Source organism: Mytilus trossulus, chromosome 8, assembly GCF_036588685.1.
Source record: "Mytilus trossulus isolate FHL-02 chromosome 8, PNRI_Mtr1.1.1.hap1, whole genome shotgun sequence".
Taxonomy (NCBI): Eukaryota; Metazoa; Mollusca; class Bivalvia; order Mytilida; family Mytilidae; genus Mytilus; species Mytilus trossulus.
Genome location: NC_086380.1, coordinates 30,884,039 through 30,956,127, shown reverse-complemented (window position 1 = coordinate 30,956,127; position 72,089 = coordinate 30,884,039). Strand labels below are relative to the sequence as shown.

Sequence of the window (72,089 nt, the reverse complement as noted above, 5' to 3'; positions counted from 1 at the left end):
TATTTGTCTCAATATTAAATATTTTTTATAAAAATAAAAGAAAATGTGACAAGATTGTCAATCGCAAAAAATAAAAAAGTGACACTGAATTAAACAATTAAAGGTCATCGTTCGGCCTTCAACAATATGAAAAACCTATATACTGCATAGTCAGCTTTAAAAGGCCGAAAAATGACAAATGCCATACACTCCAATCGAGAAAAATAACGTCTAAAATTATGTACAAAATATCAAACGAATAACATATATCTTACACAGCAATAAACGAGACCAACTGAACTAAATGCTCCTGCATTTGGAAATGCACATACGAAATGTTTAGGGGTTAAACACATTTAAAGGTGATATCCTTTCATTAGCTATATACAACGTTGTAACAGTCAGCATAGGAACAAATTATAAACAAAATCAGTTGAAAAAAGCTTCAGTCATCTTCTGGATACAAATAGAATTAAATCTACAATGTACCAATAACATAGAGCAAACATGAAAGGAGACATAATCATCCCCACAATAACAAGCAAAGATCTAAGAGGTCCTGAAAATTATTTTTATATTTGATTTTGTGCATTGCTATTTGTCTTTTGCATCAGTATACAGGAAATAAAGGAACTTTTGAATTGAATGCGATTTCGACTATATTTAATTTTATATGCAAGCAAACACATTTATATGTAGGAATATGCCAAAAAGACAGCAAACTGACCAAAAGGAAGAATACAGTTGAATAACATCAATTAAAAACTCCTAAATTGAAAGTAGGGCTTCGGCTTGCCCGTTAACACAATGTGTACTAAAATAAATTCCGGATCGTGGAAATCAACTACAATGAAACATATTAGAACAACAAAGGCCTGAGGCAATAATGGTCCGGGGTTAAACATGTTGTGTGTGATCTCCACCTTTACCTATAGTCAATAGAAAACAACATGCAGCCACATGTATTTGCACAGTAAAACTCATTTGAAAGAAGTCCGAGTCTGGATACAATTGAAACAAAGATACAAATACAATAATGCATACATTAATAAGGGATCCGGACTACTGGAAGTTACCGACATTCAAGATCTAGACATAAAGTAAATTGATTGAAAGATAACGTATTCAACATTAGAAAATAAAACACTATCCCTCACGTTATGGGGGTAGTATAATACCCTCGTAAAACATAAATGTAAGATTAACATGTTTAAGCATACATGTGTTTATTTCCAATGCAAAGACCATATAAATGGATATTTATTCTTACCAACATATGCAATTTTTATTGAACATACAACTTATTGCTTATCACGCCAACACATATCTTCTTTGGAAATATTATACAAATACAGCCTTTGTATGAGGTCGATACTATACAAATACAGCCTTTGTATGAGGTCGATACAAGGATATATTGACCTGAAAGAAGTATATTGACTGAGGACGAAGTCCGAGGTCGATATACTTCTTTGGGTCGATATATCCTGTATTGACCTCATACAAAGGCTATATTTGTTATATTATTAATTTCCGACCATATTTGTATCAAACTCGTCATTTAGGTTTGTTGGAATTTTATAAATATTACAATTTGTCTCCTTGACAATAACAACATATTAGTTGTTATTTAATTTACTTTTTTTTTTACATTTTATGTTTTTGAAGATTTTTTCAGTCAAATTATTGATCACAGATATCATGTGTTTCAAAACGTTAAACAATATCCTGAAATTCATTACATGACGTCACAAAGTATATCGGTTTTTAGATATTCTAAAAATAACCGTGCGATATGCATTTTGCCGGTCAATATGCTTTTTGCTATACGCCGTTTTCTCTCTACCTTCGAAAATATAGTTTAACATGTGACTATGCCTAAACGAATCAAATTTGTTAAATAATACGAATTAATAATATAAGGATATATTGACCTGAAAGAAGTATATTGACTGAGGCCGAAGTCCGAGGTCGATATACTTCTTTGGGTCGATATATCCTGTATTGACCTCATACAAAGGCTATATTTGGTATATTATTAATTTCCGAACATGTTTGTATCAAAATCGTCATTTAGGTTTATTGGAACTTTATAGATATTACATTAATTCCTTGACAATAACAACATATTAGTTGTTATTTCATTTACTTTTTCTTTTGACATCTTATGTATTTGAAGATTTTTTTCGTCAAATAATCGATCACAGATATCATTTGTTTCAAAACGTTAAACAATATCCAGAAAATCATTACATGACGTCACAAAATATATCGGTTTTTAGATATTCTAAAAATTACCGTGCGATATGCTTTTTGCAGGTCAATATGCTTTTTGCTATCCGCCGTTTTCTCTCTACCTTCGAAAATATAGTTTAACATGTGACTATCCCTAAACGAATCAAATTTGTTAAAATATACGAATTAATAATATTAATCCTAAGACAAAGCAGAAACATCGTAATGTATAAACAGTGTTGATGATAGAAATAAATCATAATCGATCAAATTATCAATCTGTATTTGTTACTCATGTCGCATTTTATTTTATATCATTTTGAATGCTCTCTCCTGAACATAATCAGGAGTGAAAACATTATATTTGTCATTTTGTTAACTTTACTTATTTCATTTTGCATGAGAGACTTTATTGAAAAAGGGGAATAATCACCATTTGCATAAAGTTATCTCTTTCTTAGACAAAGAATACAACATTTTTTTGTTCGTTCATTAACACAAGACATTATTGTGCAAGTACTGATATTACTTTGCACGTTCTAGGAGCTGAACCAATCATAGTGTCGTCAATAAAAATATTACTTCTTGACGCTACTGCAAAACATGTGATAGCATCATTCTATCATATACACCAACCACTTCTTGAAGTGATACGGCTACTCGCCATTCAAATTTGAAATTGAACTAAACAGATGTGACGCATATATATACAGTCCGCCAAAAGTTAAGCACCACCTGTTTTTATTGCACAGATTTTTTTTCAAATTTAAAAAATCATTTTTTCCACGAAAAAAATAAAACAATCATATAGCAATTTTGCTAATGTATACCATAAACAAACCAGAAATGTAATTTTAGTCACTTATGAAGATTCTATGCATGTAGGTTTTCCGTTCATAGAAATAGTGCAAATTACTGAATTCAGAAACAGAATTTAAGTTTCACTTTGATTTTATTTTTTTACAAAAAATGATCACCCAATATTATTAAAACTTTCTACACATAAGCTTTGGTATGTTTGGCAATTTTAATGACAACGTTTGAGTCAATAGCATGCATAACAACCTCACTTCCGGTAGAGTTTCAAAACACGACGTTTAATTCTCGGTATAAGCCTTCAAGTTTTAGTTTAGGAAATCTGTTGCATTAAACAACAAATAACACTTTTAAACATTTTGTGAAGGTGGATCTCTGTGATTGAGATTTCCGCCAATGGCATCTCAGACATGTTTGATAGGGTTTATGTATGGGACCTTGGAAGGCTAAAAAATAGTGAAAATGGCTTGTTGCTCTTTGGACTCGGTTAAAATCCTTGCTCTGTGTGTTCTAGCGTTGTCGTCCATGTACACGAGTCTTGGCAATGTAGACGCAAGTTGGGGATTATTAAAATGAGGGACTACAATGTTTAAAGGCTTCAAATCTCTGTTTGTCTGTCCGTTTATGCAACCCTGCAGAACATGCATACCCAGCTTATAACGGTATAAGAAGCAACCCCGTACTGGAACACCTCCAGCACTGAATGCAGTCCTTGTGCAAACATTGTTTTTGGTCATAGGCCGTTTTGTTTCCCCGCGAAATTCGTATTTTGGCGTCTACTGGCAGTAAAAGAAACTGACTACCATCTGAACAATGAGTGTTTTGTCAGCTTCTTATGTTCAAGCATAGATAGTCATTATCCCATTAAAACCTGACGGTGAAGTGCCTTCCTGTAAGTACAGGTCTCTATACACCAAGACTTGCTCTTCAGTTGCCTCTGAGAAGTCAACTGACCAATGCACGAACACTTACACGACCACCTGGAGAAACTGTGTATTTGTAAACGCGCATATGACATTTGATAAGAGGTTGCTTGAATGCTTTATCGGAGTTCAATCTTTTTGGTAGTAATTGATTTTCTTAGTGTATGTTGAAGGTAATTCATAACACCAAACATTAATATTTTTTTCGCAATAGTTAAAAAAATATTGCCAGTTATATTTCGGTGGTGCTTAACTTTTGGCGGACTGTATATGTACACGACGTTAAACAATTCCAAATGAAATACAAGTACATAATGTAGTTGAACACTTGTTCGAACCAAATTTGCATGGAAAGCATGTTTTCTTCTATTAAGACAATTTAATTTCCAAATATACTGTATTTTTGAAATAATTAGACTATCAATTAAAACAGTTAGAATAGATTTTAAATGTGTTTTGCTATATATTGGTATAAAACTAGTGTATTCAGAACAGTTTCGAATGGAACTAAACATCACAACCTTACACACATTGGGAGCACTCATACTTTTTGATATTTGGTATTTATAATTATATATATCTAACAAATATACATAACAAACGTGGTATACATAAAAGTATGCTTAAATAACAAATAAATACAAACTAGTACATGTTAAAAAAAAAATGTTACTTATGTTATACTATTAATGTCATTTTTTGAGATGGGGATCGTTAGTTGTCTTTTTACGGTTATGATACTTCGAACATAAGTAGTGAAAATATACAACGATTAGTAAACTTTTGATAGCATCAACAAATCTGAATATAATGCTATATCTAAACTAAGTGAAACTAACTGTTTTACTAGCCAATGAACACGGTAGGTAAAGGGTCCTGCTATGATCGGGGTTTTTCGAGTGATTTGGTCCATTTTGTTTCGAGTGTAGTTTGGATTTTTTCGTGTGATAAAACATGCGATAAGTTAAATTAACGGATATTTCATAATTATAACAGTTTTTAACATTACTACCCATCTTATATTGAAAACAATCTAAGCATATATGTTATGATGTATGATACTAAACCCCTAACGGGAAGGATTGTGCCTGATGTTCATATGATGAAATCATAATCTTTCAGTCAGTTTAATTGAAGTCTGGAGCTGGCATGTCAGTTAACTGCTAGTAGTCTGTTGTTATTTATGTATTATTGTCATTTTGTTTATTTTCTTTGGTTACATCTTCTGACATCAGACTCGGACTTCTCTTGAACTGAATTTTAATGTGCGTATTGTTATGCGTTTACTTTTCTACATTGGTAAGGGGTATAGGGGGAGGGTTGAGATCTCACAAACATGTTTAACCCCGCCGCATTTTTGCGCCTGTCCCAATTCAGGAGCCTCTGGCTTTTGTTAGTCTTGTATTATTTTAATTTTAGTTTCTTGTGTACAATTTGGAAATTAGTATGGCGTTCATTATCACTGAACTAGTATATATTTGTTTATGGGGCCAAATGAAGGACGCCTCCGGGTGCGGGAATTTCTCGCTACATTGAAGACATGTTGGTTACCTTCTGCTGTTTTTTTTTTTATTTGGTCGGGTTGTTGTCTCTTTGACACATTCCCCATTTCCATTCTCAATTTTATTTGAGGGGACAATTTCCTTGTATTTAATCTGAAACAAATCAGTGTTTGTTATTGTCCGTTTGTTTTTGGAGCAACTGTGAAATCATCAGGGTTTTTAGACAAACGGTCCATTTTTTTTACAGAAAATTTGAATAAGACTTTTACAGAAAGTTTGAATAAGAAAAAAGGTATGCTAGACTTTAAAAAAATACTTTTTTTAGTTTATAACTGTAATTAAGTGAAGGACAATATTATATATTCCCAATATGTCATCAAAACATATCAAAATAAAAAAAAATCAATTTAAGGTAGCACAACACAAAGATTTGTTCACTCCCAATCAGACAACTTAAAACTGACGTAATTCATTTCATCCTTCTTAATATTTTATAAATGAGGTTTCAAAAGAAAGAAGAAAGATGAATCTTTCAAATTGTGTTAATTTTATTATGATGTAATTATTACATAATCAATTGCTATGTAATTAGTTGCTATGTTGTGGTGTCCACACTTGAATGAATTTAGCGTCTTTGTTCTTCATAGCATCCAAAAATATTTTTAAAATTCTTGTACAACACAGCTTGTCCTCCAAAACGGTGTCTCAGATTTCAAAAACATCAATAGAACAAATTTTATACACAATTGATTTTAGTGATCTCTTATGAATTGGTGTTGCAAACTTCGTTGATATTTTATGAGAGAATGAAATATAATAGGACAAATCTAAGAGTTTTGGAGGTCAAACTGTGTTGTGCAAGAATCTATAAAATATTTTTGGATTCTAATTGTCTATGCTTATGTTCTGGATCATATGCGTATTAGGACCATAGGATTGATATAGGATGATGTGGTTTGAATGCCAATGAAACAACTCTCCATCCAAATTACAATTTATAAAAGTTAACCATGATGGCTCAAAATACGACCTTTAACACGGGGCCTTGGCTCACATCGAACAACAAGCTATGAAGGGTCCCCAAAATAACTAGTTCAAAACCATCCAAATGGGAAAACTAACTAATCTATATACAAAAACGAGAAACACGTATAAATTACATAAACAAACGAGAACTACTGTACATCAGATGAGTATATTATACTCATTTGGTTATTTACGAACTGTACAGTTGGTCCAGTATTTGGACCATTTGGGTATACATTAAAAACGATTCAATAATACAATAAACTTATCTACAACAATAACGGTTACATGAAAGGTATCAATTATACAGTTCAAAGGCAACCCAAAACAGCACAAGTTACAAGTTGACCCCATTGTCTTTCAATTAATTGTATCACATCCCTTGAATGGTGTAAACTTCCCCAAAAACGTGGAAGGGGTAATGGTGTATGGTATATTGTGTAATGGTGTAAGGTGTATGGTGCTATGGGGTATGGTATAAGGAGAATGGTGTAATGGTATTTGAGGAATGTTGTTATTGTGTAACGTGCGATCGGGAATGGTTTGAATGATGATGTACGACATTTCCTTTGTTGAAAACAAAGTTCTTTTTATTTAATTTTTTCGAATTGTAAACATAAACAATAATAATAATCTTAATTTTTGAAATTTAATTGCAGTATGGGTAATTTCGGATTGTGAAGATAGGATGGGGAAGGTTGCATGGTTTAATGTGTAAGGTGTACGTGCAAAGGTGTAACGTGTATGTGCAAAGGTGTAACGTGTATGGTGTAATGGTACAAGGTGTATGGTGTAATGGTACAAGGTGTATGGTTTAATGGTGTATGGTGTTAGTGGGAAGTTTACACCATCCAAGAACTATAATCTGAGTGTATTTGTTTTCTGTCCGTCTCCCGTGTCGACACATCTATGCAGCGCTACGACATGAAATTTGGACAAATTACAAGACATCAATGCTATTTTTCACTGTCTTGTGGCTGTCGTGAGAGTGTCTTACCACAGTTGTGCGACTGTCGTGCGATTAACACATTGTCGTTGATACTAAAATAAACAATTTTAATAAAAACAATCGTACGATTGTCGCACGACTGTTATAAGACAATCACACGACTGTCGCACGATTGTTTCAATATTACCAAATTTCGCACGATGCTCGCACAATATTTATAGTATGTCGTACGACAGTGGTACGTTCGTCGTGCAACATGTTTTCGTTTTATATAGAAAAATACAATTCGACAGGAATGTCCGTAGACTCCTCCCAGTCCCCCGTGACAGTGACGACATTATCAACAGGGTCGTCTCCAATACCGAATCGTTTAAGCTTTTGATAGGGGGTCCTTCGTCTGGTCAACATCACCCACAGTTACCGGATCAAGTTCGTTGAATAACTATAATATAAACGAAAACGAAAAACGTCGTTTATTTAGACCGATGACACTGAACAATATTGAAAGCAACTGGCAACTGGAACGCAAGAAATCGGGCTTTCTTTATAGACGAGTAGTCCGGAGTCAAATGCGCAAGTGACCCACAACTGTTGTGCGACAGTCGTTCAACATTGGCACGACAGTAGCACGACAGTGGCACAACAGTGGCACGACAGTGGCACAACAGTGGCACGACAATGGCAGAACAGTGGCAGGACAGTAACATGACATGACATGAAAACCTGACAAAAAACCACCAAACAACTCACCATCATCTTACGTCTGTCGCACGACTTTTGCACGACTCACATCCATCGACAGTATAATAACATTTTTTTTTGTCTTGGTACTTCTATTACAAAAATGAATATTAACATCATTTAAATATTTAATAGGATAGTCTACATTTAACTGAGAAAAAGTGACAATTTTAACTTAGAATAATTCACAATTTGAATTTATCACTGCTTGACATTTGAATGCGTGGTTTGATTTTGTGAAGACTGAATTAGCATAATTGAATTTGTAATTATCTTTTTGACCGTATAATCACCCATGTCTGATATTTGATTTTGAAATAACATGTTTCTCTTTAGAACAGTACATTTCCAGATAGGTAAGTGATTATTTTGGTAGTGCGGACTGTTGTAATGTATACTAAGTTAAATGTGTATGTTGTTTTGTGTTTTCTTTTTTATTTACTATTTTGTCAACTGACGACAAACTTAGTAAAATAACAATAATATGGTACTCCATGGGAAATTCATACTGCAATGCCTTTTATAGAAAGAGAAAAATGTTCGAATAAGGTATTTGAAAATAGTGGAATTTATTGCTGTTGGGTTTTCGAAAATTCGTTGGAAGTATTTGATAATTTCCCGCTTATATTGATAATTTTGAATCTTTTTAAAGTTTTTCTACCCTACATGTATGTACCACTTTACCTCATAAACTTAATGATAAAGCCATTCTAACATCATATCATATAAAATGAGCATTTTAAAATTCTGAATGCGAATATATATATTCAAACACAACGTCTAGGAATTTTGGGTCCTTAATGCCCTCAACTTTGTTTTTCTTTGGCTTTACAACTATTTTGATATGAGCGTCACTGACGAGTCTTTTGTAGACGAAACGCGCATATGGCGTATTGAATTATAATCCTGTTACCTTTAATAACTGTTATGTCATGTTTTAGACAAATACATGTTAACAAAAGAACTATAACAGTTGGATACTATACATTTTCATGAATTTTTACTACATAACATTTTTTATATAAAAAAAGGATAAAACAGATGATTATTATTTCCTAATGTTTATCATCAATTCGTAAAAGGTGACGCTTCCTTGATACCATTCTATAGGCCTAATGTCTCCGGGCTTTTTTCGAATCGCTGGTGTAGGTAGCAACGTATATAAGTATAACAAGAAAAAAATAGTGTATTACTAAAAATTATTATACCAGGTTTTTCGATATCACAAACAAGTCAAAACATTTATCGAATTTTATTTACATGGACATAATTTAAAAATATATTTCAACATGCAGATGTTTTAAACGTTCAAGTATTTCACATCTGATTTTGTTTGTTAATATTCCATGAAGACCACACACATATTGGCATTTACTTTTAAATCTATATAACAAAACCTGTTATTGGACCTATTCAGGAGGAAGATATTTACGATACTGTTGCCAGGTCATTAAAGGGGCGTATTTTGGTATTGATATGGGAATTGATACTAAATCTCTAGCATGTTTTTTTATCGGAGAATAAACACGTGTATTCTATCTATCTTGTTTTTCAGCTATGTCGAAGAACAATTTGTGGACTTTAGCTGTTTTTTGCCAATTGGTCGGGTTGTTGTCTCTTTGACATTTTTCTAATTTCTATTCTCAATTTATCATTTATCTTGATTTCCATGGAAACACACACGCGTTATCTGTTTTTCAGGTACCTCATGTAGAATACTTTATAAGAATAAACAAGTGCACTGTGATGACCATAATCAATGTGTATTTGAGTATCACCTCTGCGATGGATCAAGGCAGTGCCAAGACGGATCAGATGAAGGTGAAGATTTCTGTACAGGTGCGACAAAATATTATATCAATTTATAGAAACCTTATGTAAAAAGTTGGTCTAAATTATGTTGTAAGCATACATATTCTTTAATGATCGTCATGCTGTTTTTGATTTACGCATATCATCAATATATGTCGTATTGCAATCATAAGTACCTGGTGTTTACAATCTTCTGAAAATTTTGTTTGATATCTATAATGGTATGATTAGATTTTTAAACACCACAAAAGTTAAAACGATATCATTTCATATGTTTTTAACTGAAAAGATTCAAAAGAACAAACATCTGCATGCTATGGTAAACTAGTAATTAAGAAAACAACAATAGGGTGGTTATTATCATTATATATATTTCATAATAAAATTATTCCTTTATTTGATTATCAGTGTCGTGAAGGATATGTTAAATGTTCTGATAGCCGCCAATGCATATGGAAGCCTGCATTATGTGATGAGTACATTGGATGTAACGATGGCTCGGATGAAAGCGAGGCCACATGTAAAGGTAAAAATTAGACAAATGAAGTCAGTTCATTAAATAAACTCATCAAAGATCAAAGAGGCATATGTAAGAAGATGTAGAAAAACATATTGTATTTTTTAATCACTAGCAGAAAGGAAAAAGTAAACTAACAATTCGCTTATAGCAGCCAATTTGGTTAAATTTAGATGTAAAAGTATAAGAACAAACCAATGATGAATTATTCGCTTGCAAGTGATTTATTCGAACCAATCGCTCCCGTATGCATGTGACCTTCAATCTAACCTATTGGCTGGAAAAACACTACGCATGCATTCAGCTGTTAAAAGAAAAGAAAAAGCATGTCATCTTTGAAGGTGAAATAAGGATTAACAATGATTGACGTATTCTATTCACAAACAAATCAATCTTGTTCAGATAAACATATCTAGAGTTCTTTTTGTAATATTTTTTTTTTTGACGTAAAGCAAGAAAGAAAGCAGGCAGGATTACACACATGTACAGTTTCAAGTATGGTCTTACAGAAATTATCATTATATGACACCTCTAAAAAGCAAGACATAAAACAAAATATAACTATAATTTTGTACCAGTTCTAAAATATTTAAATCACATAGGACAGATTGTAATGAAAACCATTTTTTATCTATATATTCTTTTTGTGTAGGCCATTAGAAATTTACAGTTTGTTGTTCTATTCTTATACAGTATTTTAAATATGCAATTCTACCTTTCACAGCAGGTTTTCTCCTGAATTTTTACAGCTATAAATATAAAATTTTAAAATCAACATTATATGTTGTACTACATAATATTGGTCAAAAGTTTCCCAAATACCAAAAATAACATATTTTGCCTCTATATATTTAAGGCTTAATCCCCATTTTCATAATAAATATTGAAGTGCTATTCAAATATGTTTGCTGTGTATACATTCCCCAAAAATATACAAAAAGGTATATTTATAACTCGTCTTAACATCAACCCAACAATGTTAGATCTGTAATTTTGCTTTCGCAAATGTTTTGTATATATATATATATATTTATATAAGTACTTCTGAGTCAGTGACAACTCTACAGCAAATGAATCCATCAGATCACCAGCAATGATGGTGATACATTGCTGTGTACATTATGTATATAACTCGTCTAAACATCAACCCAACAATGTTAGATCTGTAAATTTGCTTTCGCAAATGTTTTGTTCTTCCCTCGCCGGGAATCGAACCCATGCTACTGAGATATCGTGACACCAAATCGCCTGCACTGCAACCGTCCCGCTAGACCACACGACCACCTGGGCTTCACAAAAATAAAGCTTTCGGTGGCCGTGTGTTATCTTTCCTCGTCAGTTTTAAACTAGCGTCGTACTACAGTACATAATATATAAGGCTCAGCTCAATTATCTATAGTAAAGGATCCTACAAATTAATGTAAGATACAGTCACAGAAAATATATATATATACAATTGAGAATGGAACTGGGGAATGTATCAAAGAGACAACAACCCGACCATAGAAAAAAACAACAATATATATATATTAATACAACTCGTCTAAACATCAACCCAACAATGTTAGATCTGTAAATTTGCTTTCGCAAATTTGACACGCCTTGAAAAAATATATCTTGGACACCTACATTCCCCATTTATATTCTCAATTTTATATGTATCTTACCCTTCAAAATGAATTCAATTTTTTGTTATAGTTATGTTTATATTGTGTTATCTTATGCGTTGTTAATTGTTTACTTTTGGTCATTTTGATATGCGTTTTATTTTTTGAAAATTAAATATGAAAATTTCTGTCAAATCGGTTAACATGATTTAGACAGCAAATGTCTTACTTTACTCTAACAAAAATTGTCACCGTATGTGACATTTTATATGAATTTATTATTTGTAGTTTTATTCATTTTAAGACATACATGTATGTGTCAAAAAGGTCTTTTATTGAAAAACTTTCAGTAATTGTCTTAAAACAAAATTCGGGATTCTAAACGGAAAATGTATACCTTATCACAAAGTATTAGTTAAAAGCCCTCCAAAATAGCAAGGCATACGGCAACATTCATGAACTATCAATAAGAGTAAACATTGTTATTAAGGGGCCAGATGAAGCTCTTCTCCGATGCGTGATTTTCTCTCTGAGCTGGTGAACCATTGATGACTTAATGCTATTTTTGCTCGTAGTTTGGTTGTTGTCTCTTTTTTTATTATTTTATTATTTACTATTATTCAGAACGGGAATTGATCTGGAATATTTTGAAAACTAGTACAGATGCATATGATAGTTTAATTGTATATAATTGGGTGAGTTTCGATTAATCTTCTATCAATATAAACAAGTGGTGAAAGCTACCAGATGATAGTAAGCTTACAAAGACATGGCTAACAAAAAACATGACAAACAGACAAATAATAATAGTCTCATTGACTATTATACCAAATTTGGTTATACCGAAAGAAAAAGAAACAGAACATAAGACACAACATAAGACACAACAAAGTAAACTAAACATGCAAAAGACTAAACAAAACGTGAGGGTAATCTCAGGTTCGTGCTATTTCAAACCCAGGAAATATTCTTATTCGGTAGGTCACATTTGTGAAAAATTAGCGGGATTATAGTAACGACATAACGAACATATCCGATATCATCTAAGAAACGGATATTCCATAAAGGTCAACAAACTCATGTTGGATTTTCCCCTTACCCTGCATGTGTACATACATTTGCAAGTTTCATTAAAATAACAAAAGCGCTTCCAAAAAAATCAATTAAACAAGTTTGTTTTAAAGAAATTAAAGTTTCAAGAATTTAATCCTTGAACCAATTTATGCATTTGCAATGTATCATAAGATTATTCCTCTGTGCGCGATTTTTTTTTTTTTACTCTAACATATCGTTAAATCGTCAAATTTATTCTCTCTCTGTCTGTTATGAAGTGCAAATATGGCAGCTAATCAATTGTCGTGTTTTGAAGCCGTAGTTTACCAAAAGTCACCTTATAGTTAACAATCAACAAAAAAGCATAGATACTGAGTACGTGCATAACACGTACAGGCAGATAATAGTTTCTTTAAATGACAGATCCATGCGTTTTGCGATACAGGATTTTTACGAGAGACGCTTAAGTCAATTCCATACGGAAAATATGTCGGCGAATTGCTTCCTTGAAACAAGCAATTGAAAAATGGAAACTTCTTCTTTGTGGACAAATTCAAGAATTTTCTTTAATTCAAGAAATATATGTACATCAGTTTTATAATAAAAACTATCCATTTAGTTAAGAAAAAACATATGCATTCTTTTGTTTTTAATTTTTTTTTCATATGACTTTAACGTTCTTTGCTTGTTTTGATATTTTCATGTAATACACAAACAATCGCAAGAAACTACCACAATTAATTTATTTTACAGGGCGTCCATGTCGAGGCATGATGGTGCATTGTGCAGATAAAACTCAATGTATATATAATTATGAACAATGTGATGGAAAAACAGTGCATTGTCGTGATGGATCTGTAGACAAAGAGAATACTTGTAGAAGTAAGATATTGGTCACATGTTGAACAGATTATCGTTTCGCTAACTCAACGAAAGTGTCAAACATGTTGTTGAAATTTTGAACGCCACGTTTAAACAAAAATAACATATTAGCATCTCAAGTAAGATTGCATTAGACACATACATAAATTGAATAATCTGTTAGGATAGCAGAGAGACATTCAAACTAGTAAGTCGGAAATAATTTGACAACTCCATGACTTATAAAATAAACGAAAGAAGTCCAATAAACAAATAGACAGACAAGTGTACACAAAACACAAAATTTAAGACTAAACAATACATACAACATACAAAATGGAGAAGATAGCATATGCTCCGGATGGGTAGACCGATCCTGTTTCATTTTATTCGTTATACAACACGTTGGTATTTCTTCAACTGATAAACAAATTAAAGGATACAAAAAACATTAATCGAAGGCATATATAGCCAAATAGTCAATTGTTTAAACAAACATTAGTGTTTCATAAGTGAATAAAAACAGTTTTTATGGCAAACTTATAATTGGGTACGGTTCTCCGTATTATTTTGCCATAAATAAAAGGTTTTATTAAAATTGAATTAATAAGTATGTTCCCAAAGTTACCTGTAACGATAATAACTAGTTACGAAAATGTTGGTTTCTAGTTTTAACTAATCCAAATATGAGTCACATATTAAGTTCCCTACAAATGAAGAATAAAATATCAATAAAGTTCTACTGCAGAATTTAACATGATACTGTGGATTTATTTAGTTTCGCGGGTATCAACTTTCGTAGATTGAGAACAAATTGTATCTTCGGTGATATTTGATTTCGTGGTTTTCCAAAAGTCTACATATTAACATATATTTGTTTAACATTTAGATTCATGATTTACTTGTTACCACGAAATCAAAGAAAATTGTTATCCCGCAAATATTCATGAATCCCTCGTAAATCCTGCAGCATTCAACAATTTCGACTATATATATAAGGCAACAGTAGTATACCGCTGTTCAAAACTCATAAATACATGGACAAAAAACAAAATCGGGGTAACAAACTAAAACCGAGTGAAACGCATTAAATATAAGAGGAGAACAACGACACAACACCGAATCTATATCTTATTATTTAAGGACTAATTGTAAAGTATGTTCTGTTAAAATTCAGATTACACATGTAGGCATGGCGGTGCTGACTTGCAATGTGCTGATGATTTTCAATGTTTTTCATATCTCCATCTTTGTGATGGACAACACGATTGTAATCATGACAGATCAGATAAGACATTTAATATCTGTAAAAGTTAGTATATTCTTTCACTTCAGGACCTAGTTTTGCACAAGTAAATTTTCCAATTTATTTTCAAACTCATTTTCCAATTCAGACCCATGATTATAACTTGTCAATCTAGTAGCAAAACGTTTATGAAAATTGACGTGAACAATTGGATTTATAAAGTTGTAAAGTATTAGCTAACAGTAAATTTATCAATTATATAAGTAGCTTGATAAGGTGATATTAAAGGACTGTTTTTATATAAAGTCTGAGATTGTTTCCATAAAAATGTAATGTAATAAATGTTATGTAAATTTATTTACGCAGGTAGGTTAATGCAGTTTATAAAAAAATAGCAAAGCTTTTCGGTGTTTGCATCGCAATCTAAATCTGACGTCATTTTCCCAACTATTCGACACGTGATTGGCTAGAACGTTTCGTCGACGTCAAATTTTAGCTTGTCACCAACAGCTGATCGGGCACCTTGTTATGATAGAAGTCAGTGTCTTCAGTTCGACAACAACACGTTAATATAGATGTGGGTTGGTTATATTTGAGGTAAGTCAGTTTTAAATTATTTTAGCCTTCTGCCGAGGATCTTGGATATCCATTTCATTCACGATATGAATGTAGTCTGAAGAGAAAGCTGCATGTTTAATTAAAAAATGTGGTTATTTACACGTTTCGATGTGGTCAGTCTGTTGAAACTTCCTTTTGAAATATTTTTTCACGTTTACACTATCTTACTTGCTTATAAACAATCCAATCTTTATTGACTATACAAATATAATTTCACGTCTACATTTTGAAAGCTGACCAGGGATGCATTCATGCGGGTCAAATGTTTAAATTTGGGAAACCATAATCACCCATGCAACGTGTTAAAGGAGTAGAATTGGTTAAAATGCCCGATCAACATGCCGACTGAGGCCCACCACCTTTCACCTTTGCCTTTATATACCCCCCCCCCCCCCCCCCCCCCCCCCCCAGTGCATTTTCTTTAAAGATCTGTAAGGTATATTTGTACATGAATCTTAAAACTGATCGCATTTACACATGATAAATCATTTCTTATTCCAATTTATAACATATCGTAGGAGTAAAACAAAAGTTTATTCAAAATATATGCATGCATTACTGAGTCTGTGCATCATACTTATGCCTCAGCCTACTTTCAATCAAACTGTGGAAGCATTCACATGAGATATTATATGTGAAAAATATTATTCATTATCATGGCAATAATTTATTAACAACTTTTCATTGATGGTTTTGAATCTGATGCTACATAAGTCATTATAGTATTATTTTAAATCATCCCTTTTAGTGTACATTTGAATTTTTTGTCTTTAATAATTTGTTTTCTTATGTTTATTTTATATATAGACATAAGATTAAATTAAATATGTATTTTTAATATTGATTCACTATGATTATGTGTATCTGAAGTATTTGTGTGTTTGTGTTGATCTTTTCAAATTTTAACACACCTATTATAAAACAATTTACATCAACAGATCAATCTTAATTTTGTGTATTTGATTTTACAACCTGGTGTGTATACAATTGAGTATTAATTGAAACCTTTCAGTAATTATTTTAACTTCTTTTGCAGATTGATTTACAACTGGCACACATAAGTTGACAGTTAATGCATAAAGAGTGTAGTTTCTATAACATCAAATATGAGGTCTATACACAATTAAATGTAAGTATCAGTTATATTATAATGAATGAGTCCTGCAAGGGTCCTTCAGTTCTATATTTTATATATACCATTTTCTATATTAATCTTTATCTATTTTGCCCAGTATTCTCTATTCTTTGTTTTTTAACACACCATCATGTTCTTTTATTGTCTGTCTTTTCTCAATCTTTAATTTCTCAGCCTTGAAATATTGCACTTTGCTTAAGGGATTATTACATGATTGGTGTATTTATTCTGTAAACACCATCCAGACCCTCAGTTTAGGTGAATATAATTAAGTTATCTTGTGTATTAAGTCACACCCACTCCATATTGATTATTAAAGTTATATTGATTATTGATAACAAATTGGCAAAGCAATGTGATGGGTAAATATCAGTTATAGAAAGTTGTATTTATAAACTTTATTGTACTTTTACAGACAATTCATCAATTAAACTTTGTGTCAAGTTTACTTTTAATTCAAAAATAATTAAGGAATATACATATGTGACAATTTTGACTGAAGTTTTCTATGTGTATCATAACATGAATACCAATAACTTTTAAATGCCATTAATGGTTTACATATTTTTTTCAGTACATGCATGAAGATAACTTGGAGGCAATGGTGTCATACAAGTTTAATAGTTTTAACTATGATAGCCTTACTGACAGACTGAAATTTGAAAAAAAGTAATCAAAGAAAAAGAGTGACCACTTCTGTCTTATGAAGATCAACATATATACAAGGAAATTGCCAGACAATGTGTAACCATGTATGAGGATAGCTTTAGATATATACATGAAAAGAAAGTGAAATTAATGTTTTTAAGATAAAATCTTGATGACATATATAACAAAAATATAAATGTTGAATATGAAAACCCCATGGCATGTCACATGTAACTCTGGAATGCAGCAGTTTTCAGTATGACACTAAAAGGAAGGATTTCATTACTGTTAAAACTGACTCTTGAACATTGAAGACAGAGAAATAAAGGTTTTACATCAGAGGAAATGACTGTGCACTTCTTTCTTGAAGGATCAACACACAAAAGGAAATGTTCATATCATTATGCATCATGTCATTCATGTGCAGTAGTTGAGATAATTTTGGATATATACATAAAACTGTGAACTTAGTGATAATTATAATTCAAACAGCATATGTGGTACCTGCATGTACTTACTGGTATATATATTGTAATTCACAACATGTTACATGAATATAGGAATATTCTTCATGATACATGTGAAATAAAAAAAACACAAGTAAAGGAATAAGGATTTATCTAGTACATCATTATCATATGAAAACCAGCAGAATGATATATGTCTACATTTATTATGGATCATGGAAACCTACAAGGAAGTATATATTGTGTGCATTGTTATATCAGAATTATCAGTTTTAATTCAATGTGACATATGCAATGCTTTTTGTTTTAATTTTGAGAAAACTTTTTGAAATGAATGAAAAATTATAAGATTCTTTGATTTTGAAACCTTTGAAATATCAATAGTCATACTTGTATGTTATAGGCAGATAATACTCATACTGAACTCAATGCTTTCACATGCATACAACTTTATTGAATAAACAAATAGTTTTATCTCAAGGAAATTTCTTTTTTTAATGTTTTTTTTAATTCACTGTTTTGTACTGGAAAAACTGCAATGAATGAGTGATGCATGTTCAAGAAATGAACATAGCTCTAGAAATTAATGCTTATAGCTGATATAGTTTTAAAAAGACCCATTCACACATGTGATGTGACAGTAATTGATCCTTATAATTCAGTGAAATAATTAAAAATGTGTTTAAATAAAAAAAAACATTGAAAAAACTTTAACAGGGCTGAGCAGATAAATATTTCTCGCAAAACAGGGGTTTGACAGAAGCCTTCAAGGGGCTTCATACTACCATGCAGTTGTGCTTGTTAAAGTGTTTTCCCTATCTGGAGAATCATTTTGTTTTAGAAATACTGTTTTGACGTTCGTCATCACGTTATTTCACTATGCTAAACCTTGGTATTCTAAAAGTCGTAAAGACCCTATGATATTAAAGTTTAAGGAAGTAAGCAAGATAATTCTTTTGCAATCGGCACACGTATATATGTATGTGTAGTTAGAAATGAACATTTGGTTACGAAAACCCTTACAAAGTATAACGTCAGATTATCCCCCCTTTTTTCTCTTCGTATGCATGGTGATTCTTTAAAGATTCATGAACAACTTAAGTATGAAAATGTGAAAACAACAACATTATTTTACATCTTTAATGTGTTAATCTCTAGTCAGAAACTATCAAAATGTCGATTATTTCTTTCCCGGCATTTTCACACCGAAAAGGGGAATAATCCATCTGTCATGATCTAAATCAATTCAGTGTTTAAATGTCGCCGAGAAAGGACTTGAATATTATTCATCTATAAAGATCGCATTGGCACACCCCGTTAACATTTATTGATCTCTTTAAAACTTGGCATATTTATTCTTGGAAAGCTCACGAATACGAAGATTGCTGTTTCTTGTTTTTCAAATGATTACAACATTTCTAAAATTGGCAAAATAGTTGACTTTTGGTGTGGCCACGGTTGGATTGTATGTCACTTCTGTTATTTTCTATTATAAAAGGGCACATTTAAAGAATGAAACAGCTGTTACGTGAAAGATAACATATTTATCAACCAAATACAACTTTATTTTTATTCATTTGTCTAGTTCTATGGGGTGCGCCAGGCTCTTGAAGTTGGACGTTCACACGCCATCTTTGAATGGTGCCCGTTACCATGGCAACCAGGTGGGGGGTTCTGAGACACCTTAAATTAAAACTTTGGATGATATTAGGGATGATATAAATAAGTTCTGGGTATGGAAGTTTCTCGACAAAAAATCTAAATAATTTCAAATTTCATTGATTTTTATATGAATAAATAGCCGATTTACTCTCGAACAGCATTAACCTACCTGCGTAAGTAGCTTTAGTTTTTTGAACCGTAAAACTGCTGGTAAAATGATAGTATTTTGATTAAAATAACTTAGAAGAAGCAATGGATTCGTAAACGATGATGATCAACTAGTGTATTAAGTTGATTGGTGTTTCCAAATTCAGCACTTTTTCTAAATATATCTAACTAAACATGTTTCTCGTAAAATGACTATCTGTTTTATGTTTTGACAATAAATCAACGGATTTCCATACAAATACTTCCCTACAGGTTTTTTTTGTACAATTTTGAGTATTTACACTTATATATAATCCAGTTTTATCTTTAAAATCTTTGCTACAGATTGATTTTAGTTAATGACCACAATGGTATTCTGTCGCTACTGACAATGTCAATGCTTTCTCTTTATTACAGCCGGGTATTGTGGGTGGAGACAACGTTCCTGTGATACTGGAAACTGTGTTTACATCCATGAGTTTTGTAACGAAAGAGATGACTGCGGCAATAATTCTGATGAAAAAGAACCTTGTTTTCGTAATAACTACTGATTTCGTGTTCTTTAAACGTCCTTTATAAAAAGAATGTTCAGTAATTTTAAATACATGATAGTCTCTGAGTTATTTTACTTAATCTATATTGAAATATGTTAGCATTACGTCATATCTATACAATTGATTGTTGTGTGACAATATACGTACGTCCCAGTTTATGTTCATCTGACAACATAAGTATAACAAATATTGCATAGTTGCAAGTATAAACGAATGACCCAAATTACACATGTCGCAGGTGAATTCGAAACTAGCCGCACTTAATCATTCAGAGCACCTGTTGTAGAAGTATTTACACACCGCTCAGTCTTTGGACCACAAAAATCATGCTCGAAACATGAAATCCAAACTTTTTATTGGTTGATTTTCGAGTATGAGTTTACAAAACTGACTGTAAATTGTATGACTGCAAATGAACGGGAAAAACATGTTACACAGCACAAAAAAACTATTGATTAAAAAGCTCATGAATTTGAAATGCACATACAAAATATGGAGGGGTTAAACAAATTTTAAGACGCTATCCTTTCCCCATGACATGTATAGCGTTGTAACAGTCAGCACAAGAATAAACTATAAAAAGGCTTCTCTTATTTAGTGTATACACACAGAAATACACATAAAGTGGACGAGGTAGTTTTTTTTCGATATATATGAGTTTGACTGTCCCTCTGGTATCGTTCGTCCCTCTTTTACATATACATCGCACAACAAAAACCATTTCAGCACAGGTCTGAGACATGTGAGAGTACGCGCAGTAACTGAATATTTTTTAAAAATTCGATTGGATGTACTGATATTTGTCTGTTTCATCAGTATACATAGCAGTGGATAAAAAAAATTTGAACTGAGGTGACTTTGAAATTTTTCCATTTCATATGCAAGCAAACACAGTTAGATCATAAATGTAAATAAAATTAAACGTATACATGGGGAGTATTTCAAGGAGACGACAACCCGACCAAAAGAGCAGAAAACAGCCGAAGCCCAAAAATTGGAACTAATATCTAAAGACTCGAAATATTCAAAACCATAAAGAGCAGTATTTAAGAATGTCATAAACTTATATACTATGAAAAAGTTGAAATTTTACGGATGTGTCTGGTAAATTGCGCGTACACTTATTTTGCGGAGAAACTTTTGGGGAAAAGAAAATAGTCACCGTTTGCGTATATTTTCTTTCTTAATCAATACTACGACCTGTTTGCTGTTCTATCAGCTTGTTCATTAAAACAAGACATTAATATGCAAGTATGAATATCCTATTGCAATGTCTAGGAGCTGACACATCCTGTTATCGTCAGCAAAATAATATACCTTTTTGATGCATCTGCAAAACATGTGATACTTTTATCAGCATTCTAATATTAAAAAGCAACGACTTCTCGAAGAAATATGCTTACTGACCATTCTAATTTGATATTCATATTAATAGATGTAAATAAAATATATATGTACTCTGTAAAATAGTTTCAAATTATATATACAAGTAGTTGCAATCTAGTTCAAACCAAAAGACTGTTGTTATTGCCATTTTGTTCTCTTGATTCTTTTTATTTATAAAATTTTAAAACTCGATACCTTAACACGACAACTAAACTTGTTTTATTAGTCAATGAAGTGTTGATCTATTCCAATTATCAGAAGTAATCATGACATTTTAAACGTTCAATCTTAATATATAAAATTTAAATTTCATTATAGATAATTTACATTAATTTACTTTATCATGTTTATAGCAATTAAATACTAGTAGTATTTGGCATGTGTCGTTTTTTTCAGAACCAAGAACTCATGAATGATTATCAATGAATGAAAACAAGTCTTAAATAGAAAATATGCAATATTTCAAATAAGCTTAAAGATATGGGCTACTAATAAGTTATACATTGAAATTGTAAAAATAATGCAGTGTTATGTTATACGCCATATTGTCTCTGGAAGAAAGTTATCGCATTGACAAGCATACCAAATTTAAGTAAATTCACAAAAAACACTAAACTCCGAGGAAAATTCAAAACAGAAAGTCCATAATCAAATGGCAAATTTAAATCATAGAACACATTAAACAAAATATTTTTTTTTTACGATAACATCTTTAAGAAAGGTTGCCGATTCTACCATCAACACTCAGTATAAAGGCTTACTTGTCACAAGTAGTACAAGAATGAACATTTATATTTGTAGAATATATAATAAGATATTCAACATTAAACTGACAATAATTGACAATTTAAATTTATCAAAAAATCATGCCAGATGATCTTGATTCATGCGTATTTTGTTGTTTAAAAATTTCCGTGAATTTTATCGGTTCTCAATTAATATTTATCTTATTTTGTTTTCGCTATAAGCGTATAACTTGCAAGGTGGATAAGATGAGCATTATCAAAGCAGTTGTTGTTGTCTTTCTCTTTGGTGCAGTTAAGTCGCAAATAGGTGAGTGCTTGTATTGGTAGTATTTATTAATGTTATTTAAACTTAGTTTTATATAAACTCATCATAGATACATTTTTACCAGAATTATAATTTTAAATCAACCCCAAACTCGCGTTTCGTCTACCGAAGACTCACCAGTGACGCTCGAATAAAAAAAATTAAAAGGCCAAATAAAGTACGAAGTTGAAGATGTGCATTTCGAATCAAACACAAGATAAAAGAACTCGCAAAGAAACTTAATTTTGTCACGACTGATAAGGCTGCTGATAATATCAGTAATGCCTAACGTAAATTTTACATTAAGTAGATATAGGAAGATGTGGTGTGAGTGCCAATGAGACAACTCTCCATCCAAATAACAATTTAAAAAAAAAGTAAGAAATAAGGTAAAAGGTAAACCATTATAGGTCAATGTACGACATTCAACACGGAGCATTGGCTCACGCCGAACAACAAGCTATAAAGGGCCCAAAAATTACTTGTGTAAAACCATACAAACGGAAAAACCAAAGGTCTATTCTATATGAAAAGACAAGAAACGCGAAACACGTACAACTTACATAAACAAACGACAACTACTGTACACCAGATTCCTGACTTAGAACAGGTGCAAACATTTTCATGGATCACAACATAGAAAAACACACGATAAAATGTCAATTGGCAGACTTAACTTAATAAAAAAAACGTATATTTATACAAAGTTCAGTAAAAAGAAATCACAAATAACCAACATTCCAACTGACTTTTTTTTTCGAAAAATGACATCTGTAACAAACAAAACATGTGCGCTACCACGTTCGACGCATAACCAAATGAAAGTCAAATTATGTGCATGTGTCTGAAGCTGCACAAGACATATAACAAGTATAGATTTCTTTTTGTTTGCATGTCATTGTTCTACCTCTAAACTATCTAGTCTAGTTACTCGTACACTAGATACATTAAAAGATCTGAATATAAGACCTTTGAAAATATTGGGATGATTGCTTTTTGGAGTGTCGAAAATTCGATGATAGTACTTAATAGATTGCATGCTTAAAAGTCAGAACGCTTATAAAAATATTAAAAATCTTTCATGTCATTTTATAAATAACAACAAACAAAAACTTTATTTCATTTGGACCTGCTTTGATACGATGACCGCCTTTGAAGGTTCACAATTTAACATTACTATGTGGTATTAATCAAAAACCCCAACAGTAAGGAATGCTCTTTTTTTCATATGATAAAGACATAAACTGTAACCAGTGTTTAATTAAAGTCTGGAGTTGGTGTATCAGTAACTGTTATTGAACCTTTGTAAATATATGCAGTACTGTCATTTTTCTTAGTTTCTTTTGCTACCTTTTATGAAATCAAACTTCGTTTAACTGTGTGTTGCTGTATGTTTATTTATTCCATATTGGCTAGAAGTGTAGGGAAGGGTAGAGAATCACACAAAACTTGCTTAACTCCTCCAAAGTTGACGCTTATCCCAAGCCAGGAGTCTTGAATGCATTTGTGTTATTTTAGTTCATTTATTTATGTTGGTGTTCAATGTGACGGCTATTTATACCGAACTAGTACAAATTTTGTTAAGAGGTCAGCTAATGTCCGCGTCATTGTGAGATATTTGTTAGCTGTATATGGCGTCGGATTTTTGCTGCTCTTTGAATGGGTTCTCTGGTTTTATCCATTTAAATGCCTTGACAAAAATTGCCCGGTGACCCAAATTTTTCTTTTTGTAAATCTTTTACATGTATAATGATAAGCCATCTGTTAAAATCTTATACACTTTTGATTACTTCTTAACAGTTTTTGAGAACTTGTCAATGATGAAGCTATGAAAAGTCAAGAGATAATACTTCCCCGCCAAAATTTCAATAGCTAATATCTCGAAAAAAAGCATATACCTATATATATATTTTGCTCTTTGGATTCCTTTATCTATCCCCTATCTGTATAAACTGGTGTTTTGAAAAGTTAATTACTTTGAAACTGAGAAGCAAACTCCCTTTATTGGTCATCTGAAGTCAACTTGGGGGTGCGTGATTTTCTCTCTGATTTGAAGACTCGTTTGTGGCTTTGGGCTGTTTCTGTTCTTTTGTCGGGTTGTTGACTCTTTGGCACATTCCCCGTATCTAATCTCAATTTTATTATCTATCCAGGAAAAATACACAGAAAAGTAATTGATCTTGGTTATTTAATTCACTAGTCAAGATTCAAATGCTGATTTATGTGTACATATTAAGATAAATTCAATTGAACTTTATTTGAATGTAGCTATTTCTATTGTTTCTATGGGAATCGTGACTTACACTAAATGTGTACCTAAATGGGTATGTTTTAAGGAAACAACAATTGAGTTTCCTAAATTTCGATTAAAGTTTGTCTTAACGAAGCTTAATGTTTCAAAAAATTTATCATTTTAAATGAAACACTGTTTTTGTATGATTCTCAGCTTTTATTCTATTTATTTTCTAAAAACATTACTGCCTATTTTAAAATTTTATTTAGCACACAACATTGGCAAGAAACTATTGCAATGCATTTTATCTTACAGGGCGCCCTTGTGCAGGCACGAAGGTGAATTGTGCAGATCAGACTCAATGTATATTTATTTGGGAACAATGTGATGGGAAAACAGTTCATTGTCGTGATGGATCTGATGACCAAGAGAATCTGTGTAGAAGTGAGATACTAAACAGAGGGTGCTAAAGGGGGGACTGAACACGGAAACACGTGAAATAAAAATCTTAAAATCGCTGCACGAAAAATATAAAATTGGGAAAAACGAAGCACGAGAAATAAAATTGTAAATATTAAGGAAAAAGTACCATAAGTTACAGTCTTTCTTGGAGATCATAAAGCCTTATTAATGGACATGGAGACCTTGTGTTAAACTTTGAACGTCCGTTACTTGCATCTTATTTGAAAAAAAAATTGATACACAGTAATTTGATAGACTTCAATGATACCATACATATTGCAAAAGTAGAATGGTAACACAAACATCAATTACTATTAGATTACACAAATTTCAAAAGGTATTCAGTATAACCAATTGAGTTTTTAATCAAATGCGGGACATACATGAGAAATAAAAAGCACAGATCATTGGTGTAAATTCAAACAGCATCAAACCTAACAAGTTCTAAATTTTTAAACGCCACGTTTTAACCAAAAATCAATCATTACATTTCAAATAAAACTGTATAAAACAAAATACATTAATTAAATAAACTGTTTAGATTCATAGACGTTTATCTATAATATTACCGACTTTATTATCAACATTTGACGAAGGCTTACCTTATTCTTTAAAAAGAGAGACAAAAAATTCCAGAGGGATATTTGAACTGGTAATTCGAAAATAAGTTGACAACACCATTGCTAAAAGGACAAAAAACAACAAACAAACAGACACATAATAGTTCACAAAACACAACATTAAAAACTAAAGACTAAGCAACACTCACCTCATCACAACTGGTGGTGAGCTAATGTGCTCTCGATAAGGAAACAGATCCTGCTCTAATTTAATCGTTATACAACATGTTGTTATTTCTTCAACTCAAAACAGTTAAAATGATACAAAAAATATATACTAAGTAATAGTCGAATAGTAAAGCTTTTAAAAAAAGGATTTCGGTAAGTGAATGCAAAACAGTTCTAGTGTCAAACTAATGATTTGTTGCGGTTCTGTTAATACTCAGTGTAATATTTTTGCGGTATAAGATTTATTAATATTATAGTAATGAATATGCAATGAATATGCTCCCGATGTTGAAATACTAATGCGTCAAACGGTAGGAAAAAATTAAGATGATTTTATTTCCTAGTTCTGAATAATCCTAATAACGGAATATGAGGCGAACTGTTAGCTCATTTTGAATGAAAAATACAATGCCATTTACAGTCAACAGTCAACAGTATAATTTAACAAAGGTCCTGTAATCATAAATTTTCACTTGATCCTTTTCTATCTTTTTAAGATTATAAACTACAGATATATAGTAACTTTGAATATTAAGATTTTTTTATTTTCAGATTACACATGTACATATCCAGGTGCTGACTTAAAATGTGCTGATGATTTACAATGTTTTTCATATCTTCATCTTTGTGATGGGAAACGAGATTGTAATGACGGATCAGATGAGACATTTAATGTCTGTAAAAGTTGGTATATTCTTACTCTTCAAGACCTAGTTTCGCACATGAGTATTTACAACATCAAAAACCAATATATTTCACTGGAAATGAATCACGAATTATTCGAGTGATTTTCAATTCAGACTCATGATACTACGTGTCAATTAACTAGAAAGCACGTGAATTATTGACATACGACTTAATAGACATAAAAGGACATTTGACAAAATTAAAGCAGATTCTTGATCTCTTTCGTATGATTTGAGACCCAAATAATACCACTGCAAATATAGAGTAAATGTCCGATTTAAACTTTTCCCGCCATATTTCATAAATCAACTATCTCCAAAAATGGCTTCATGACCTATCATAATTTTTAGCTTATTATGATCCTTAATGAATACTTTATCAGCTTAACGTATCAATTTTGAATTCTTGATTTATTCTATGTAACCTTAGATCACCTAGTAGGTACATTCTCAAACTGCACTTTACCAAAATTTTAACATGGTACCGCATGGATATGTATTTGACAAACGCTTATCTAATGAAATTCGAGATTTGGAAATTTTATCATGACATTTTTTATAAAGAGTTAAAAAGTTGTAAATATAGCCACGTATACCAAATTCAATTTGATACATGTATTTGAATGTTGCCTCAGATTATTTCAACGACCACACTTTTCTTCTGTTGCAATTGACACTTTTTTCTCTGTATTACAGCCAGAAATTGTGGATGGAGAGAACGTTCCTGTGATAATGGGAAATGTGTTTACATCCGTCAGTTCTGTGACGGAAAGGATGATTGTGGAGATAATTCCGACGAAATGGAACCTTGTTTTCGTAACAATTACTAAACGCATGTGCTTAACTCATCTTTAATAGAACTATGAAAATACGTTGATGTACACAACATTGCAATCTCTCTGAGTTATATAACTTAATTTAGAAATTAAAGAATGATTACAATAGCGGCCCCTTCTTTCCTTCAAAAAGATTTACTACGACAAAGTTTTTTTCCCTTTAGGTTCACACTAACTTGTATTTTTTTTCACCACAAACCGATAGAACCTTTCATAAAACATGTTATACACATTTAATGATATTTACACAGTTGTTTATTGAAGAAATAATTCATGGCAGCCGTATATTTGTTTTCATTTAACCATGGGTTAGGCATTTATTCTCGATTATTTTACCCTGACCGTTAACAGCTTTGTTTATTTTGCTGTAGAATATGTGATAGATAATGAATATTTTAAGGTTCTTCTTGTCGTAGAACACACCGTGGGGTGTCAGGATTGATCAAATTAGAGACCAACCGTATTAAAAAACAGACAATCATGATATAATTATATACCCTCCGCAGCCGACCCTCTTATTAGTTACGTTAATGTTATTCAATAGAATATAAGATTATTTTATAAATTGATCATTTGATAGAGTTAAAGGTATACATATATTTAAAAAGGTTAAGAACTGACACAAAGACGAATAAATATACATGTAGGTTACAGTATGATTTACTATTCAGCATTTATCGTCCTGAACATGCATGACATATTTGCCACTGGACGTTAAGCAAGCAACCAAAAATCATCCAACCTATTCAGTGTGACTCAATAAGATTTTCAAAATCTAACACATGAATATGTTAAATCTGGCTTTTTATTTATGAAAGTCTATATCAAAATTCATCTGACATATATGATAATGTTTCTTTATTGTAGCGATAAATTAACAAAACTTCAAGCGTTATTGGTTTCTAAAATTAAAATGCGGACAATGAAGGTTTCTTTTACACCTATCATCCATTGAACTTTAAAATATAAATTTCCGAATTGGCAACGAATAAATTTCGAAGTAAATTATAGATTGCATTTTTATCAAGGAAAATAACGATCTCACACAGGTCATTAGTGTATGCCTTTGAGTGTATTTCATTGAAACATGGTATCGTCCAGGTTGATTCTGAAAAAGAATGATTTGTCGTTCTGAAGGAAAATAACTTCATTTAGGTATATTAAGATACCTATATTGTATTTGAATATTGGTCTACGTATACAGTGGGTTTTAATGTCGAAAATTAAGAATAGCTGGTAGTATACATAAGTTGTTCGTAACGCGGAACAGCCGTTTTTGTGTATCACTGCAATTTATATATTGCGATTATACTGGTTGAGGATAAAAAAAGTCGTCATATTAGAATTAGTGTTATAATACGAATGTCCCGTTGTATGTCTCATCTGCTTGGCTTGTGTACAAAACTGAAAGGACACATACATGTACTATGACAAAAAAATACAATATGTCAGTTATAGATTAGAGTCATCGATATATATTTGATGACAGCAATTACGAGTTGGTTGACAAATACTGAACAATATCGTATTACATATGATTTTGTTACCATTTTACGTTCTCCACCCACAAGCCATTTACAATGATTCAACTGTTTATAAATCACTGGTGGTAAGGGAATGGTCGTAACTAAAAGTTACGACCATCCGGAGATGGGAGACAACTCTAGGGATAAGTTTTTCTTTTCCGATTTTCGTGCACTAACAGGTTCATTTGAACCAAACCACTTGTCTCGTATATACTATTCGGCAGTCCGGTGATATTAAAACCAAATTAAGTGCATTAAAACATTCCAATTTTCGTAAAATAATCATTCAAAAATTCAAGCATGATGGTCGTAACTAAAAAAACAAAAATATTGAGGATGGTCGTAACGTAAATTTGTAATGGTCGTAACTTTGTTTTAAATTAGACCTAATAAGGCAAGTCAAGAGTTTTAAATTTGTCTTTTATTATATGCATACTAGTATTTTATATGATGTATTTCTGAAGATTTTTTTTCATTTTTTACATACAATGAGTAATAAAGCAATGTCAATGCGTGTAACACTTATCAATTCAAAAATTTTAAAAGTTTTCAAATATTAGTTTCGATTTAGAATTCCAAATTTTTCAAATGTCTTGAACCGAACCAGTCAAGAATTCTAAACGTGTATTTTGTTATATGAATATATCATATATCATATTATATATTTGTGAAGTTGTTTTCACCAAATAATAAAAACTAAATGGAGAGAGAGATACCTGTAAAGAAGAAAAAATAGAAAATGAACAGTCATATATTCTGAAAATATATAATATTGTATAAAATTAACAAAGACGCAAATAGTTGAATTAATATAAGCGGTTAAATTCATTAACAATGTAAATTTCTCAAAAGTGGAGAATTCATTTTAAAACAAGAAACACAGCTCTGGTTATGATAATTCTTAGTTAGAAATAAAAAGCACAAAATGTATCAAATAATTGTTTTAATTACAAAATAAATGAGTTTAAGAAAAGGATTTTTAACAAATTGGACATCACATGAAATAACAGTATCCTGAATTTTTTCCCGTTTGGAATTCGCATATATTAAAAACATAAACTTTTTGAGGATGTACCTACTAGTTGATTTTTTTTAAATCTTCAATTTAAGAATGATACATTAAGTCGAAAGAGCATTAATAAGGAGTCAAAATAAGCTTAAAATATTGATAGGTTATGAAGTTCGTTATCGAGACTAGAGCATACCCGCGAATTCGCAGGTCCGTACCTGAGTTAAAGAACATGCGCTTTATTTTTAGCCTGGATGCTTAGACGTCATATTGTTGTTTGGTGAAATCAAGCTGATAATCAGGTGCACAGTAATGTCCAATGACGAAGTCCATGAGTAGCTTGTAGCCATTCATATAATGTAAACATATAACTTACACATGATTTTCAACCTGCATACCGGGATTTGTATGTAATAGTGGCCGCAGTACATTTAGTTTGACCTAAGTCCTTGTAACATTATCCTGGCTACAAGCTTAAGCCTGGCTACAAACTAGTATTTTATTTTACTCTTTAGACTACTCAGTGCATGTAGCAGTGTACAATATATATCAACAATATTCCTACTTTCGAGGTTAACACAATGTTCATTGCGACACCATGGATTCAGTTTTCATTCCGTACCAATACTTAGAACTAATATCAATGCTATACAGCAATATATAATCGTTATGTAATCGATACGAAATAACGACAACACGTAATAATATCCTGGGTTGAGTTCTATTTCGTAGCGGCTACGTAGCTGCTATCAATATCTATGTAACAAATAGTCTATAGCTACAAGTTCAATCGTCAAAATTTACGTAGCACTACGTAGCAGCTACGATATTGAACTCAACCCTGACTCAGAAGTTTATTTGTGGATTCTATTTCCTCATCAACGACCAAAAGACGAATATTTGAAGGCCAATAGTTTATAAGAGAATAACAATTTAAAGTCAAGGAGTAAACAAAGACTCAAAGACTAAAAGACTTATAAGAACTGCAAAAATGATTTAAAGATGATTGTTCAGAATTGTACGTTAAATAATTACTTCTGCCGACATGATTGCAGATAAAAAAAAAAGTCGTAAATAAAAAACTATAAAAACAAATATAAGGGCTTACACGTGCATTTAATAATTTCATGCCTTAACGTACAGTAAAAAATATATATTAATTCTCAACCCTGACATACTTTTTGGCTTAATGCGAGATGATTAGTTTTCACTGTTGCTTCTAAATGATGAGCGTTTGAAATCCATCAGAAATGTGTATGCTTAATAATTCTCAAGCTTAATTTCTGCATATCATTACCAGAGTAACAAATAATATTGTTTGTAGCAAATCATATATTACATATGAGTCGATTACCTTTTCAATGAAAATACATTAATAATTTTTTTTCTCTAAATACTCGAGTTACGGTCATCTTTCAAAGTTACGACCATCTTGTGTCGGTTACGACCATCATCCAAAATACTATAGTTGAAGTTACGACCATTACACATTTAAAGTTACGACCATCCTGCTTGAATTTTTGAATGACTATTTTACGAAAATTGGAATGCAGCAAATTTGGTTTTAATATCATCGGACTGCCGAATAGTATGTTTGAGACAAACGGTTTAGTTCAAATGAACCTTTTAGTGCACGAAAATCGGAAAAGAAAAACTTATCCCTAGAGTTGTCTCCCATCTCCGGATGGTCGTAACTTTTAGTTACGACCATCCGCTTACCACCAGTGATAAATGGCCAAAACAATATATGTCTATGGTGAAGCAAGCAAAACTTAATCTTTCGGAGTACCTGCTATCATCACGGTTTAAATTCTATCAGTATTGTGTTGTGTTATTTTATTTTGGTTTTGTTTACTCTTGTCTGTTCATCTCGTTCTTTATTAAAAAAAACATGTATTAGGAACATATCCACCATCAGCTAGAGAAGGTGTCAGTAAATTTTACGGAGATTAAATTTCAGCTTTACCACTTGAGACTGTTATACTTGTAGGTAAATAACTCCATTATGAGCAGCGACAATCTATAACGGAAATGATTGTATAAAATACAAGCCCTTGAATGCGTGATATATACTTCGTATCTAAATACTACTGGATTTTGATCAAAAACAATGGGAAATTCACAACAAGGGAGTAATCTCTTTTTAGTATATTTTTGTTTTCAATCGACCCTTTCAACATGTTCAAAGGTCAATATATGAGGTAAATTTAGATAAGAATCAACACTCTGGCGTATTGTATCATCTGGAAAAGTAAAGTCCTTATTTAGACGTTAGTCGAATGTTGCTATATAAGAATGGAAAATTCTCTAAAATAAGACTTATCCTTATTCTTGAATTATTCATGAACGGGTTATCGGAAGGAATTGGCTACTGACAATTCCATTTTGAAATTGACCTATAGAAGCAAATGATAGCATATTATGGATTCAAGTTAATACAAAAGTCAGGAGCTGGAATGTTATGTTCGTATGTATGCCTCATATAAAATCGAGAATTGAAATTGGGAATGTGTCTAAGAGACAACAACCTGACCATAGAGCAGACGATAACCGAAGAACGCCAATTGGTCTTCAAAGCAGCAAAAAAGTTCTGCACCCTGGATGCGTTCATCAGCTGGCTCCTAAACAAGTATGTATACTAGTTCACTGACATTGGGCGTCATAATAAACTCCGAAATATACACGAGAAAACTAAAATTAAAATCATACAAGACTAACGAAGGTCAGAGGCTCCTGACTTGGGACAGGCGTGAAAGTGCTTCGGGGTTAAACATTTTTTTTCATATCTTCAATTTCACATAGCTAGACATATGGAAGAAATGAATAAACACCCGACGTTCAAGAGTTTAAATCAAATACAAGTTCTTGCAAACTAGTCCGAACATGATTCACTGTGTATACCCGCTTTCTTGCAATGCCTGTGTATTTTGAAAATATGTATTTCCTAAATATACTGAATTTTTGTAATAAAGTTAATTAAAGTTCTAGCCGTAACATTTAATCCAAATACCAAAAATGTATTTTTTATATATCAATAGTTTTTCTTTAAAAAAAAACTCCTTTCTGTAATAAACTACAATGATGTGTTTATCAGAAGAAAAAAAATCCCTAAAAAATTCCAAACTTTTCGAAAAAGTTCATGTTGCTTTAGTTATATAATATGCCTCAACAGAGTGAGACATATAGAGTATACCTGTCAAAGGATGTAGCTAATGTGATTATCACTTAAAAGGTGATGAAGACGCAAGCTGTCTAATTATATTAAGATAAATTAAGAATGTAAGACAACTACCTATCTTTTGTTTACAATTACTGCTCTAAATATATTTTTGAATCATTTATCTAAACTAAGTGAATTAACCGTTTTATTATGCATTGAACAGTTGTCCTACGCCTCCTAACTTAGGAAACTTTGACATTTTAAGTGTTCAATCACTTTCATAGTGTCAAGTGACAATTTAAATTTCATTATATATAATTTCCATTAATTATGATTATAGCTATTATACATTTTTTTGGCATTTGTCACATTATTTTTTACGGATAAGCAATAATTGAACAAGTATATGATTATCAATGAATGAAAAAGGCTTAAGAGGTGTACGCAAGTAAACAGTTTACGCCGGAGTTGAAATAAAACGTTGAAATGTAATGGTTTATTTTACGTCGTATGGATCTAGTAAAGAGTTGTCTCTATGGAATCTTACCTTCTTATAGTGTATTCTTATACAACTGTCCCATGATAGGGGAGGGTTGGGATCCCGCTAACATGTTTAACCCCAATACATGATTTATGTATGTGCCTGTTCCAAGTCAGGGGCCTGTAATTCAGTGGTTGTCGTTTTTTTTATGTGTTATATATTTGTTTTTCGTTCATTTTTTTATATAAATAACATGAATTAGGCCGTTTTTTTCTCTTGTTTGAATTGTTTTACATTGTCTTATCGGGGAGTTTTATAGCTGACTATGCGATATGAGGTTTTCTCATTGTTGAAGGCCGTACGGCATCCTATAGTTGCTAATGTCGGTGTCATTTTTGTCTTTTGTGGAAAGTTGTCTAATTGGCAATAATACCACATCTTCTTTTTTATATTACCCCTTTATTTTCTATTGAGGACATCTTTGCGATTCGTTGCCGTTACCACCATCAAAAACAAAATGTAAAAGGTTATAACCTGTCACTTCTAGTTGAGGAATAAAAATTTACATCATTAAAAATAATATACGATGGTCTACATTTATTGAAAATAATTGACATTTAAATGTAAAATTGCTTGACATTTCAAAGCACAATGTTACGTTGTGAATATTGACTATATAAGCTTGTGATTGTAATTATTTTTTTGATCGTATAAACACAAATGTTTTAAAATAATAGTTTATTATATAGAAGAAAAAACTAAACAAACATTGTGATTGCTTCATATTTTGAGGTTTGTTTTAAAAAATGTGTGCATGCTCGTATAATAATACTTTTTTGAGATGGTTTTAGGTTTTCTTCTTGTCGTTTTTTTTTGCAATTTTCGAATTGTTTACACATTTTTTACAGACAAAGCTACAATGCAAGATAATTGTTCGATACATTTGTACCTTATGAACACCAAGATGGAAAATAAATCACTTGTTTTTAATAGATTTTATCTACACATTTACGATCAATATAGGTGAATAGTCATGAGAAGAATATTGTATTGCAATTTGGTAGGTGTACATTTAACGTTTCCGTGTATCAAGATAAAATTAATTTTAATTTATTTTATTTATAAGCTTACAACTTGCAAGGTGAATAAGATGAACATTATCAAAGCAGCTGTTATTGTCTCTCTCTTAGGAACAGTCAAAGCTCAGATAGGTAAGTGATTAAATTGGTAGTGTGTGTAATTATTATAAATAGGTATAAATCATTCTAAATAATAAAATGTCTTTATCCCAGGCAAAAAACTTCAATCGGTATAAGTTTTGCTTAACTACCAATCGACTTAAATAAGGACTTATATGAAGCAGCATCTAAACAAAAATAAATCTGTACGGAAAAAATAAATTATATTTCCAATTTCAGTTATTTCGATATTGTTCTATCAAAAATAACCGACAGTTTAATAATCAAATGATTAATGCAAATGATTAATGCTTAAATCCGTCAATTTTATTAGACTTAAGTACAGGAAAAAAGTCCGATTCGAATCATGATATTAATTTTGATTGTTATACAGATAGAGATAACTTTAGAAGTAGAATCTATAACAAACTTGGTGATTTCAGTTTTCAGTTTTCGAGCTGATATGTTACGTTCGTGCATGTTCATGCTATAAGAATGTCAATAACAGAGGAATTCTCTTTACAAATAAAATTGTTGAAAAAGAGTAATCAAGAAAGCTGACTAAAACAACGGTTTTAACGGTCACCATCCCAAATTGTTTGACTGATACGAAAGACCAGTTTCTAAATTTACTGGCTGGTAATATGATATGTTATACGTTTGAATCTGTAATTTTAGCGATTGTGGCCTATTCTTGAAATTAACATTTTCACTGATTCTAAATTCGTCTGGCTTGTAATGCATAGAATGGAACGATTACAGCGTCAATGTATCCTTTCTCGCTCTTTTTGAATATCATGCAACATCTTCATGGTTTGTTTGTCACCTTTATTTGTTGCTTCTTACGCTATCGCCATAATTTAAAAAAATATGGTGAACTTTGTAATGTTGCGATCAAAATGTCGAAATAACCTTTTTATGAGTTTTGAGAAGAAAAAACTTATCAATGATTTTAAAACCTCAAAAAAAAGACCTGTGAAAAACGTTTGAAAATTATGTTTGTCTTAACCATCAGCATTTCAGTAAGGATCTTCTGGAATTAACTATATTTACTTATAAGATTTCTTATACCTTGATAGAGCGTTATTATTACTGACACGGAACGTCATCGTTGTCATCAATTCACAAGTCATTGTCACAGAATTATACGATTTTTCAAACTTTCTTTTTCTCTTTTTGCTTTCTCTCCTCTTTGTTTACCTATGAAAGCTAGTATTATATTGTATAAACTGTTTGTTTTATATGCATGTCCATTATATTATAATATTATTGTAAATTTATCTTGTATTATGGAGAAGACTTCATAAGTATGATTTACTTGTGTCTAATCCATTTTGCTTTAATTTAGCAAATACAATATGTTTAAACTAAATTTATAAGATACAAGGTGGTCCATAACATTATAGGGAGATAACTCTGTAAAATCAGCTGAACGTGTTAAAACGCTTTATTGTAAGGGAAATATTAAGGCCCGCAATGATCAATACAAGTGTTTGTCAAACTGCAGTATTTCCACTGAAATGAAGTGTATGGTACAAGTTTTTTGAAATTTTTATATTCTGTGTCAAAGGTCAAAGAAAATATTTTATCACAATTGGCAGAAAATTAAATACACCCAAGTAAATGTGGTCAAGGGGATCAGTGCTCCCATATGTAGACATCTTCTTTTTTTTTAGAAGATCATTACTTGAATACTGAAGGGTAGGTTAAATCAATTTTTTCAACGTGTTTGATTTTTAGGAATCTGTTTTCAGGTACCTCATGTGGAATACGTAGTACATTAAACCAAGTGCACTGTGATTACAATACTAAATGCATATATGAGTATCAGCTTTGCGATGGATACAGTCAGTGTCGAGACGGATCAGATGAACGAGAAGATTTTTGTACAGGTGCGGCAAAACATAATATCTATGCATAGACTCCTTGTGTAATTAGTCGATTCGACTGTTTAAATAATTAATTCACATGATTTAGCAAATATATTATTCAAGGTGAAATACTACCAAATCATATTATGTCACAATGGTTGCATGCAAAAAATGGATAAAAATATATTTCCTTGAATTTGTCAGTTTTAGCAAATTATTATTCACTTTATTGCTTTAAAAAAATGAGTCATAAACATATATCTTAGGTGTCTTGATGCACACATTTTTGGTTAATTTGGTTCTTCTCAAGAAAATTTTGAAAACTTGAGGTTACATTGTATATGTAACTACAGCATGATCACATTGTTGAAAGAAGGAGATTTTAATGGTTACCTTACTGTAATGATCAATATCTCATAAGCACAGAAATGGGGTTTTTTTCCTGGTACTTGACAGAATCAAACTTTACAATTGATAAGTATTTCTTCATTTGTTGCAAAGAAAAGTTCCGTAATTTTTTTTTGGAATAGTGCAAATTTTACAATAAAGAATTGGGGAATAACGAAACTGATACTACACCTAAACAATCGCCTTGTTTGTCATTTTTTGGACAAGTATAACTCATAAATGACTAATTTTGATTATACCTGGTGAATAAACTATTTTAAAAATGTTGCTTTATTTTTTAGAAAAGTATGAATAATGTTTTACACAAAAAACAGAACATAACAATAGTCTTTTTATAAAACTATTTCGATTTAATTGGAAAATATATCCGTATGTATAGGTTCACATGAAATATGGAAAATAATGATAAGCTAGCCATAAGCAATATACAAGTCTCGTAATAGAATGATTTATTTTTCCAGATTATCAGTGTCCTGCGCAATACATGTATGTCAAATGTGCTGATGGTCGCCAATGCATAATGAAGACTGAATTATGTAATAATCACATTGCATGTAACGATGGGTCGGATGAAAGCGAGGCTACATGTCAAGGTAAAAATATAAAGATTCAACGACTTCTATTTTAAATCTAAAATCTGATTTTTATAACAACCATATTTTGATGAAGGCTGCCTGTTTATTTTTAATTCAACCATTATTTATAATGTTGTCATTCAGTTCACTGAAACATAACCAACAATCGTTATTTAAAGGCGTAGCCGAAATAGTAAATTTATGTAAAAACAGGATGATAATACTTGAATATAACAAAGTTTAAGTGGTACATCATTAATTTGCTGCATTCCTTTTTATACTCAGTGTGTGATTTTGTTCTATAGGTTTTGTTAATATTGTAGCTATTTAATGAACCGCTTCAAGATCGTCTCAAGTTTTGGAACTCAATGACTCGATTTAAATGAGATATAGCAAAATTGTTTGTTGGTGCAGTTTTCATTTCTTCACTATTCTTCTTATAAAAGGTCTGTTCCGCATCAAAACTATATAATTAATGTTCTAGATGTTTTCCATTCGTTCTGTTTGCATGTCCCTTTTTTTAATATAATTTGGGTTTTGAAACTGTTACATTTCTCTCTTTTAGAATATGATTGAAAAAGTGTGCACAAAGTGTGTTTTTCAAAATTGTGAATTAAGGCTCTTTTTTGTAATCCAATTCAATCTTTAAAATCTGAACTGAAGTTTGGTTGTAACTAATTGGATGGCTTGTCGTTTTCTTTATATTAATATTGCGGACAGCCACACTATTGTTCTGTCCCCATTGATGTTATCATTCTTTATTTCAGCAAAATAGTGGATGGATACAGCATTCATGTGTTTACACCATTCAGTTTTGTAACAGAAAGGATGACAGAAGATATAATCTTGGTTAAAAAAGAACCTCGTTTACGTAACAATTACTCATTTCAAGTCCTTGTATAACTATTCAATTATAATTATAAGTCTGAGTTCTATTATACAATTAAAGCCTTTGTGTGAGGTCGATACATATAGTTTCTTACATTGATACCAGTGGAATATCTGATTTATCGAGATAGTTGAATTATCAATCGGCGAGGACTTTAAAATTTATAATTAGATAATTCCGATAATCCACGAGTAACTATGCATGCTATGTAAGAATCTGTTTCTCTAATGATTTAAAAAATAGTTTACTTTTTTTGTTAAACAGAAAATCCATTCGAATGCCTTTCACATTCCACGAAGTTGTCAATTTTATTTACACCTTTAAGCATATTTTGATTAATCCAGTAAGTTAAAGGTTATTACATTTATTATTATTTAATGATCTTTTGAGATCATCGGCTACCACACGTTGATTAATTTTTTTAATACATTGGGTTCGGAAAGGGATAAATTTCTTTAGTATAAGAGAATATATTGACCTGAAGGAGTATATTGACTGTGGACGACGTACAAGGTCAATGTTCTTCTTTGGGTCGATATATCCTGTATTGACCTCATAGTCTATAATTGTTATATTTTTCATTTCCGACTATATTTGTATCAAAATTATTATTTGATTTTGGTAGAATTTTAAAGATATCATGTTATTGGCTTCCAGACACTAACAACATATTAGTTGTCATTTCATTTCCTTTTTTAGCTCACCTGGCCCGAAGGGCCAAGTGAGCTTTTCTCATCACTTGGCGTCCGTCGTCCGTCGTCGTCCGTCGTCGTCCGTCGTCGTCCGTCGTCGTTAACTTTTACAAAAACCTTCTCCTCTGAAACTACTGGGCCAAATCAAACCAAACTTGGCCGCAATCATCATTGGGGTATCTAGTTTAAAAAATGTGTGGCGTGACCCGGTCAACCAACCAAGATGGCCGCCACGGCTAAAAATAGAACATAGGGGTAAAATGCATTTTTTGGCTTATAACTCAAAAACCAAAGCATTTAGAGCAAATCTGACATGGGGTAAAAATGTTTATCAGGTCAAGATCTATCTGCCCTGACATTTTCAGATGAATCGGTCAATCGGTTGTTGGGTTGCTGCCCCTGAATTGGTAATTTTGAAGAAATTTTGCTGTTTTTGGTTATTATCTTGAATATTATTATAGTTAGAGATAAACTGTAAACAGCAATAATGTTCAGCAAAGTAAGATCTACAAATAAGTCAACATGACCAAAATGGTCAGTTGACCCGTTTAGGAGTTATTGCCCTTTATAGTCAATTTTTAACCATTTTTCGTTAATTAAAGTAATCTTTTACAAAAATCTTCTCCTCTGAAACCACTTGGCCAAATTAATCCAAACTTGGCCACAATCATCTTTGGGGTATCTAGTTTAGAAAATGTGTGGCGTGACCTGGTCAACCAACCAAGATAGCTGCCACCGCTAAAAATAGAACATAGGGGTAAAATGCAGTTTTTGGCTTATAACTCAAAAACCAAAGCATTTTGAGGAAATCTGACATGGGATAAAAATGTTTATCAGGTCAAGAACTATCTGCCCTGAATTTTTCAGATGAATTGGACAACTGGTTGTTGGGTTGCTGCCCTCCAATTGGTAATTTTTAAAGAAATTTTGCCGTTTTTGGTTATCTTGAATACTATTATAGATAGCGATAAACTGTAAACAGCAATAATGTTCAGCAAAGTAAGATCTACAAATAAGTCAACATGACCTAAATGGTCAATTGACCCCTTAAGGAGTTATTGCATTTATAGTCAATTTTTAACAATTTTCATTAATTTGGTAAATTTATGTAAATTTTTACCAAATATAGTTCTCTGTTACTAATGGGCAAAGTTCATGATAGATATAATTGTAAGAAGCAAAATCGTTCAGTAAAGTAAGAACTTCAAACACATCACCATCACCAAAATACAATTTTGTCATGAATCCATTTGTGTCCTTTGTTTAATATGCACATAGACCAAGGTGAGCGACACAGGCTCTTTAGAGCCTCTAGTTTCTTTTTTAATTACATCTTATAAGTATTTGAAGAATTCTTTTCTTCAAATATTCAGCATAGATAAAAAAAAATTAAAAACTTTAACAATATCATGAAATTCATTACATGACGTCAAAAGTGTATCGTTTTTTTTTGGATATTCAAGGAATAATCGTTATGCACTAAAAAAAAATTACTTTCGCCGGTTTCTTTATACCTTCGAAAGTATAGTTCAACATGTGACTGTTCAAATAAGTTAAAATATACGCATTAATAATTTAATGAAAAGAAAACAAAATATAATATAATATAACTAATGTTAACTTTTAAAAGTTTCCTCACAACATAGTATAATAATATTTAGACATACATGTATGTCTGTTGCACCTAAATATACCACCGTTCATAGCATAATGTTGTGCGTCTAAGATAGAACTGTTGACCAATACTTTAGGAAGACAGTTCACTTGCTATCACAAAATCCACTCCGTCAGTGATATGCTGAATATAGGCATGCTAGTTAGGGGCGGTATATAAATTTTTGTTGAAAGGATCTTATACATGTATGCTATTGAATTATCGCTTCATTACATTGATTGTTTATCTACATTGAATCGTTACAAACTATATACATCTTATCTTGTAAATTGATTTTATTGATTTTTTTATTGTTGTTTGATTTACGTCGTCCTTAATCATGACTCTGAAAGTGCAAGGCCAGTGAAAGGAGCTCATCTCTGTTATTGACCTCCTTATAGGCAATATGGTATGTGTACGTCAGATTTATGAATTGATATTTTCATTTAACACAAATTAAATAGCATATACTAGTGTGAACGGTGATTTTGTTATTAGAACATTGAAATTTAGATAGCACCAATGTTAACTTGTCAATATTTAAAATACCTGTTATCTTATAGGTAAATAATTTCAAATAGTAGCACATATTATTTTTTTTTTTTTAATTGCTCATATCTGAATCAAAATATTACCAAACATGAACTCTTACGTTCCTACATGCAGTTGATACATTGCACCTGGTCATGTTTTTCTTAGAATGTTAATGACTCGTTTTTACCAAATCCAATGGATGTGTACAGAATGATATTTTAGACTTGACAATCAGGAGTTATTGATCAGTTGCTATTTGATTTGAACGTGTTTTCTGTAACTGCGAATACTCTTATGTTGTTTCTATGTTTTTTTTAATTTTTAGTTGTTTTGTGTGCTTTGTCCCGATTTAATAAGTGGCATCTTTTCTTACTATTGTCTAAAATGTGTTCCCTGATTGTGGTGTCACACAACTGTCTCAATTTTTAGGAGAGCCATCACAAACCTGTTTAACTTATCCACATTTCTGCATACCTGTGACTTGGTGTTTTCCCTAGGGCGCGTTTTGCCAAATTCGCTTTTTTTTTTTATTGTTTTACCTTAAATCAAACTGTTGTTTTTTTTACTTTAAAAAATGAACACGATAACTACAGGGATTAAACTTCACATTACTATCTGTTATCTAAATATATTTGCCTGGTTTAATTTATACTTCTTTGTGATAAGATTGGTGACAAAATAATCATGAAGAAATTCATCCACATTATGTGTCACCCATAAACATTTGTGTTGATAATTGTCCATATAATAAGTTGAAAAAATAAACACACATTTTTTTCCAATTGTATCACAATCTCAGAGTAGCTTACTCCCAAACGAAAATGAAAATAGACCAGTAAATATGCAAGATAATGTTATGTCAATATCATATGATAAAATATTATTATTTGATTTCATAATGTATTTTGCAATATTTATATCATAGATATTGCTTTGAAAAAATATACTTTCATTTTCCAATTAAAACAAGGATATGGTAAAAGGATTGCTATACAAAGCAAAAAAGTGCTGTAATCATAAACTAAAATTAACATATCAATGATATCGTGATAGGGCTACATAATGTGGATTTCATAAAACAAACACAAAAAAAAACAATTTGCTTAAATTTCGAGGACAATCGGATAAGTCTGTATCCTACTGAAGTGAGAAAAAATGGTTAAAGCACTTCTAGCATGACTGTTTAAAATAAGTGTTAGTGATTACATCGTAAAGAGATAAATTGATTGGTCCATATTCAATAATAGTATGGTTTAGATAAATAGAAGAACGTAATAACTTCTTTTTGAGATAAATAATGTATTTTTCTTGTAGGTTGCAAATATAAAAATCTTTTAAACAATCTGGTTGTCTCTCCTAAACGTCAACATCTTCATCACTGTTGTAAGACTTGTATCCAGAAAACTGTCCCCTATCCGAATACCTCAAAAATCTTTCAATTTTTCATTTTTGAAGAACGATTTCTGAAACGTATAACCATTCTTCTGAACTCGGTAAGTCTTCATCGTCAAATTTAAAAGATAGGTTTCAAGTATTTCAGATTCTTCATGGTTTTGTAGGATTTTTACGGCAACTCCATTTCAAATGCAATTTTTGGGGATTGATACAATAAAGATTGTCACGTTTGGTCATCAATCTCAAAGACAGATTTTAATCTGTTTTCGGGTAAACATTATTGCATCGTATTAGTATGTGCTCATTTAAACGCGTTGTATATTTGCCGAGTATTCCAGAACACATGTCTCCAGGTACTGTGCAAGGAATAAAATGGGTAAATATTTAAATTTTCTGCAAATTGCTCAAAAACATATTACTCATTACTCCTAGAAAATTGTTTGTTGGTTTCTTGTCAATTTTTCTTTTGTATGGAGAGTTCTTTATTCGTCATCGTTTTGTTCCATCTGGATCTAAAATTCTTCTCCGTGTTTGGATTGGTTTAGATGATGTAATAAGAAAACCAAACGATTAAGGTGGTATGGGTGTCTTTCGCCATCTTGGATTGTAAAAAACAGAGAATCTTAGGTCCATATTTTCTATCAAATTAGCAAAATTTGATGCAAGAATGCTGATATTTCATGTGTTTTTACATTTAAAAGATCCAATGTATAAGAATATAACTTATAAATATAAATATATGTACAAGTGTAGATTATTTTTGGTTGTTTTTAAATATTTTGAAATTGTCATTTTAAGGGGAGGTAACTCTAAAACAGTGCATTTTCTGTTGGATTGTTCATGGAATTTTTCTACTTTGTATTTTAGCCGGAAAAAACGCACGGTGACCCTATCTTTTCTTTTGATATTATCAAAGCATTGTTTGAAAGCTATATTTTCCTAATTTATTTTACAATTCTATCATTTCGTTTAGTTTCTATTCACAAAATAGTGTTTTTTCCTGTATAATCCATACAAAATTTGTCATTTTGTCACGACCCGTAGCTTGAAAAAATGCACGGTGACCTATCATTTTAATAATATTTTTTAACATGTATCAATAGATACTACATTTTGGCAAAGTATGAACAAATTCTATCATTTTTATTTTAGACTCCTATACCACCTTAAACGATTAAGAATATTGATCAAACCTCCATAAATACTCCAAATTCCTTTCAAGGACTTCCCATTCTCGCTCGAACTTTGCGTTCCTACATGCTATGTCACTATATGACCCTTTCAGGGATAGGACAAACTGAGCTGTTGGTTCCTCCAGGGTTCTATTCAGTGTCTTAGGAATATACCAACCCAGATCTCTTAAATGTCGTAAAGATTAGCAAAGGTATTACGAATATATAGATGATTGTGTACTGTATAACAACGCAGTGCTCTTTAATGTTTCTAACAAACACAAATGAATCTTGTTTTTCGTATAAAATAACAGAGATCTTACCAAAAACTATGCATTTAAATAAAAGTAACGGTAGTATACAGGAGTTCCAATGACATAAATCGATTAAGAGAAAACAAATCTGGGTTATACAAACTAAACAAATATTGTTCACAGTCTTAAAACAGCTATCATGGTTATATAGAGTTAAAATGTCAATAAAAATAAAATATATTCATCAATGCGCTTGTGTTATCTAACAGACTTTTATAACTTACTGGTTACTGTAAACATCCTCAATTATAAACTCCTCATGTATTATCACTGCTTACCCTTCCGGCGCACCTGGGATCTCCCTAAGTTTTTGGTGGCGTTCGTGTTGCTAGCCTTTAGTTTTCTATGTTGTGTCTTGTGTACTATTATTTAAAATTGAGAATGGAAATGGGGAATGTATCAAAGAGACAACAACCTGACCATAGAAAAAAACAACAGCAGAAGGTCACCAACAGGTCTTCAATGTAACGACAAATTCCTGCACCCGGAGGCGTCCTTCAGCTGGCCCCTAAACAAATATATACTAGTTCAGTGAAAATGAACGCCATACTAATTTCCAAATTGTACACAAGAAACTAAAATTAAAATAATACAAGACTAACAAAGACCAAAGGCTCCTGACTTGGGACAGGCGCAAACATGCGGCGGGGTTCAATATGTTTATGAGATCTCAACCCTTATTTGTCTGTTTGTCTTTTTATTTTTCAGCCATGGCGTTGTCAGTTTATTTTCAATGTATGAGTTTGACTATCCCTCATGTATCTTTCGCCCCTCTTTTAAACAAGTGAAAAAAATTCAGGTAATTTATAAACTGGGATTAACAGTTGCTTGGCGGCTGACTCACTCAAAAGTGAATAAAATATGAAGTATTTACTAACCCGAAACTTGAAATAAAGTATGACGGAGGAATGTCAATCTAAACACGGAACAGAGATTTAAATTATAGTAAAGGTCGCAGTGGTAATGTGTCTAGAATAACAACGTATTCATTGTTTGAAGCAAACAAATAAATTACTGAAATCAACTTTGAAAAAACTATATTTAAGAAATGTGCGAAATGTTTTATATTGTAAAATTAATCGCTAGTTGGTAGACAATTACTTTGCCATGTTAATAACACTATAGTATCATTGTAAAAATTAAACTATATCAAATTATTTTTCATATGTTTACATACAATATCAGCTATTTTTAAGGTCGTGTGTTTTTGTTGGGTGTATAGTAGTAAGTTTATCAAATACCAAGTAATGATTCTAATTTTAATATGACTAACTGTTATTTATATGTTCATACTAAATCATGTGTTTAAAGTATGTGATAGTGCAATCTGTAGTTTTGTTTGCATAATTAAATTAACCCTGTTACGCATTATTCTATACTGAAATTAATTTGTATGTAATGTTTAAGTATTTATCATGTTTATAGGCATTTAATAAAATACTAATATAAGATAAAAACATATTCATAGTTCATTCGTTGATTATTGTTTATTGTCACACTGATCGGTATTTGGAAATCATCTTCGTCTTTTGGTCTGTTGTAAATATTTGTCTCATTGGCAATTAAACCGAATCTTCATATCGTGATATCATTTTTAAAAACAGCCGGTACAATTGCAGATAATAATACAATGTAACAAACATTGTCAACTAGCAGAAAATATAAATAAAATATTTTTTTTATGGACAAAATGAAGTATGTGATATTTCAGTTAATACATTGCGAATAAAGGTTTACATTAACCCAACATCAACACATTATAATACATATAAGTCAATTGTCCACCAAAATTTTTAGACTGTTGTCTAAAATTAGGTGGTTGTGTGTTAGTTGCTGTCATAAAAATAAAATATTGTTTATTGCTTAACACAATACAATATGAAATCAGAAAAGGAGTCATAATAGCAAATGAGACAACTATCCGCCAATTTCTAAATGAAAACAAGGCTATCATGCGCTCGAAACACTTTTCTGGCTTGCTCTTCACCAGGAACGCTCACAGCCGAATATTTGAAGGCAAAGGATGTGCACGAACCATTCTAAGTGGAAAGTTATATAATACAAGTGTTGAACTATAAATAATAGCCGCTTTCATCTAACGTTAACTTTTCCTGAAGAAGTTGAAACGGACAATTATGAATTTGGTGTTTTTTGTATATCAAGTTAGTACCAATGTACTGAATATTATCCTCGTGGACTAGTATTACCGTTGTCGATCCATGCTATATAAAATAAAAACAACACTTTTTGAATTGTATGCGTTCAAAGCGCTTTTTTGGATTCACCTTCTTCATATTAATTAGATATAAGCAGTTGTAGGTCACCTTACAGCCTTCAACAAATAGAGAAAAAATAATACCGTAAGGTTAGATGTTTTAGATAGAAAGAAGTGCACGAAAAGTGTGACACAGTACCGACCTTGTGAGGGACGTATAGCCAGTCAAGGTCGTAAAAAACTTCCGTCATCGTGACACACCCATTTTGTATACTTTTATCTTTTTGCACCATTTTTTAAAAATAAAATTAGAACATTTATTTTCATTTTATAGTTTTCTAGAAGTCTACTTTCATTTGCATTAAAATTGTATACCGTATTGTGTCTTTACTGATGCTGAAATTTTAGAGTTGACAATTTGTCCAAAAGTTTAACTATTGAAATAATTTATGAAAGTATTATATGGAATAGATAAGCTGCATGCAAATATTAATCATTTTATTTTTCTGCATTCATCATTTTACTGCTTTCATAAAAATTAAATTAGTTGGCTAAAGTTCATAGCGTTTGTTCATTGTTTAAAGTTGTACGATAACCTATCATTGTTTCGAATTCAATCCATATCATTTGGGCTCAGTAAGATAGGGTTCTCATTTTGCTATCATACGACAACTCATCGTTTCATGTACAAATATAGTTATCACAAAACGATTGAATTGGACACAATTGTAAATATTATGACCATTGCTTTTTCTTTGTATTTTTTATTACTATTATTTAGGATAAAAACACGAGTGTTTATTTTGTTAGAACGCAGATTGAATGATCTTGATCTGAATATTTGCATTCGTTTTTTTTTTGTCGAATCACAATTTCAAAGTGTTGTCTATTTTTAGTTCAATGCTGTTATTTAATTCCATTAAAACGAACATTAGGAGGTCGTTTCTATCTCGTTACTTTTCTTTGGTTTCTGTTGAAATGTTGTTCATCTCCAAACTAATATTTTTAATTATTGTAAGATTTGTAAAAAGAAACATCGCGAAAATCAGTTTGTCTGCAGAACACGTATGAACAAAATCGTTGACGTATTATTGATATTGAAAATAAGGTATCAACAACATATCAATTTTTAAGAAAAGTATATGCATTGATTATTAGAGACTTAAATAATGTGTGAAATTTACTTTATATTTACTTTACATTTACTTTACTTGCCTTTCAATAAGTAAATGTAGGTGCGTATTTAAACGTCCTGTTGTATAGTTTTACCATATTTTATTGTTCAAATTGCCAAACGTATCAGACACAATTTTCACAACTCAGTAACGTCTTTTCCAAGCTGTATGCTAATCCAAGACTTGAATTTGTTTGGAACATTTCGTATAATACTTTACGGTAGTTCAGGGGTATAGAAAAAAATCGACAGAATTTTCTTATACTTTGTGAAATTTATCTTTGAAGTATTGTAAATGAAAAATTGCAAAAAAAAATGGGGGTCACCGGCCATCTAAGAGATATTTTGACCTCTGAAAATGAGTGCAAATAGGTTATAGGGAATTATAGGCTAAATGGACACAAATACACTTTGATTGAATTTTCAAAGCAAAATAAACGACAGAGGTTGCTCATTTTTTGATACTGTAAAGCTTGATGTCTCTTTTTTACAAAATTAAAATAAAATTTGGGGGTCACCGGCCATCCAAGAGATTTTTTGACCTCTTAAAATGAGTGCAAATAAGCTAAATATAGGAAAAACAGACCTAAAATCTCTTTGATTGAATTTTCAGAGCGAAATAAACAACAGAAGTGGCTCATTTTTTCATACTGTATAGCTTGATGTTTCTTATTTACAAAATTGAAATAAAATTTGGGGGTCACCGGCCATCCAAGAGATTTTTTGACCTCTGAAAATGAGTGCAAATAGGCTAAATATAGGAAAAACAGACCTAAAATCTGCTTGATTGAATTTTCAGAGCAAAATAAATGACAGAAGTGGCTCATTTTTTCATACTGTATAGCTTGATGTCTCTATTTTATAAAATTGAAATAAAATTTGGGGGTCACCAGCCATCCAACAGATTGTTTGACCTCTGAAAATGAGTGCAAATAGGCTAAATATAGGAAAAACAGACATAAAAACTCTTTGATTGAATTTTCAGAGCAAAATAAATGACAGAAGTGGCTCATTTTTTCATACTGTATAGCTTGATGACTCTATTTTAAAAAATTGAAATAAAATTTGGGGGTCACCGGCCATCCAAGAGATTTTTTGACCTCTGAAAATGAGTGCAAATAGGCTAAATATAGGAAAAACAGACATAAAATCTCTTTGATTGAATTTTCAGAGCAAAATAAATGACAGAAGTGGCTCATTTTTTCATACCTATAGCTTGATGTCTCTATTTTATAAAATTGAAATAAAATTTGGGGGTCACCGGCCATCCAAGAGATTTTTTGACCTCTGAAAATGAGTGCAAATAGGCTAAATATAGGAAAAACAGACATAAAATCTCTTTGATTGAATTTTCAGAGCAAAATAAATGACAGAACTTGCTTATAATTTCATACTGTAGAGCTTGATGTCTCTATTTTATAAAATTGAAATAAAATTTGCGGGTCATAGGCCACCCAAGAGATTTTTTTTAGCAAAATAAATGACAGAAGTTGTTCATTGTTCAAAGAGGGGGTTGACCTATGCGGTTGTATAAAGCTGCCTCATGCGGAGCATCTGGTTATTATTGTGCTTTTAAAAACCATATTTGTGACAACATATGAAAAGTGTGAGCTGACGGTCAGCATAGTTTTTATCCATTAGTCTCATTCTGACTTTCTATCTAAAAGGTTTTTATGTGTCAATATTTGTGTTTCAATACAAAAGGAAGATGTGGTATGATAATGGATTGTTAATGAGGCAACTCTCCGCAATAGACCACATGACACAGAAGTTAACAGCTACAGGTCAAAAGCCGTTATCGCATAGTGAGATGTAAAAGGCCCTTCAATGACTAATGAAAAACAATTCAAATGAGAAAACTGAAGGCATATTAATGTACAACATGATGAACTAAAAAATATATGTGACACAAAAAAAGACAATCACTGTCTGAATTACAGGTTCATGACTTGGGACAGGCACATACATAATGTTGTGAGGTTAACGTTTGAAGGTGACAACCCTTCCCCTTAACCTGGGACAGTGGTGTAACTTGGTACAACTGTTACTGTTATTTATTATAGGGGTTTTATCAATATGTATATTATTCATTTTTAAACTCTAAATCTACATGTAGCAAAAAGTAGATTATCACAGATAAATTTGCAGAATGAGTTGTATGAATAGTCTTGACCCTTGTCTTACAAACTTTGTGGAACAAGAAAAATGTGATGAGGTTTGTATGTACATAAAGTCTGTCATAAAATTCAAGATTTCAGTATATTCGCATTTTACAATATTTTTTGTAACTGCTGTATTCCACATGTTATTTTTCTTTTCTACTGTAGTTTAGTAAGTGGTTCATATACACGTATGCCTCTTGAGACTTAAATAACTTGCAATAGAAATCAGCTCCCCAAAAAAGCAAATTTTAATAATTTCAGCTATAGTATGGATTTTTAACATGTTTAAATGTAATGTATGTGCTAGGGACCTAAATTGACCCTGAATTATTTCAAGTGTTTTTGGCCTAAGACTTTTTAATACATAACGTACTATTAAATTATTACATGTACATTGTAATATACTATGCTATTTGTAATTTCCATTTTATTTAAAGTACAATGTTCATTTTAAACATATAGGAGGATTCAGAGGCAGCCCTGGGAAAAATTTGGTTAACAATATAGGGAATCACTGGAGCGGGACTTGAGCCGGGTCCCCTTTTAGACAGTCAGTGAGCCCCCACTATCTGGATCCGCCACTAGGATTTTTTATACAACAAAAACATTCATGAGGTTTTAAATTGCAGGAAAATATCACCTCTTCATACAAGCCCCCCCCCTTTTTTTCATTCAAAAACCTACAAAACATGCTAAAAGGCACATACTTATACATTTTCCGATTTGTATAATTTGACTTTTGAATAATTATTAAACAATCTACATATCTGATACATGTACATCAAATTAGTCTTTAAAAACATTTTGTCTATAATATATATATCTTATAATTGCCATGAAACTTGGTCCGTAGGCTTTTAATTTAGTAATCTCTGGTCACACAAAGTTGGTTAAGATCAGTTAGTTTCTACTATCCTATTAGATACATTTTAGGAACATCCTTTGATTTTATCTTTATTTACAAAAAAAGACTCTTAAGTGTGAACATTACCATGCATTCCACATGAAAATCAATTATATAATCATTTTTATAAATTTGATTACAAAAATGTACATACATGTATCTTGACATATTTTTTTCATACACCTTTAATAAATATGCCTTAAAGAGGAAGTACTTAAAGAGTTGAAATTATACTGTAACTTTTGGTCATGAATGGACAAGCTAAAAAACGTTAAAAAATGTCTTAAGCCATCAAGAGAATATGACACCCAATTAGCGCAGGTGTAATTTTTTAAAGGTTTGCATTTAATGTCTTTAATATATTAAATAAATGCACTTCGAAATAACTGTGTAGAGACCTAACAAACTTTTAAACTTAGAAAAATATCACTTTATGACAAGACCACTTTTCCTGTTTAGGTAGTAAAAGTTTTGTTTTTCTCTCATGAAGATTCTGTAGGATCAAATATATTATCATGATTATTATATTGGGGGTAAGGGAAATTTTTAAAGAATAGAGAATAAAGCATGTAATGTTCACAATACATTTGTAAATAAAGAAAATAGACATACATGTAACAATGAAGAAAAATCGGGTTGTTAAATTATAAGAAGTATAGAAAAATGGGAAAAAAATAAATAGAGATAAATGGTATGAAGAATACGATAGGAATGAAATGAAGGACCCTCAATCCAGACCATCGGTATACGTAAGACAGGTAGTTTTGTGAAATGATTCATTTTTTAAAATAATTTATACGGTTTAGATCTTGCTAACTTGTTTAACCTCGCCATATTATTTATGTATGTGTCTGTCCTAAGTCAGGAGCCTGTAATTCAGTGGTTGTCATTTGTTTATGTGTTACATATTTGTTTTTCATTAATTTTTCTATATAAAAAATAAGGCCTTTTGTTTTCTTGTTTGAATTGTTGTATATGTATACGTACATCATGTACATTGTCAAATCTGGGCCTTTCATTGCTGACTAGTATATACATGATATATGCGGTATGGGCTTTGCTCTTTGTTAAAGGCTGTATGGTGACCTATAGCTGTTTATGTATGTGCTGTTTTGGTCTCTTTTGGATACATTGAAGTTGTCTCATTGGCAATTATACCACATCTTTTTTTATATAGATTGGTTTTGTTCTCACATGTCTAAATTTTAAGTGTGCATGCTTAACCAAAAATGTTATTACTGGAATCCGGGCAAAATCAACTGCATTCACATTCGAATACACCTTATTGCTATTTGTCCGCCATTACAAGATATCACACAGTTCTTGTACAATTTTGACGTCATAAAACATTTTTGTAAAATAAAATATCTGACGTCACAATGGGAAAGTGATTGTTGTATGCGTCAAAAGGTCAAGCAGCCGGGTCGGCCGACCGACTAGGCTAATAGCGATAAGGTGTATACTCCAGGTTTACAACAAGAAAATTCTGTTTGCATATGCATGTAATTACATGTGATCACATGTATATAAACCTTTACTTTCATGAATCTTGACCTTTTCTCCCAGAAACCTAAATGGTCTGAACCCTATGCAGATGACATATTTCTCAGGTCCACAAATTTCAAATCTATTACATGATAAAAGTATCATGAGCTATGCCTTTGGTTACATTTATAATTAATTTTTAGCCTGAAAAAGGGGGGGGGGGGGGGGCATTGTTTTGTTATTCGACACGGATATTGTTTTGAAATAATTTACGCTTACATGTTATTTTTCAGTGGTCGTGAATCGCTCTTGAACATGTATATTCAATTCATTAGTACTTACTTGTCGGTTTAAATTTCCCCTTTTCCATGATTTGTTTACATCATCTTTCGCATGTTTGTCGGACCTTTTCTAGTGTAAGACAAGAGTGAAACTGCTTCATAAGCTACCAAAATGAAGATCGTTAACTTTAATTTCGATCTGCATTACAGTATTCATGAAAAGCAGTTCACGTGTTCGATAAATGTGAATAATTCTCTTTTCATTCTTCTCCTTAGTCAAAAACACGCTGTTTATTTTTAGAACGGAAGTCCTATTTCAACAATGACAATTGTAACAATAAATTTTATTAAGCTTTAAAATTGCATTTAAAAGTTATTCAACTCTTTCTCAATGCATTTGAATAAAAAAGATTATTTAAATGATCATATTTTACTGTTATGGAAAATTACGACAATGTACATCACTTACGATATCAATGCGCAACTTTATGCGCAGACGGCGCGAAAATTTAAACCCCCGAACTACCTTAAGTGGAATAAAAACATTCTCCGTTTCTTCTATAAATAAGCAATCAAAAGACAAAACTTAAAAGTCATAAACATGTAAATTTTCATTAATTCATAATCAGATAGCCAGAGAATGAGCTGTATATATCCTGATTACTGTGAACTGTGTAATTACTACGTGACCTTATAGATACTTTGTCTCCTTCTTTCAGATCCAATATCATATTGGTTGTACCCATTTCAAAAGTTTTACTTGAAGGATTTAACCAAATACTTGACACCCGCACGTCATTAAGGTAAAGACTAACCCACAGTTTGTGTCCTTTTGCGTTCATCACAGTTGACGATATATGATACACTCCTTTACTAGGTGCAGTGAAAATACCTGTCGTTGGGTCGTAGCCGTCTTTAATGTTGACTACAACTCTGTCAAACTTGATAGAAACATTTGCTGAATAGCTTTGATCATGTGTGAGAACAGATGAAAATGCTGGTGTTGTCTCCCTGTTAGAACACTGACAATCTGGAATTAGAAATAAATAATTAATAATATGACCAAAGATAGTCTTATGATAGGCATATTTAACACATAAAATATAGTTTCTTGGTAAAACGGCAAATTAACATTGAGTATCAAGGCAATATAGAAGATTACGTGTTGGGCAATATAGTTTCTGATATCATACATTTATTATCCTTGTCTGAGGGAGATTTGAAGACTTGGTCTCCCAAGTGAATAATTATTTCCCAAGGGAAATGAATGTCCTGCTTCTTTTCTTCTTGTTCTTCTTGTTCTTCTTGTTCTTCTTCTTTTTCTTCTGCTTCTGTCTGAACGAGCTGATTATTATGAAGTTGCGAATACAGATCCCCTCCCCCACTTCCACTTTCCTTACTACTTTTAATTTCTGAACACGAAGATATAAATCTTTGTACAATAAAATTAAGAATGGAAATGAGAAATGTGTCAAAGAGACCAAAACCCGACCATAGAGCAGACAACAACAGAAGGTCACCAACAGGTCTTCAATTCAGCGAGAAATTCCCGCACCCGTAGGCATCCTTCAGCTGGCCCCTAAACAAATGTATACACTATTTCAGTGATAATGAACGCTATACTAAACTCCAAATTGTGCACAAGAAACTAGAAATAAAAATAATGCAAGACTAGCAAAGGACAGATGATCCTGACTTGGAACAGGCGCAAAAATGCGGCAGGGTTAAACATTTTATGAGATCTCAACCCTCCCCCTATACCTCTAGCCAATGCAGAAAAGTAAACGCATAACAATACGCACAATAAAATTCAGTTCAAGAGAAGTCCGAGTCTGTTGTCAGAAGACGTAATACAAAAATAACAACAGACTACTAACAGTTAACTGACATGCCAGCTCCAGACATCAATTAAACTGATTGAAAGATTATGTCTACATAATATGAATGACACAATCCTTCCCGTCAGGGGTTTAGTACCATACCATCATAACATATATGTATATGAGAAGAACAGAACCCGTGTCAAGCTATCAATGGGTTTTAAAATACATTTGTTAAGTTCCGATGAAAAGACCCTATAAGTGAATCAATATTAACGCCGAAATATGCAATCTTTGAGAACTGACAACAGTATCGAAACTATATCCCTTCTTAATAAGTCTATTAAAAGGTTTGTTAGTTTCTGAGGTGAATACTGACATTTTTGTGCTTTATAAAGAATATTTCCAATGTTTGTCATCCGCTTGACCAATAGTACCGATTAAAACGTATTTATATATTCTTCTATGTTCAATTGTTCTGTGGATTGTTAGTTATTTTACCGATTATGTCAGACACACAAATATATGAATGTGTTTGTAGATAGATGGTTGTGTGTTCTGTTAAATTGTTCCTTTAAAAATTGTTACACGATGATGACTGATGTGCCCATATTATGACTATTTTATTTATTGTGTCTTTATAGTTAACGCATCAATGTAAATATAAAGGAATTTGATGAGACTGTCATCAAAGTGAGAGTGTAAGCGTTATAAAACCAGGTTTAATCCACCATTTTCTACATTTGAAAATGCCTGTACCAAGTCAGGAATATGACAGTTCTTGTCCATTCGTTATTGGTGCGTTTTGTTATTTGATTTTGCCATGTGATTATGGACTTTCCGAATTGATTTTCCTCTAAGTTCAGAATTTTTGTGATTTTACTTTTTTTTCACGCATCGTTTAAAAAATAACGGAATTTGATGCGACTGTCATGTAAGTGAGAAGTTAAGCGTAAAAAAACAGGTTGAATCCACCATTTTCTACATTTGAAATTGCCTGCACCAAGTCAGAAATATGACAGTTGTTGTCCATCCATTTGATGTGTTTTATCGTTTGATTTTGTCATTTGATTAGGGACTTTCCGTGTTGAGTTTCCTCGGAGTTCAGTATTTTGTGATTTTTTTTACATGTTGAAAGGTTTTGATGACAGTAATTACTACACGATCGCTCTGAACGTTATAGAGGTTTTGTTCAATGTCACTCTGAGTCGTCTCAAGCGCTCATTTGTTAATTTTGTTATTTTTATTTACAGATATACAGTGGAATAAACATTTTGTCTATATAGATTAGACCGTTGGTTTTCCCGTTTGAATGGTTGTACACTAGTAATTTTGGGGCCCTTTATAGCTTGTTGTTCGGTGTGAGCCAAGGCTCCGTGTTGAAGGCCGTACTTTAACCTATAATGGTTTACTTTTTAAATTGTTATTTGGATGAAGAGTTGTCTCATTGGCACTCACACCACATCTTCCTATATCTATTATAAGTTCTTTATATCGGTACCCTTGTAAAATGAAGGTTGTGTTTTTGTTGGTACAATCAATTATGTTGCACATATTTGTAGATTCAAAGATCATTCAATATATTACGTAATGTACTTAGTATACAATAGTAGGTTTCCTTTTCGCTGCATACGGTCAAACACAGGCTTACTTTTATATGCGTTCAACACCTAATTCATTTTATTATATCATGGCGGCAGACCTATAACATGTATAATATAATACAGGATATCAGTTAATTAATTGTTTTAAATCCAGCTTGTGTATCCATACAGAATGTGGCAGGTAAAACAACAATTAAATTTTACTAATTGTAATTCAGTTAATTTATGAAAAAAAAGTTAATTCAACTAAACGAGACAGTAACCGAACAACAAGGAAACCAGAATATGTATTTTCATAATAAAACAGCATTTTCCTCAATGAACAAACACGGACGTAAGGGAACCAACTCTATGTCGTAATGGGACACATTTTATCAGAAAAAAATGATTATTTGTTATATATAAAAAGCGAGAACAAGACTACAAAAGTGTCAACAGTGACACTTGGTTACGAAATATAAAATTTAAACGCTACTTTGGACAGCTATATAAATTTTACTTGTTTAATTCGTTTAGTTGTAAGAAATTAAAAGAATAAACTACTGCCACTCAGATTAGTTCTTGGGTGTATTAAAAAATCAAAGGACTACATGTAGAATAGAAAGTTACAAAAATGTATATACTAGCAGGGTAAATTTCTTGATAATAAATGCCAGTATTTTTACCTTGAAATTTGTCAATTTTAGCATCAACATTAGACTGTATTAATCGTGTCACATTATCGGTTATTTGATCAACAGTTCCCTCCATTTGATTGAAGATCGCTCCTTTGACAGATTTTGTCACTTCTTGATGAATATATTTTTGCAAAACTTTATTAAGTTCGGCAACGTCTATGTCAGCTTTTAATGTAGCTTTCATATTATCAAGTAGCGGAATAGATGCAATTTCTGAACATTGCTGTCCGATGCAGTCTTCAATTTTGGCACCTAAGGTAAATAGAAAACAACAAATTTGAGAGCTATTGTAAAAAGCATCTCAATACGCACTTTGCTAAGTCTGTATGGAAACTGAAAAAGTACTTCACTGATATTTTCGACGTCTGTTGTTTGTTCTAGTGTAATCGCATAATTAGTGGTTTATAAAAGATGTAAAACAGTATATCACTTTTTTGTTGGTAATTATAAAAAAACCGACAAGAACATTATGTTATAACATACATAATGTGTCTAGAATTATTTAAGAAATAATAAATGGGCGCTTGAATATATCGTAATTTTACCACGGGTTGGCCCTTTATGACAAATATTTTACCCTGAGCGATAGGGGAAAAATATCGGCATAAAGGGACAACCCGTGGTAAAATTTAGATATATTCAAGCCGCCATGAATTATTTCGATTCTAATAGGACAAATACGGCAATTCTTCTGGATAAAAGCGTTCTAGGTGGAGGCTTATATTTGCCGTTCCCATTATTAAACGCATCATTCAATTTGCGAAAAGAATGGAACAAACTGAATAAGTGACAGGCCTTAACTGTTTACAATAATGTATTTAGATAGTTTTGGATGATTTTAAGGATAATTTACTCAAATGTCTTATATGTTTAAAAAAAAAATTGGCTTATATCACATTTTAGTATCGTTTGTTTACGTTTTCTTGTTGTGATGATTTTCGGTTTCACAAGCGTGTTTTTTTCCCGTAAAATGCTTAAATTCTGACGTCGTTGTTCTATGATGTCGGGTAGCTCATTCATTTAAAAAACATATGACGGGGGAGTACAATAGGAACAGCCCTAGCAATACATTCATATTTTACCACGGTTGGTACTCAAAGCGTTTGAAGGACGACATGTTAGAATCTTGATTATATTACGCTGATGATTATATAATTGAATGGGTGTATTTTGACTTTTCAAATTTAATATCTATTTGATTAGTATGTTTATAACGGAGCAAAAGTACAAATAACATAATTCCCTGTTTGACAAATGAAACTGTTTTTCTTAAATAGGCACATTTATTGATAAGTTATCGCGAGCGTATATTACAACGCATATGTTTTGTTGTTTTCTGTTAACTCAGAAGAAGATGTTTTGCTTACATTATTTCTGCAACATTTCTGTAATTATCGAAAGAGATATATGAAGATTTAACTCTATTAACATTTTAAATCATTACAGTAACATGAGTAAAGCACTGTGGAAAGAAACCTTGATTAGTTTGTTCTTACTGTTTTCAGTAGAAAGCACAAGGTATTATTTTGTGCATTTATCAAATACCAGGTTTTGAAGAGAAAAATTGCTATGGGTTTTATGTCCTTTTGTCTATTTTGTCCCTTTTGAACATTTTAAATACCAGAGTCTGCAAGAGAGTGACGTCAATTCGAATGATTCATGTCAGAAAGATTTTTATATCCCTTACAATCACTCTGAATACATGTACGGTTTTCTAAAAGACAGTTGCAATATTCGTACAGTCTAGGAAAAACAATATAAGATGCACAAAGAAAATTTGGCCACAATTATTAAATACAGTATTTGATTGAAAATGTATCTGATTACCTTGCCTTACAACCAACATGATCGTCATGGGTAAAATAAAATATAGATGTTTACTATAGAAGTCTTACATGTAGGGAAAATATTGAGAAAAAAAACAACAGATTCAAATCATCACAACTTTACAGACCAGACGGTTTAGTAGGGTTCAAGACCCTTCATCAAATTTTTGCTAAAGGTTTTTTAAAAATCCTACAGAAAGGCCATTGGTCAAATTATTTCAGAGCCGAGGAAAGGAAATTTTGCATTTTTTGGTTAATTATCTTAAAGTTTTAAATTACAGTAGATTGCGATAAGCTCTAAACAGAAAAGAATATCAGACAAAGACAGATCTTCAAATATAATCAACATAGCCAAAATAAGCAATTGATATCATATTGCTGTTCATGTTGTTATTGTCATTCAAAATAATTTCTGCAATAATTGGCAAATGTTTTTATTTTCATTTTTATAAAAAAAAATCTGATGCTTTTCATTTCTTAACATCTAGGCCAAATTAAACAAAACTTGGCCTCAATTATTACTAAGAATCAATTAAGATTTATATCGTATTTTACACGATTTCCGAAACCACAGTAGATAGATACCGATGAGCGGTCTTGGCTGTTAAGAGATTCGGATACAATGAGGATTTAATGGATTTTGAAATTAATTCATAAACTTTTCCGTACATAAATGACAGTGAATCATATGCCTCTACATGTTGCACATGTATATGTACAAAATTGTACTTTAAACAGGTTAAAATAGAACATTTCTGATATCTAGTTGTGTTTGCTTAGTAAAAATTGCAGGTTATTGATAAAAGAAACAAATGATAGTTCGTTTTGTTTTAAATGAAATAAAGTCTTTAATGTCAGTATCTGAATAACATTAATTTGATAAAGACTGTGTTTCGTTTATTGAAGAAATACAAAGGGAGATAATTAAAACTCTGTTTTTATAATTCTGACATGATTCTAAATTCTAACCCTTCAAGTACTTATACAAATTTAGAGGCAGCATTGGCATTCTTTAAATATAGGTTACACCATATTTACAAACTAGTATTGAGCTTAGTAAATGAATTATTTATATTCTTTTATTATCATTGCAGTTTTATCTTTATGGGTAACTATGGTTCTGACAAATTATACATTTGAAACAAAACATATCATTCTACTGATCCTAACATATGATTTGATTTTTATACGCCTGTAAAAATTTTGACGGGACTTATTATGTTATACAAATGTCCGTCTGTCCGTCGTACCATCTGTCCGGCGTAAACCTGTCGGACCATAACCTGAGTACGACTTTTCCAAATTTCATGAAAAAGATTAAAACTTTTTGAGTAACGGGACTTTGGAACTAAAATAGGGGTGTGTTCTTTTCACATGTCGCGCCTTATCTCAGAAACGATTAATGATAATTGCTTAGAACTGTACACACTTCTAAGTTATATTGATCTAAATTTGTATACTCTTTGTTGATGATTAAAATTTTATTTTAGAGTTATTAAGTTTTTTTGTGAGATAAGGAGGGGTCACATATCGCGCCGCGTATCTTAAAAACGATTTATGATTATCGCTTAAAATTTTACCCACTTCTTTAATATTTTCATTTTAAGATCTGTATACTTTTCGGTGATGATAAAAAAATTCATTTTAAGAGTTCTTCAGTTTTTTGTAAAAAAAAAGGTGTGTTTTCATATGTTGCGCGGTCTCTCAAAAACGATTTATGATTACTGCATAATACTTCACACACGAGACGACTGGCGTATCATGAGCCTATTGGCGCAGCTATTTATCTAAATATGTTATAGTTTTTAGTTTTTGTTTTACATATTATCATTGATCATACTTGAAGTCTAATGATATCAAACTATACATTCACTCATTTAAAAAAAATGTAAATAATATAAATTTGTATTTATTATTCATAAGATATGCATTCAATTGCATATCAAATGTATCATTTCATACAATGTAAATGGTAAAAAGCATTAAAATAGTAACAACCCAACGATCTTCTAGCTAGCACCGTTTTCTGGTAGAATTCAAAATGTAAAGACTAAAACATTTGATACTGCACCTTGGCCATTTTAGTATTTCATTAAAACAAAAACCCTAGAATCAACATTATCTTTTATTCAAATATCAAGCCATACAATGTAAATAATATAACATGGAAATAATGATAATATGTATAGTTGCATGTTCAAACTTACAAGTGAATCAATAGCATGTTCATGAGTATATACCTAAATGTTAATGTAATATTAGAAATAAAAGACTTTTAGTTTGAATATACATGCCTAATTTATCAGGTGTGGATATTGACTAGTGTTCAAAATCGCTGAAGAAATCATTGGTATGTATTGTTCATGCGACAAAACTATCGAACAAGTTTAAGTTTTTAAACATAGAAAGAAAGAAACATTGTTTTGGCATCTATAGAAATGTTCAGATGAGATGATGCGTATATTAATTTATACGAGGTTTAATTGGTGTATCAGTGCACATGACAAAAGTAATTTTGTAGTTTTTGAAAATCCATTGCTTTCTGAATAGTGTATAGCCGTCTTCCCAAAGACATCAACTTCGTCCACATTGGCTTCTCTATTAAGCAAATACAGGGCTAACGAATACACGTCATCTGCTTTACCTTTTCGCATATTAACATCAACACTGTTGTTTTGGGATTGGTTTTTAGATATTAACGTCCAACTGTTTATTCAAAAGAAGCATCGTTTTCACGGAATCTGCTTTCAAAATTGAATTGAAAATTTCCATCCAATCTTTTTGTAAATGGTTTTCACAGGAGAATCTTTCGTAGTTTTTACACATCATCGCAATTCCAGTTGACAAATCCATTTTGAACACGGTATGATGATTCATACAACTAAAGTTAGTGTATTATGTCTTCGATTATTCAGCACGTTGTTTTATACTTTAAATCAAACGGTTTAAAATCCTGTATGTCCATTCTACCAATCAGATAACAAATCTAAAATTAATTTTTATTTTTTTGTTATCTTAATTATAAACGTGTAAAGACAATTAATATTAAAACGTGGTAATGTGATTAAAAACGATCCCCTGCTAAGGATTCGGTTACTAGATTTGTCTCGAAAATCTTGTCGATTTTAAATTACATTATTTATTCATTGAATATCTACTGTATGCTTTTTGTCTGAAAATTATTTTTGTTTTGTTTTTTTCAACCTTGTTATTGTTTATTTTTGTGTTGTGTGTTCATTTGATAAGACAAGTCATTTTTCTAACTTATTTGTAGAGTTTACTGTACATTCTGTATAGTCACTGAAACGCCCAGCATATGATGACTACGAAACTATAATATATTTCAGATTGAGTGTAATACCAGCTAGGGCAGTATTAATTTGTGGCCATTAATACAAAAACTGTTATCAATGCCTTTTAATTTGGAGATACTACGAACTATGACTCATTTGACATATACATAGCACGCTTATCCAATACACATGTCGGTTTGAATTCACCATAAATTGCTACACGTGTGGAAATGATACAATTCATCAGGGAGAAACATGTGAAGTTTTCAATATGAATTGAATTTCATACACACGTACAAGTATAAATGACCCAAGTGGTAGACATTGCTTGTGACAATTAGCACTACCTAGACATATTGTACACGACAAATGCTCCTAAAAATAAAACTCGTTAGCTTCTACGTTCGATACCAAATGAATCGTAGATTGAACTTTGGAGGACTTAACAGGTCCCAGGTTAAATGGTTAAGGGAGGTTATGATCCCATTCACATGTTTAACCCCGTTACATTCTGCAAGTATGAGCATGTGCGAAGTCAGGAGCCTGTGATTCAGTGGTTTTCGTTTATTGCTGTGTTAGATATTAGGTTTTCATTGATTCATTTGTACACGAATGTAGCCGTTAGTTTCTCGATTGAAATGTTTTATATTTGTCATTTTGGTGCCTTGTATAACTGACTATGCGGTATGGGCTTTTAAATTGTTGAAGACCGTACGGAGCATATAGTTGATATTTGAGAAAATGTGAAATTGTCATTCTAATGATATTTTTACAAGCAAGTACATTAGAACCTACATTTTTGTTTGCACTTAAACAACAAAATATGTACTATATGTGTGCATGCATTTTCTGTGCATACTTTCTGCATTCTGTTATATTTGATGCGTTTCCTTCAGTTTTAGTTTGTAACCTGGATTTATTTTTTCTCTATCGGTTTACGAATTCCAAACAGCAGTATCCTACTGTTGCTTTTATATGTCATCAATAATAAACGTATGTATCCAGTACAAATACGAATATTTTTATTAATCTGTTAGTTTTTGTAGAACATTTGATTTATCAGGTATAAAAGTGTATTAGTCAAATACGAAGCCATTAATACATCTTAAATTGTAAATGTTAGATTACATTGCTTGAAGAAAAACATCAATCTTAATAACATATTAAAACAAATTGATCTAAAACTTAAAGTTAATGTAAATGCCATATTGTGGTGAATGAACACAACACTCTTTAATCCTTGAAATGTCTGAGTCTACAAGATGGACTTAAAACATATGTTAATAATGGTGAAAAGTAGTGGTCCTTTTGGGGAATATAGGTTAAGTAATGCCTTTTCTTAGTTCAGTATCTTTACCAAGTAAAACTCAGTGGCGATCATTTCAAACTATAAATTAGTGTTAAGTTATCGTAAATTCAGAAATTCAGATTTTTATTAATATGGATAATGCGACCACTTGGTTATTACAATTTATGATAACAACACCCATTCGGAAATATGAAACATTTATCTGCTTTCCTTCTAAATGCAATTTTAGATTCACATTTTAGGTCATTTTTTTTAAAAATAGCAATAATGAATGTAAGCAATTATTTCTGACTTTATTTTTCAATTATATTTAGAGGAGCCAGAGCACACATAGCGTCATGTTAGATGTATTATTGCATAAACAAGACATTTGTAATAAGCAGTTATAAAATCACATGTAAAATATTGTGCAAGGATTTCCATTGGAATTCTTTACTTTATTTTCAATTTTCAAATATTTTAATCCCGACCACATATTTTCCCAAGGTATATTTGTTCCAAATATGGTATATTTGTTCCAAATATTTCCTCCCACTTAATTTGACATTTTGGAGATATCTTTGTTTAAAACCGTACGAATATGATTAAGCTTTAACTTCGATGGTTTGATTTTTTGTTTGTTTAAGTTAATGCTTATTAACCTTAAATTGTTTTATTATCCCAGTCATAGATTACCTTAGACGTATTTATCACAACTTTTTGGAATTTTGGATCCCAATTGCTATTCAACTTTGTAACCTGTATTTTTCTTTATATGCGTCACTGATGTATGTAGACGAGTCGCGTGTCTGGTGTATACAATTATAACCTGGTATCTTTGACAACTGTTTTAACGATCATTTTCGTCATAAATTGGTTTATTGTATGACGACTTTGTAAATGGAAATGTAATACATTTAAACACCGTTTTAGAAGATTTTTAGGGAGGTTTCATACATGTTTTTCATGTTGATAAGACATACACTTCTAGAATATTTAATTATGTTAATGTAATAAATGATCACTATTTTAATAAAACATCATGTTTATGAAATGACTACTCCCATAAGTATTAAGATGAATAATCATTAGGTTAAAATGTCATTAGACGATTGTTGTTCTCCACTTGTTTCAAGTTAAACGTTCATAGCAACCAATTGACAAATGTGTATATTTATTTTTTTACTACAGCTATTTCAAAAAGGATATTTGATAAAGTTCATGACTTTTTCATTGTGTATTTTTGTAAAAAATAAAACTATATTGTGAATAATTTTCTGAGATACATTTTAACTATCTGCCCTTGCTTTTTAAAATAATGATAAGAATATTATAAAGTAAACTGGTAAAACAGATTTATATGAGGAAAACTAACGGACACAGATCCGTGTGGATAATATGAGTGAATATTTGACAGTTTGTTCTGATAAATATAGGTCTCTGTTCAACTATGTTGCACATTGACAGAAAAATGGTACCAAACACTGGAAAATAAGTGATTTATTTAATGTTTAGTTGTAATGTTCTCGACTGTAGTGGATGCGACCCTTATTGCATTGAATACCAAATATTCATGATAAATATTTTCCACTTTTTTTTTTGGATAGCAGCTCAAAAACTAGGAAAGGAACACATGGGTACAAAACCGCATTTTTCTGCAAGATGTGATTTCAATATGTGAAATGGTATCTGAGAACCAGCATGCATGTATCATATGCATAGTTCTATTTTATGATCCTTATTTGGTGGTCGTTTCTTACTTGGGTTCGTACACAAAACAAATTAGTTCAGGACCTATCCAATATCATTAGTAAAATACCATTTAAAATTTCGATATTATATTTTTAGAAGATATCTAACAATTTAAGATATTAAAAATATTTTGATATGAGCGTCACTGATGAGTCTTCTGTAGACGAAACGCACGTCTGGCATACTAAATTATAATCCTGGTACCTTTGATAACTATTTACACCACTGGGTCGATGGCACTGCTGGTGGACGTTTCGTTCCCGAGGGTATCACCAGCCCAGTAGTCAACACTTCGGTGTTGACATGAATATCAACAATGTGGTCATTTTTATAAATTTCCTGTTTACAAAACTTTGAATTTTCGAAAACTAAGGATTTTCTTATCCCAGGCATAGCTTACCTTCGCCGTATTTGGCACAACTTTTTGGAATTTCGAATCCTCAATGCTCTTCAACTTTGTACTTATTTGGCTTTATAAATATTTTGATATGAGCGTCACTGATGAGTCTTATGTAGACGAAACGCGCGTCTGGCGTACTAAATTCTTATCCTGGTACCTTTGATAACTAAGTAGGTAATGCCATTGCCTGGCATGATTCTTAGGGCCATATTAGCTAACAAGTACACTACTGTGTTATTGTTGTTCTTTTTCATCGAGATTTTTGTCATATGGATAAAAATTAAGAGAGAAGTATTTAAAATATAATATAAAATCAGACATACAGTTTTGTTGTGGTATAAAATGAACAGTGCTGTAATTCAATTTTCACAAAATTAGATATTTAATGAATATATTTTGAACAATAAAATATACTTCGTCATATAGAGAAGTATTGTTACAGTGATATTTTCATAGTTTGGTTAAGTTATACATACCCGTAAAAGATGTTTTTGATGACAAACAATGCCAAAATATAAAGATTTGAAAATTTTGTTGAAGAAACTTTTGACCTTAAATGGACGCTGGTAAGTATCTTTGTTTATCATATAGTTAATAATTTGTCACAGAATAATGCTTGCGTAAATATAAAAGTTGTGACTCGTTTCTAATGCATAAAGTAAAGTGGTTTGCTTACTGTTTTTTACTTCACGTATTTCGTTATGATATAAAACTGCCATCAATTTTTCTGAAAAATAGCTACTCTTGCACACAGTTTAAATTACGGAAAAATTATGTTTTTGTTAGTGGTGTTTCGTGAGTACTAATTTATTCTTAAATCTTGACAAGTCACGAAAGGTTAAATAAGCGTAATACTGAACCTTAATGCTTTTCAGACAAAGAAAGAAATTTACAACATTATTTTCAGTTGCCTGTGTAAAATACATGTATGACGTATATTTTGTTTAAAGTTCATGTTTTTTCTGAAAATGTTTATTTTTTCACAGCGGTATAATACTTTTACCTTTATTACTCATTTTTTGTTTTTAATAATGTTGTATTTACATTGTATCATAGATCAAATTAATCGTTCATTGTGTGGAAGAAAAAGAAAAATTACACATTTTAACGATTGGCTAAAATAAAAGATGTTACAAGTAAAGCATCAAAAGTTATCATACTCACTATTTTAGACTACCTGAAATCTCTCCTTGTTGGTTTTCCAAATTGAATTTTCCTCGGAGTTCGGTGTAAGTTTGTGTTGTTGTTGGTTTTTTTAACATGCACATTTCGGTTTTTGTTGTTGTTGGTTTTTTTAACATGCAAATTTCGGTTTTTGGCGTTGGGTTGTGATATTTTTTTTCTTGTTGTAACTTATTTGCCTCAATATTAAATATTTTTTATAAAAAAAAGAAAATGTGACAAGATTGTCAGTCGCAGAAAATAAAAAGTGACACTGAATTAAACAATTAAAGGTCATCGTTCGGCCTTCAACAATATGCAAAATCTATATACTGCATAGTCAGCTTTAAAAGGCCGAAAAATGACAAATGCCATACACTTCAATCGAGAAAAATAACGTTCAAATTTATGTACAAAATATCAAACGAATAACATATATCTTACACAGCAATAAACGAGACCAACTGAACTAAATGCTCCTGCATTTGGAAATGCACATACGAAATGGTTAGGGGTTAAACACATTTAAAGGTGATATCCTTTCACTAGCTATATACAACGTTGTAACAGTCAGCATAGGAAAAAATTATAAACAAAATCAGTTGAAAAAAGCTTCAATCATCTTCTGGATACAAATAGAATTAAATCTACAATGTACCAATAACATAGAGCAAACATGACAGGAGACATAATCATCCCCACAATAACAAGGCAAAGATCTAAGAGGTCCTGAAAATTATTTTTATGTTTGATTTTGTGCATTGCTATTTGACTTTTGCATCAGTATACAGGGAAAAAAGGAACTTTTGAATTGAATGCGATTTCGAATATATTTAATTTAATATGCAAGCAAACACATTTATATGTAGGAATATGCCAAAAAGACAGCAAACTGACCAAAAGGCAGAATACAGTTGAATAACATCAATTAAAAACTCCTAAATTGAAAGTCGGGCTTCGGCTTGCCCGTTTACACAATGTGTACTATAATAAATTCCGGATCGTGGAAATCAACTACAATGAAACATATTAGAACAACAAAGGCCTGAGGCAATAATGGTCCGGGGTTAAACATGTTTTGTGTGATCTCCACCTTTCCCTATAGTCAATGTAGAAAACAAGATGCAGCTACATGTATTTGCACAGTAAAACTCATTTGAAAGAAGTCCGAGTCTGGATACAATCGAAACAAAGATACAAATACAATAATGTATACATTAATAAGGGATCCGGACTACTGGAAGTTACCGACATGCAAGATCTAGACATAAAGTAAATTGATTGAAAGATAATGTATTAAACATTAGAAAATAAAACACTATCCCTCACGTTATGGGGGTAGTATAATACCCTCGTAAAACATAGATGTAAGATTAACATGTTTAAGCATAAATGTGTTTATTTCCAATGCAAAGACCTTAAATGGATATTTATTCTTACCAAAATATGCAATATTTAATGAACATGTAACTTATTGCTTATCACGCCAACACATATCTTCTTCTGAAATATGAATCCTAAGACAAAGCAGAAACATTATAATGTATAAACAGTCTCGATGATAGAATTAAATCTGACACATCATAATCGATCAAATTATCAATCTGTATCTGAATCTCATGTCGCATTTTTTATATCATTTTGAGTGCTCCATCCTGAACATAATCAAGAGTAAATACATTATATTTGTCATTTTGTTAACTTTACTTATTTCATTTTGCCTGAGAGACTTTGTGGAATAAGGAGAATGATCACCATCTGCATAGAAGTTATCTTTTTTTCTTTCTTAGACAAAGAATACAATATTTTTTAGGTTCGTTCATTTACACTAGACATGCATTAATGTGCAATATATAACGTTGCAATTTCTAGGAGCTGAACCAATCATATTATCGTCAATAAAAATATTACTTCTTGACGCAACTGTAAAACATGTTATTTTAACATTCTATCATTTTAAACGACCAATTTCTTGAAGTGATACGACTACTCGCCATTCAAATTTGAAATTGAACTAAACAGATGTGACGCATATATATGTACACGACGTTAAACAATTCCAAATAAAATACAAGTAGTTGCAAACTTGTTCGAACTAAATTTGCATGGAGGTATGTTTTTCTTCTATTTAGACTATATAATTTCTATATATACTGTATGTCGGAAATAATTAGACTATCAATCAAAACAGTTTAAATAGATTTTAAATGTGTTTATCTATGTATTGATGTAAAACTTGTGTATTCATAACAGTTTCGAATGGAACTAAAAATCACGACGTTACAAACATTGAGAGCACTCATAATTTTTAATATTTGGTATATATAATTAAAGATATCTAGCAAATATACATAAAAGAACGTGGGACATATATGCTTGGGTAACAAAAAATACAAACTAGTATATGTAAAATAAAAAAGAAAAAAAATTATGTTGTACAATTAACGTCATTTCTTCAGATGGTGATCGTTAGTTGTCTTTTTACGTTTATGATCCTTCGAAAAAACGTAGTGAACATATAAAACGACTAGTTAACTTTCGATAACATCAACAAATCTGAATATAACTTTGAACTCTATGTCTAAACTAAGTATATATGAACATGTAACTTATCACGCCAACACATATCTTCTTCTAAAATATGAATCCTAAGACAAAGCAGAAACTTTATATACTGTATATCGGAAATAATTAAATAGAAGAAAAACTGTTTTACTAGCCAAATAACACGGAAGGTATAGTGGCCGGCTAGGATCGAGGTTTTTTTCGAGTGATTTGGTGTAGTTCGGGCTATTTTGAGTGATAAAACATGCGATAATTTAAATTCACCAATATTTCGTAATTATAACAGTTTTTAACAGTACTGCCTATCCTACATTGAATACAAAACATGCTTTGATCAACAAAGACGCACAATTTCCTTGTGTTTCATAAAAAAATCTGTGTTTGCTATTGTCCGGGTTATTTCGAGAGCAACTCTGAAATCGTCCGGGTTTTTAGACAAATTGATCCGGGTATTTAATCAAAAATTTCAATAAGAAAAAAGGTATTCTAGACTTTAAACTAGCGTTTTTAGTTCAAAACTGTAATTAAGTGAAGGACATATCATATATTCGCAATAAGTCATCAAAAACATATCACAATAAATCTTTTGTAATGTAATGCAAATTTTCTGTGAGGAGAGCTTTATGACAACTACTCTCTGAACGACACAAGTAACAGCATTGTAATGTCTTGATTAATAATCATATTTTCCACTTTTTATACATTTTCGTTTCTTGAAAGGAAGTTCTAATGGTGTTAAGTTGCTGTATGCTCAATTGTTTCAATTGCATGATCAAACTCCTCACAGTTGTAGCATTTAGTCATTTTGGTTTTAATTCGTAAACATTAAAACAATTCATACAAGACACAAGACAACTAGAGGCTCTAAAGAGCCTGTGTCGCTCACCTTGGTCTATGTTAATATTAAACATTGTACACAGATGGATTCATGACAAAATTGTGTTTTGGTGATGGTGATGTGTTTGTAGATCTTACTTTACTAAACATTTTTGCTGCTTACAATTATCTCTATCTATAACAGTAGTTTCTGTGGAAAATGTTAGTGAAAATCTACAAATTTTGTGAAAATGATTAAAAATTGACTTTGAAGGGCAATAACTCCTTAGGGGGTCAATTGACTATTTTGGTCATGTTGACTTATTTTTAGTTCTTACTTTGCTGTACATTATTGCTGTTTACAGTTTATCCCTATCTATAATAATATTTAAGATAAAAACAAAAAAAACAGCAAAATTTCCTCAAAATTACCAATTCAGGGGCAGCAACCTAACAACCGATGATCCAATTCATCTGAAAATTCCAGGGCAGATAGAGCTTGACCTGATCAACAATTTTACTTCGTGTCAGATTTACTCTTTATTCTTTGGTTTTTGAGTTATAAGCCAAAAACTGCATTTTACCCCTATGTTCTATTTTTAGACGTGGCGGCCATCTTGGTTGGTTGGCCGGGTCATCGGACACAATTTTTAAACTAGATACCCCAATGATGATTGTGGCCAAGTTTCAATTAATTTGGCTGCGTAGTTTCAGAGGAGAAGATTTTTCTAAAAGATTACTAAGATTTACGAAAAATGGTTGAAAATTGACTATAAAGGGCAATAACTCCTAAAGTGGTCAACTGACCATTTGGTCACGTTGACTTATTTGTAGATCTTACTTTGCTGAACATTATTGCTGTTTACAGTTTATCTCTGTCTGAAATAATATTCAAGATAATAACCAAAAACAACAAAATTTCCTTAAAATTACCAATTCAGGGGCAGCAACCTAACAACGGAATGTCAGATTCATCTGAAAATTTCAGGGCAGATAGATCTTAACCTGTTAAACAATTTTACCCCATGTCAGATTTGCTCTAAATGCTTTGGTTTTTGAGTTATAAGCCAAAAACTGCATTTTACCCCTATGTTCTATTTTTAGCCATGGCGGCCATCTTGGTTGGTTGGCGGGGTCACCGGACACAATTTTTAAACTAGATACTCCAATGATGATTATGGCCAAGTTTGGTTAAATTTGGCCCAGTAGTTTCAGAGGAGAAGATTTTTGTAAAAGTTAACGCCGGACGCAGGACGACGACGACGACGACGACGACGACGGACGACGGACGACGGACGCCAAGTGATGAGAAAAGCTCACTTGGCCCTTTGGGCCAGGTGAGCTAAAAAGTTAATGAAATATCTAAGATGTATACTCTTTTAAAATAAACATATATCTCATCTCATACAATATATGTATGTATGTACTACTCATTTCCAATTGTCTATGCTTATGTTCCGGACCATATGCGTACGATGACCATACGCGTATAGTCAAGACCATATGCGTATACCTATATGGTCACACTGTACGCGTATAGTCGGATAATATGATATATATAGAAAGATATGATATGAGTGCCAATGAAACAAATCTCCATCCAAATTAGAATTTATAAAAGTAAACCATTATAGCTCAAGATACGGCCTTCAACACGGGGACTTGGCTCACACCGAACAACAAGCTATGAAAGGTTTCCAAATAACGAGTTCAAATCCATTCAAATGGGAAAACTAACGTTCTAAGCTGTATAAAAATCGAGAAACACGTAAACATTACATAACAAACGACAACTACTGTACATTAGATGAGTATATTAAACTCATTTGGTTATAAACGAACCGGGTCATTGGTCCATATGAGTATAGG

The 72,089-nt window shown here is 31.5% G+C and overlaps 2 protein-coding genes across 2 annotated transcripts; one reads left to right on the top strand and one right to left on the bottom strand.

The window, feature by feature from the left end:
• The first annotated feature begins 25,254 nt into the window (after positions 1-25,254).
• Positions 25,255-28,048, top strand: LOC134727571 (low-density lipoprotein receptor-related protein 2-like). The gene is made up of 4 exons (XM_063591952.1): positions 25,255-25,258; positions 25,483-25,611; positions 26,970-27,101; positions 27,800-28,048. The coding sequence occupies exons 1-4, from the start codon at positions 25,255-25,257 to the stop codon at positions 27,931-27,933; spliced, it is 399 nt and encodes a 132-aa protein (XP_063448022.1). The 3' UTR covers positions 27,934-28,048.
• A 25,584-nt stretch (positions 28,049-53,632) lies between these two features.
• On the bottom strand, positions 53,633-57,355 carry LOC134727570 (collagen alpha-2(VIII) chain-like). The gene is made up of 2 exons (XM_063591951.1): positions 57,108-57,355; positions 53,633-54,048 (listed from the first exon to the last, which is right to left on the bottom strand). The coding sequence occupies exons 1-2, from the start codon at positions 57,301-57,303 to the stop codon at positions 53,633-53,635; spliced, it is 612 nt and encodes a 203-aa protein (XP_063448021.1). The 5' UTR covers positions 57,304-57,355.
• Between the last annotated feature and the right edge of the window lie 14,734 nt (positions 57,356-72,089).

Bases quoted from the DNA above. Each gene is read 5' to 3' on its own strand.
- LOC134727571 (XM_063591952.1), top strand. The intron at 25,612-26,969 runs GTGAGATACTAA...TTTTATTTTCAG, and splicing joins CCAAGAGAATCTGTGTAGAA to ATTACACATGTACATATCCA. The intron at 27,102-27,799 runs GTTGGTATATTC...TCTGTATTACAG, and splicing joins GACATTTAATGTCTGTAAAA to CCAGAAATTGTGGATGGAGA.
- LOC134727570 (XM_063591951.1), bottom strand. From the start codon at position 57,303: ATGAAAGCTACATTAAAAGCTGACATAGACGTTGCCGAACTTAATAAA. The intron at 54,049-57,107 runs GTAAAAATACTG...TTCTAATTCCAG, and splicing joins TAAAATTGACAAATTTCAAG to ATTGTCAGTGTTCTAACAGG.